Source organism: Lactuca sativa, chromosome 4, assembly GCF_002870075.4.
Source record: "Lactuca sativa cultivar Salinas chromosome 4, Lsat_Salinas_v11, whole genome shotgun sequence".
In the NCBI taxonomy this organism is placed as follows: Eukaryota; Viridiplantae; Streptophyta; class Magnoliopsida; order Asterales; family Asteraceae; genus Lactuca; species Lactuca sativa.
The window spans coordinates 155,601,933-155,674,021 of NC_056626.2; the positions used below are offsets into that span (position 1 = coordinate 155,601,933).

A 72,089-nucleotide genomic window follows, 5' to 3' on the forward strand; every position below is an offset into this window, starting at 1 on the left:
GCTACGGAAATGTTGCAAGTCTCCGTCGCCGTCACTCACCTGTCTCCGGCTTGACACGGAAAGTTCTCACATCGGGGTATGGCAGAAACGGGCGGGGATTCATTCGGAATCTAACTGGGTCATGACTGTGGAGCTTGGAAAGAAGAAGGATAGTGTCGAGAGAGAAGCTGAAGTTGAAGTTGAAATTCCGATGGTGGTGGATACGCCGATGATGGCGTCTGGTGGTGGTGGTGGTGATGAAGAGGATGCGATTGCATTGCAAATGATTGAGGAGCTGCTGAATACAAATTGATGGGCCCCACGAGCTGACTAAAAAGATAATGAAACTTCCGACGTCAACTCATGATCAGTACCATGCATCATCTTCTCTCTTGCAGAATCCTAGTTTTTGCAATAAGAATGATATATCGAATAGTTTACACTATATGAATTTGCACGTACATACATGTGTATGTGTGTGTATGCAGTTGCCCGATTAAAACTATAGGAGGAGAGGGTAAACATGTAAATTAATAAGTATTTTTATCAAGTTGCTTTTACCCTCATCTGTTATTTATGAATTTTTATGTTCTAAGCAAGCAGCCTCTTCAAGTCATACTTGTAGCAATATATAGCCAAGTCGATTTTCTCGTATGTTTGCCAAAAAGAGTGAAATAAATCCAAGTATATTTTTAGCCAATTGAAAAGAAAAGAGTAATCTACTCAATTTCAGCTCTTAATCCTTTCATCCATAGAAAGTTTGATTCCTAGAGACAAGTTGACATCGACTTTGATAAGGACAGGACAATACAATAAAACCTTTGGCTTATTAGAATTAGAGGTTAGGCACATAAATTGATGATTTAATTGCTATGAAATTGACAAAAAATTTAGTTATGGTTGCCGTTAATTGTTTTGAAGAAATGTAGCATCATCTAACGATAAATGGGAGATTCAATGTTGGAATAAACGACTTACGAGGCTAGTCCTTGCTCTCAAACGATACTCAAAACTATGTAAATTGTGTTTGATAAAGACATCATAAATTATTTTCAAGAAAGTAGGGATGGATATAATGACCACGGAAACTAGTGAAAAAAGTGCATATGCTACTACGGAGGTCGTTATCAATAATTAGGATTAATTAACTCACATAATCCTTTCTTGGGGTTTGAGATCTGCTAGAAGTTCTAATACCAATTCTAAGGAATATAGGGCCCAAGGAACTACTGAAAAGTGCATATGTGGAGATATGCATTAAGAAGTAAAATCTCTTGGTATATATGTTTGGTATCAAGGATCCAAATGAACAAACTAATGGAATCGGCAAGCTAATTAAATTTCATTATCATCTTCGGTTTGTTGGTTTGAATGAAATAAATCATTTAGAAATGTTTGATGAAAATAAAATTAAGGAAAAAATGTAATCAACTAGAGATGGATCACCAATAATTAAATTACATATGAACTTATTTCACGATTCGTTATATTGTATATGTATTTCAAATAATGAAAAAAGTTTATCAATTTGAAAAACGTTGTTTAAAAAAATGCCATGAAATTTAAAATCTCAAAATAGATTTTATTTTTTGAAAATTTATAGAAGGAGTAACGTTGTTGAAAATTATGTAAATAAAAATAATCATACAGTTATAATATATCATTCTGTTCCATAAAAGAATAGAATGAAAATCCATAGGAATAAATATAACATTTCATGAATCCTCCGTTCCACTCTATAGTGGCATACAAACAAGATCTTTTTTTTTTCATTACTTTCCCTCTTTGATTAACATATGTCAAGTAGTACCTTGAAGTTCTTGACAGAGTTTTCCTAAACTACATTGGCATCGATGATATTAGGTAGCTCACAAATCCATGCTTATTAACATGTGACTTTAAATGGGAAGAAAAATAAGAGGTAATTTTGATAATTTGATTTGTGTTTCTAGGAATAAGAGCATCCTTCTGAAAACAAAGATAACCCAAGTTGAGCAAAACGCCAATCCGCAAGGGAAAATCTTATCACTTGATTTTCTTTTGGGGGTTTACGATAAAAACATAATTGCTAACATTTAATAATGAGCCACAAGGAGTAGGTGGTTAAATTTCTTAAGAAAGTGGCCCCTTAAGTGTCGAATTTATTTGAATTTTAGGTCAAGACAATGATACTTATGATGGGTCCAGTTGTGTCTAATTAGATCCAACATACTCCTATAAGCTATAATCATTAATCACAATACTTTAGTTACAATAGTCGCTAACAAATGAGAGTGTACCAAAAGCATATATAAAGTCATACATAACAAATACTCGAAATATACCTAGAGAATGTCAATTTAGGTACTAAATCAGGGTGTAGACATGATTGTGGGATATATCTGAGCTTGAGCTTTCTTTTTCCTTTTAGTATGTAGTTGTATAGATCTAGATATCAGATGTTAACCGGGCATACTCTCTATATTCTTCCATTGGTCCCCCATGTGCTATTCACTTGACCTTTCTATTCAGAATCTTCGTTTCTACTGGCCTTCAGTACGTTTTTTAGCCTAAAATTCAGCGATTATAATCTATTAACTATCGTTAAATGAGGATATTGCACATGTTCATGATACACCACCACTAAACATGTGGGCATGGAAAAAGCCACTTGGGGCATTACAGCGCACATGTCATTTTCACCCAAGGATTTGAGCCAGTTCATGTATATTGGTACTTATGCTATCAAAGTGGAACACTGCAAGAACTACTGAAATCCCATTTGTGCTTTGCCAGGTCATGAGCCTGAAGTCTATGAATTTGGCGTTTGTTTGTTGTTGACATGTTCTTTGAGATGCCATATCTTTCAGCTGAAAATTGTTATTGCGTCTATTTAAGGGATGAAGATTAAAGCTGGAATTTGATTTCGATTTTGTAATAGTTTTAGATTTGATTTTTAGGATTTTGTTTGAAAATAATTTTAGGTTTTCTTGAGAAGGAAGATTGAGGTCAAAACAAATTTTGGGAGCTTAGTGCGGTTTGATACCACTAATAAGTTATTTTAAGTGTTTGGGTGAAATAAAATAAAAAGTGTTTATCAACTTATAAAGTAGTTTTTGGTAAGTTGTTTCCTTCTAAATTATTTGAAAATTTGCATAACTTATTTAAAAAGGATTCATTACACTTAGGAAACAAATTTTCTCTTTTACCATTGCTTTAACACAAAGAAATCCATATGGATCGTTGCCTCATTTTCTTTTTGCACGACCATCAATACACATACCAATTTACCATTTTACCCATATCCTTTTGGTCAGTTTATAGGTATAAGCAGAATTTGCAAAACACTAAAATACAACCTATCACTTTACTGTGTTTTGATATGGCAAAGTTTGTGTTTTGATATGGCATAAGTTGATTCAAACATTTTTTGCTCTAAACTACATAATTATACACATAAGCTAATAAGCACTTTTACAAAGAAAAAAAGAACATAAGTTGTATTAAATAAGCAAATCCCAAACACACTCCCTTAACAGTTAACAGCTGGACAGATAAAGCTGATGACGCAAGATCAAAATCGAAATGAAACCTGCAGATAGGGACCAAAAGCGAAAAGAATAACGTTCCTTTTTCGACATAACTTATTTTATATAATAAAAGTGCAAATATGGAGAAGTAGACATAGAAACCAAGCTGAAAGTCACTCTAATTTTATCTAATTGCACCTACAAGGCTACAAGACAAAAACAATGCATTTCTTGGAAAAGCATGTTAGAGACAAGGCTAAAAGCAACAACTAACAAATCTTGATGACCTCAGAATGCAACAAATTTAAGCCTAGCAATTTTCTATAACATGCAATATACATCTGATGTATAAAATAATACACAAGTGGAAGAAAGAAGATGATTACTTTAATGAACCTATCTTAGAAATCATCGATCAATATCATTCGTCTATACATCTTATAGGACGAATACTTTTGTCAACCATATGATTAGTGTTATCTAATGCAAAAAAAAGAGGAAATAATATTAATCCCAAATGACAAAAACTATAAGAATATACTTCGAATATATTGACTTTCAATTCTTAGTAGGAAGAAATATCGACACGGAATGATTCCTTGATCCATAGAATATGCTTAACAATGTTTGGTCTTTAAAAGAAGACAACTTCAAACTTTGGTGCAATACCTTCTTGAGAAAAAAAAATTAAAAAGATGAAATTTGGAAAAAGATTTCGCGTTAAGATATCGATTATCATGCCTGAATGGGAAAGTGAGTGTATGTCTTACAAAGACTTGAAAAAGCAGTTGAATTTAATGGACCCAGAAAGACGCCATGAGGGTTTTCAACAATTACTCAAGAATGAACTTGAAAGGATGAATGATTTTTTTGTGAGGACTGAAGAAGAATACATAATCAGATTCCAGGTAGTTAAGTCTTATACCAGTTATCCACTCAATTATTTTATAGGTTTTATGGTAAGGAAATTCATTTTTTTTGTGTTGTTATATTGGAAATAAACATATAGGTGTTGAAAGACATGATAGCTGATGAATATAGCAGTGAAGATACAGCACAAATGACAAGTGATCTCCTGCAATTCCACAATAAACTGGTTTTGCTACTTCACTACAATGTCCTAAATTGTGATGGTATACATTCTCATCCTTGCAGAAAACTCAGAGAAAGTGTCATAATTATATTATAGGTTTCCATGGATTGATTAACTGTAAACATAAAAACAGGATTCTTGAAGATCATCAAGAAACACAGGAAGAAAACTGGGAGAGAGTTTAATTTGTCATTTATGCAGGGAGATAATCAACAACTGTTTTTCATTGCAAATTCACTCGGTTTACTTTTGGGAGAGTGTAAAGAGATTCTAGAACAACTGGTGCGCAGATGATGCCCTTGTTTGGAGTATTCCAAGTGGAATAAATGTCACGTATTCTGCATATTGACACCATGAAATGCAGAAATTACTATATACTTATATTTAATATTGAATCATGAATGTCTCTAGCACTGACATTTCAATGGATTTAGTGGTAAATCTTGGCTATATGGATCATTGGGAGGAATCGCTATTGAGTTTTTTCTATCCATTATGTACAATGTAATGTTAAATACTCCTATCATATGTTATATTTGGTAAAATCTTTAGAGAGAGTCAGTGTTCAGTTGTACTCTTAATCAGCTTGAAACTGGTGGTGTTTGAATTACACTAAGGATACTTTGTGAACTGTAATATCTATAGAAATAAGCAAATGCGAGTCATCCATTAAAATTGTTCTTACACAAGATTCCCAATTTCAGTGGCAAAATCACATATTCTTCTTTCCTTCTACACCCAATTGAAATTGAATCCATGGCCTCTAGAACCTGATTTATGACCTCATACCATGGACGCAGTGACGCTAAAGTCTCTTGGTAAGTAATTTTAGTTTTTCTTAAGGAACCATTAAGCCTGCAGCTCTGTATTGGAACGAATAAGTGTAAATTTCAAGAATACTGGTTTTCTTGTAAATACCTAAAGTGTTGGGGACAATGAAGGTAATTTGAACAGTACTACCAAAAAGCTCGAGAAAAAACGAGAATTGTTGATGTATTCGGACATCAGTGTTGGTAGATTGATGTAAGTCTCTCTTTACAATTGTATAAATGCACCGACTCATGTTAGTTGAGGCCAGAAATGATGAAAGCTGTGTGTTTGGTAGTGCTATTTGCCATTTCCATAACATCACAAGCAAGATCAATCATCCAAAAACCGCAACCTAACCCTAACTTCAAGATCAACTCAACTAATCATCAGGTACGGGATCCAGTATCTGGTTCACGTAAATTCAAAACAGAATTTTCACTAACATCTTTTGATTTTCCTAGAATGCACGCACCTGTTCATTCACCGTGGAGATCACGACGAGCTGTTCTTCCGTTCGATACACTCGAGATCAAATCAGTATCTCCTTCGGCGATGCTTACGGCAATCAGGTTCGATTTCTGTAAACATAGTCCGGACTTCAAACTTCGAAATAAATTAGAATACAATGTTGATGAGAAATGATGATTAGGTTTACGCACCGAGGATAGATGATCCGTCGACGAGGACATTCGAGCGGTGCTCCGGCGATACGTTTGAGATATATGGTCCATGTACGTATCAGATATGTTATTTGTATTTATACAGAAGCGGATACGATGGGTGGAAGCCTGAGAGAGTAGACGTATACGGGTATAATACGAGGGCGGTTTCCTTCTACTATAATGTTTGGATCCCAGCAAACATCTGGTACGGGTTCAACTACTGCTCTCCCTACCTTTCTGCAAGCAAATAGGATTAATGATAAGGTTCTCTTTCTATTTCTATTTAGGAAATGATTTGTACAATAATTTTTTTTATATGTGTTTTAAAATGTTATACTGTACAACTCAATAATACATAAATTATTACGTATGATCTTACATTCATAATTCCATATGTATCATTTGAGTTTTTCACTGGTTCTAATGTAGGCAACTATAACACAACTCGCAAAATAAAAATATAAAATTGCTTGTTTGGTGTTTTTGTTGCTTAATGTAGTTCTGTGTAACACGTGTGCGGATCTTTAAATAGTTGTGACATGTATGGTTCGATCAAATAAAGAAAAGGGTAAATTACACCAATCGTCCCTGGTGCAGGTGCAAAAAAACACGTTTGGTCCCTATTTTCAAAAATTAACTTTGATTGTCCCTTATTTGATTAAAAGGTGCATGTTTGGTCCCTGCAGACATAAAATGACTATCTTGCCCTTTTTCTTTTATTTTCATTTATTTTTTCAAGTTTTTAATTTATTTTATTAATTATAATTATTTAAAAAATCATGTGGTCCTTATATCATCCCTAGAAAAACCCATCCGACAAGCACCACCCAATACCACCGACAACCACCACCTAATACTTCCAACAACCACCTGTAATCAGCTACTCCGACGATCCCATATCCATAATCACGGTGATAAAAAAGATCAGTGATTTAAGCTTTTATGTCTGAAAAACAAACCTTAGAACAGAGTGGCAAATAAACACCGATTTGCTGATAAACACCCACATATGTATGTATTTGTGTTCATGATTGTTTCTGGGATGATGAACACCGATTTGAAGCTTTCCAAATCTACACAAGTACTTGAAGAATTTCGTTCTAAAGGGTTCGATTTGCAGATGGGTGTAGTTCTTGAAGGCGCAATTGCAGATTTACATATCCATATTGGTGTGAATATTCGATCTGCAACTCACTGAAACCTCTTAAATTCAAGAAAGAGGAGATGTTATAGAAGCATATAGGTGGCGGTGGAGGAGCTTGATCTCAAAACCTAAGAAACCGATGACATCTGTGACGAAACCCTAGCTGACGTCGATGGCGGCTGAGCTCGATCTGTCAAAACCCTTGCCGATGTTATTGGTGCCGCATAAACCCTAGTTGCCTCTTGTTTTTCCGGCGATAGGGTAGCGAATCTCCATCCTCCAAAAGCTTCTACCTTGCCATTTAGATATGCACTCCAACAAGAGGCTAGATCCTTTGACGATACTGATGATGGAATGGTGACAGGTGTAGTTCGAAGAGGTTGATTATCGGTTGCTATACAAAGAGGGTGGCGATGGTGAATGAGGTGGTGGTTCGTGGCTATTTTTCAGGGAAATAGGTTGTGGTTGAACTGAATTTCGGTGGTGATTATGCATTCCAGTGGTGGTTGTGTATTCCGGTGGTGGTAGTTGTGCTTTCTGGTGGTTGTGGCGGTGCCCAAGTCTTCTTCAATGAAATTGAAAGAGATAGATATAAATATTAGGTTTAATAATTAATTAGAAAAATCAAGAATAAATGAAAAATAAATTTTAAAGGGTATTTTAGTCATTCCATATCTCATAAGGGATGAAGCATGCAAATTTAAACTAACGAGGGACGAAACGTGCATCTTTTTACCATATAAGGGACGATCCGAGTTAATTTTTGAAAATAGGGACCAAACGTGCTTTTCGGCACCTGCACGAGGGACGATTGGTGTAATTTACCCTAAAGAAAATGAAATGAAAGAAAGCACAATAATTACGTATTATTTTAAGAGAAAATGACAAAAATAGCCATTTATACTAATGAGATTACAAAAATAGTCAAAAAAAAATCAAAATTACAAAATTAGCCCACAATTTCGCAGATGGAGATGCCCCATCTGCGAAATGAGCATCTCATCTGCGAATGTACAAGCACCTAAAGCACAGCTGTAACACCCCAAAGTTTGGAAAGTCAAGAAAAGAAAGAAGACCTCAATTTTAAGGAGAGACTCGGCGAGTCCAAGGAGGGACTCGGCGAGTCCGAGCGGGATCCGGGTTGAGGTGTTAGCGACCGACTCGGCGAGTCGGCCAAGGAGACTCGACGAGTTGGGTCTGAACGAGGAAAACCCTAAATCCGGGACTTGGAGCCTATTTAAGCGTCTCATTCTCTTTCCTAGGGTTCCTTTAGTGCCTCTTTACCCCCAGAACATCAACCCTAGCCTCCATATCCGTTTTTGAGCTAGATCTTGCATTGAAGAGAGCACTATAAGCTTGGAGAAGGAAGAAAAGCCTTGGAAGTGCAAGAAGGGGCTGTAGATCCGAGATTGAGAAGACATTTCAGATCAATTGGAGGTAATAAGCTGTTGATTGGACTCCCTTTGCATCTAGATCTATTCTTATGTGTGAGTTTTGGTCATTATTGGTATGATTTGTAACCAATTCGAGTTGGAGGTTCAGATCTGAGGTTGCTACCTCAGATCCATGTTGGTTTTGGTCTTGAATCCCCTAAAGTATCAGCCCTTGGTATGTTGAAGAAGCATGTTTGCCATAAACCCTAGTTTAGTGTGTTTTGAGCATAGATCTCTCAATCTACACGTAAAGTTTGCCACTTTACGTGGGGAATAGACCCTAGAAGTATGGATCTATGAGTTGGAAGTTCTGTTTGGGTCGAAAAGCCACTGCATGGATTGAGGACTGGATAGACTCGGCGAGTCCTTCGAGTGGACTCGGCGAGTAGCTTGAAGATGAGGAGGAACTCGACGAGTAGGATGAGCAGCTCGTCGACTTGGTTGAAGTTAGGCATGGACTCGGCGAGTTGTATGAACAACTCGACGAGTTGGTTGAAGATTGCCTTGGACTCGGCGAGTCTATTAGTGGACTTGGCGAGTCAGATCGTGAAACCTCAAACCCTTCGAGTTGAGACTCGAATCAGTGAGTCGGGTGGTGACTCAGTGAGTTGGACAGGACAGGACTTGGAGCTAGTTGGACTCGGCGAGTCATGGACTGACTCGGCGAGTCGGGTCGCGAATAAGAAAGACCCTGAGCTTATGAACTCGGCGAGTCTTTAGGAAGACTCGGCGAGTAGGGTTGACCTGGAAGGTTGACTTTGACCAGAGTTGACTTAGTTGACTGTCAGACCAAGTGTTATATGTATATTGATAGCTCGGAGAGCTAGAGGAGCAGCGGTTCAGGAGATTGTCGAGTAGCAGCCAGAGGTTTATCAGCAGGGCTCAGCAGTTCAGGTGAGTTTCCTTCAAGTAGGAACGGGTCTAAGGCCACAATGCCGACCCGTTTAGCTAGCAGTAGTTTCGGATGTTGATCTGATACAGTAGTTAGTATGTTTGATGCCTTCGTGGCTCAAACAGGAATTATGTGTTATGTGTTCCGGGCTACGGCCCGATGTAGTATGCAGTATATGTGAGTTTATGCCAGTTGATATGTTATGATATGCTGTATTCAGTTAGCTTCGGACTTCGGTCCGATGTCAGCTTCGGACTTCGGTCCGATGGAGGGGGCAAGGCCCCAGTCAGTTAGCTTCGGACTTCGGTCCGATGGAGGGGACAAGGTCCCAGATAGTCAGCTTCGGACTTCGGTCCGATGGAGGGGGCAAGGCCCCAGTCAGTTAGCTTCGGACTTCGGTCCGATGTCAGCTTCGGACTTCGGTTCGATGTAGGGGGCAAGGCCCCGTTAGTCCGGACTTCGGTCCGATGCAGTGGGCAAGGCCCAATATGTGCTTTATATGTTTTGTGTGATATGTGGTAGATTGGGGGAGCTCACTAAGCTTCGTGCTTACGGTTTTCAGTTTTGGTTTCAGGTACTCGGTTTTCAAAAGAGGAGCTCGGGAAGATTGCAGAGCACACACCATAGTCAGTTAGCCTGGAAATGTTTGACTCTGATAATGATATTATGTTTTGAATTTAATACTCGAAAGTTATGTTTGACTTATGATACGTTTTATAAATCCAGTTTTAGTAATGTTTTAAAAGAAATTTTTAGTCGTGATTTTTGGGTCGTTACAACAGCTGTGCTTTAGGTGCTTGTACATTCGCAGGTGCTTTTAATTTTTTTTTTTTTCTGTATATATAGGGGTGATTTCGCAAATGGAATAGGTCCATCTGCGATTTACTCTCATTCTATCTGCGAAATTGTGGTTTTTTTTGTATTTTTTTTTAGTTTGACTATGAAATAAATTGGTTTGACTACGAAATCATGTTGCTATATAAAAAGTTTTGTAGAAAAATATCATTTTGATTGTTATTTGTTTAGGAACTTTCTCTACAATTTGCTCAAAAAATAATTGAATATTTGGTTTGTTTTGTAACCGGTGGGAGATGGCAAGTTAATGGAACCTGATTTATATAACAACCAAAACGATATTTTTCTACAAAACTTTTTATATAACAACATGATTTCGTAGTCAAACCAATTCATTTCATAGTCAAACTAAAAAAAATACAAAAAAAAACCACAATTTCGCAGATAGAATGAGAGTAAATCGCAGATGGACCTATTCCATCTGCGAAATTACCCCTATATATACAGAAAAAAATAAAAATAAAAAAAATTAAAAGCACCTGCGAATGTACAAGCACCTAAAGCACAGCTGTGCTTTAGGTGCTTGTACATTCACAGATGAGATGCTCATTTCGCAGATGGGGCATCTCCATTTGCGAAATTGTGGGCTAATTTTGTAATTTTGATTTTTTTTTTGACTATTTTTGTAATCTCATTAGTGTAAATGGCTATTTTTGTCATTTTCTCTTATTTTAATACTTAAGTTTTTTTGTTCTCCAAACATAATTGTTTTATTCCTGTTGAATGGAATTATTTGGAGGGATACTTTAGTAATCTTTATTTTTTTTTGGTAAAATATATTTGGACTTGTTACCATTGCAACAAGGTAAAACACATGAGAAAATTTTTATATTTGTAATTAGGTTATAACCAACGGTTAATAAATTAAAATAACATAAATGATAATTATGACAAATTGCAAAAAAGTCATTATATTATAACAAAATTTTGAATTTGACGAGTTTTTTTTTTCTACAATTATGTTATTATATTTATAATTTTATTGCAATATCAACCAAATGATCAATTCTATATTTTCTACATGTAACTATTTTTTAAAATTGCAATAAAGTTATTATGTTTATCAAAATTAAGATTTAGATACTGTTTCTCAATTATGTTACTCTATTTATAATTTTGTTGCAATATCAACCAAATGACCATATATATATATATATATATATATTATATATATATATATATATATATATATATTAAAGGATGACACTTTTTAGGAATAGTAACTTATCTGACTTTTGGCAAGAATAGTCCTCTGTTTATGTGTTTGTGTTCAAATCCGTTTTTAGGTCATTTTATGTCAGTACCCATATTTTGTGCGGATACGTGTTGGGAATAGTTCCAATTTCCCGGTCATTTTGTGTTCAAATTCGTCTTAAGGTGCAATTTTTGTTTTTTAAAACAAATATATATAAAAAAAACACTTTTTACATCCTATAGTGAAAATGAATATGTAAAAAATAAAATTTTAATTTTTTTTAAAAGTCATTCTTAAAATGTAAAGTTATTTTGTTCATATTTCAATTTTACTGAAAGACCTGTCGCATCCGAACCCCGCAACGTGGGGTTCCCCACCTAGTTACTATGAATCTAGCACGTTACCAAATAAATGACACTATAGTTACATTTTTGTTGTGACATCCCGAAATTTAGGGCTAAAGTTATAACCGACCAATTCACTGCAAATCTCATGATAATCTGACTTATTGAGTTTTATGTTATGTTTGGTGTACTAGTTGAAAACGCAATCCGATGTCGGGATCTTGATTCATCAATTTATAAATGTTTTGGACAAGTTAAGGAATTAGACTACTTTGTGGGATCACTAGGTTTATTAGAGCATCTCCAACCCAATCTCATTTCCATTTTTCCCCCATTTTACCCTCATTCTTCTCCAACCCACCCTCATTTGTTCCCCCATATTTGGAGGATATGAATAGTATTACACCAAATATGGTGTTATACTGTTCATTTCTCCTAAAATATGGATGAACTTTGTGTTGTCGGTTTTAGTCCCTCTGTTTATATATTTATACATTTTTAATTTATTTTTATCTATTAATTATAATTTAAATGTAATATTTAATACTTATAATATTTTTTTATATATTAAATTATATTAACTAATTATAAATATAAAGTTTGTGTTTTGTTCATCAAATTCTTATAAAAGGTTAAATACATATTGAAATTTTAAAAATCAATAAGGTATTTTACAAAAGCTTATAAATATGTTATAAATATAATTTTATTTATTTAATGTTATTGTAATGAAAAAAAATATAGATTATATTTTTTTAAAACCAAATTAGTTAAAGGGGTGTGTTTGACAACCCACATAAGTTGTAAGAATTGAATATACTTGGAATATACTTTTTGGGGTTAAAATGGGGTAAAAAGTAGAGTATGGTTGGAGATTAAACACTATTTACCCCGTTTTTACTCCATTTTTTGAGGAAAAAATGAGAATGACTTAGATATGGTCTTAAAGGCAAAAAAATAAAAAAATAAAAAAAGTCCAGCCATTCTTTTGCTTCTCTTCCACGTGAACAACACTCAATACTCTTTTTCAATATGAAGGTATGGGGATGAAGACTTGTATGTGCATGGCTTGACTATAAAACAAGATCCAACCTTCTTTACAAGTCACAATCTTCTCAGCCTCATTCCCTCTATATATCTCTCACGGTTGTAGTATCACCACCAAGAAACCACCATAACCCACCACCCAAAACCACCCTTATACCTTACTCTTTTGATCAAAAACATCACCCAAACACCACCTCACATATCCCTTCTCTCCCTCTCATCGGTTTCTACCTAGAAAAAGGAAGGAAGAGATGCAACCACCTTGCTGCCACCACACTGCACCACCCTTATTCCACCTTCAAAACTTCACAATCTACTGAGGTAACTTGAAGAAGGACTCCTCCATCATCCCTCCACATCCCGGTGCCTTTTTCTTCACCGGAAAACCACAAAAAACCGGCAGCGGGAGGTTATCAACCACTCTCCATCACCATAAAAAATCACCGCCACCATCCGCGTTCTCACTACTAGAAAAATTGAAATACAATACAAGGTAATAGAATACGGTCACTAAAACACACGTACTAGATACGGCACAAAATAAAAATAACACGTTTATTTTTCATATGTGTTTATTTATTTTTAAGACTAACTTCTTATTACCCCCAATAGTAGCCCTAAATTAAAATTGTCCAATATGTACGCTCCCTGTCATCGCCATAGCCACCGACGCCGACACCACCACCATCACCACCACCACTACCACCGATTGTTGCCGCCATCAGTAAGTTTCACTTTTACGTTCAAGGTGTCTCAATGTTGCTTAATCCTTGATCGAGTTTAGGAATACACATATATTTATGTATTTTTCGCATATGTGTACGTATTTCGCTTAATCCTTGATTGAATTAAGGAATACAAATTTGTGTACGGTCAAGGTGGTGAGATTTCTCTTGCCATTGGAGACTTAAGAAATACATATATATATATATATATATATATATATATATATATATATATATATATATATATATATTACGCATCCGTAGATGAAGGTAGTGAACGAGGTTTCATATCAGAAAACGTCAACAGTAGATGAAGGCAATGAACGAAGCTATTTTTGGAGGAACTGCAGTTTATGGATGTTACAGAAGTAAGTTTTTGGATTGTATGTCAGCTATTTTTCCCAAGGTATTAAAAACAAATCTTTGTTTATACCTGCAGTTGATCGGAAACACACCATTCGTTTATCTCAACAATGCTGTGGAAGGTTGTGTTTGACGTATTGCAGCCAAAACTGAAAATGATGGAACCATGCTCTAGTGTTAAAGACGGGTACTTATTTCATTAGATTAGAAAACTTTCATTTTCAAATGTATATGTTTCTAGTAGTTGATTACTTTTTGAATTAACCTGGTTATACATACTATGTCTTACAAGGTTTAAATTAGGGGTGTGTATGGGGCAGTTTGGTTCGTTTATTGGTTAAAACCGAACCATAACCATTATGATTGGTTAATGTATTTTTGTAGCCGTTGGGTATGGTTAATATTGGTTATGGTTAATGGTTTTTATCGGTTAATGGTTTTCGTTAATGATTAATATTGGTTAACCATAATGTTCAAAATAATATAAATGACGCAAGTATATTGACATAAAAAATGAAAATAGAATACTAAAAAGTCTTCGACGCAAATGTTTGTAACCTAACTTATAGTAATAGAGTAAAATGTGCACCTTTAATACTTAAAGTGAGATAACACATAGTCACATTCAAAATAAAAAAACATTTAATAAAAATATAAAACATTAAAAAAATTGACATTAATAATTTCATATATTGATAATTGATGTTAATATTAAAATAAAGTCAAACATTCATACACGTTCACTACGATTAAATCAAAAACTATAAAATAAAAGAGTCAAACATTCTTATTATGTGTTCTTTGATAAAAAAAAAAATAATCATCATTCAATGTGAATAAGTAAAAACAGTAATTAAAAAAAGCCAAAAAAATCAAAAAAAAAAAATACATTCTTAATATATCACATAGTCAAGAAGAACCAAAAACATAACTTACCTAGAAGTCTTGATTATAAAGTCAAAAAATCCTTCAAATAAGACTATAAAGTCAAAAAAAATCTTTGATTAGGATCAACGGTGCGAGAAGCCTTCGATTACGATTATGAGTGTGAAGATTAAACTAATTGTGAATAATGTTTACAAATTGTAGAATTAGCCGATTAGGAATTACAACATTAATCAATAATCTAACTCAATGCATGATTGGAAGATTGTGTGTGTCTGCGTGATCAGCATTTGATGGTTTGATTGCTCGTTCGTTTCCTTATAAGTGAGGATTAACAGATTATATTTTCAAAATTTTAATGGATCTTAAATAATTTTGACTATATTATTTTATATATAATCTATAATTTTTATATATTAAAACATAAAGTTAGCGGTTCGGTTAATAATGGTTCAGTTAACCTATAAAACCATAACCGAACCATTAGTTATTGGTTGACAAAAAATAGAAACCGAACCAACGGTTTTTTAAATGGTTCGGTTATTATGGTTCGGTTATATCGGTTAATTTGGTTTTGGTTCGGTTTTTCGGTTATTATGCTCACCCCTAGTTTAAATTAATCAACACTACAACAGTTATCAACTAAGTTATTGAATCTGATGGGTGATATGTTTTATGATTGTATTTATGATTATGATTATACGTTTATGGATCTGATTTTGTTCTGTTGTGTTTACTTGTGGAGCACAAGATTGGTTACAACATGATCTCAGATGCAGAGGCAAAGGGCTCATATCCCCTGGACAGGTTTGCTAACATAGTTGATATGTCCTTGAAGATCATTGTGTATTTTCAAAATTTTCCATATATCTGACACATAGTTTTTGTTTTCTTTCTAAAAAGTATTCTTATTGAACCAACAAGTGGTAAGACTGGCATTGGACTAGCTTTCATGGCTGCAGCAAAGGGTTACAGGTTCATCATCACCATGCCTTCATCCATAAGCATGCAAAGACGAATTATTCTTTGTGTTGTTGGTGTTAAGTTGGTTCTTACAGATCCTACTAAAGGAATGAAAGGTGTTATGCAGAAGGCTGAGGGTATATTGGCTAAAAAACCAAATGCATACATTCTTCAATAGTTTGAGAATCCTGCAAATCCAAAGGTAGCTTTCTTTAACTATTTTTGTTTTTCTATCTATTTTAAAAATCTAATTGCTTATTGTATGTTCTAGATCCATTATGAAACAGCTTGACCCAACATTTGGAAAGGTTCAAATGGTAAAAGTGATGCTTTTGTTTCTGAAATTGGCATTGGAGGTACCATAACAAGTGCAAGGAAATGTCTTAAAGAGCAAAACCCTAACATAAAAGTTTGTGTTTACTTCTTTAGAACTAATTTAATAAGTTCAACATTAGCACTGTTAATTGATTAATTTATTTTTGGCATCAGCCCGGTAAGCTACTTTGATGCTTTATTTCTTTTTTTCATAATTGTAACCTTTATATTATATTTTCGTGTTCTCATGGTCAAATAAAAGTACCAAGAAAATATACAGATGATTGAATATTGTTTGACCCGATTCAAAGAGGTAATATAATAATATATATTTATTTTCTTGCTTAATAAGCATAATGGCAATTTATATAACAATGATTTTACCTAATTTGGGAACAGATTGAAGTAAAGGAACTTCCCTTTCAATAAATGAGTAGTGTCTTAATCACTTTCTATGGTCAAGTTGATGTAGGGTGTAATTATGGCATCTGAGACCGCTGTTGTTGTCACTAGCCAACAAGGTCGAGCAAATCAACATGAAGATCTGAATGATGATGCAGGTACCTTCTTATATACTTCCATTTTTAATCATCTTTCATATGTTCCCACTTTTAATCATTCATGTTTGAATTACCTAAGTGAATTGACAATTATGGACTGGGATTGGCTTAATGGGACAAAAATTCAATTTTGTTTAGTTCCACCCAAAAGGGAGGGAGATAGACTCGCTCTTAATCTTTAAAATTCTAAATTTAAAGATATTAGATAACCAAAGGATGGAAAAATGAACAAATATATGCATATTCATTAAAGGTGGAACAATTCATTTGCAACCTTTTTTTCCAGGAGCAGGGGGAAAATATTTATCTGCAGATACATACGGTTGGAGTTAGGGTTGCTATTGGTCATGGATGCCTATTGCTTGTTGTAGGGAGTAAGGGGAAAAGATTTAAGATGCCACATGCAAAAGGTATCCTCTGTATCATAATTCATATATTTTGTTATATCTTTATTGTATTGTATTGTATTTCAACTCACCGAGACACGGCTTAACCAGAAAAGGCTAGGGTTCCACGACCAGACTCGCCAAGTCCAAGAACAGACTCGCCGAGTCCAAGGCAATCTTCAACAGACTCATCGAGTTGTTCTACCAACTCGCCGAGTCCAAACGTGACATCTTCATTCTAACGATTACAGGCCATTTCATTGCTTCCAATACATAGATCTGGACTCCTAGGGCCAGATTCACACATAAAGTTTCCAACTTTACGTGCATGCAAGGCTCAACAAGCTCTAATAAGCTAAAAAATGAAGGTTTAAGGCAAGGACCCTCTCAATCAAGCCCCAAAGCTATCACTTTCCAGATTCTACAATCAAGACAAGTTTAGATCCGAAGTAGCAACCTCATATATGGATCCAATACACGAAAAGGACTCTTAATATGACAATTTGGCCCTAAAACTTCATCCATGAGCAATCTATTTGAAACAAGGTCAAGGTAACAGCTTGTTACCTTAAATTTGATGCCAAAAAGCAGGGAAAACAGATCTACTTCGTTCCTCTATGATCCCACCAACTTATACTTCAAGTATCCTTCTTCTCTAAGCCCCAAAGAACACAAAATTCCTTCTCTCTCACAATTTAGGGTTGAAATCGATGGGGGAAAGCTCCTGGACGTCAAGGGGTGCTAAAGAGGCTGGGGTGAAGGCTTAAGGTTCTTTAAATAGGGTGCAAACCCTATAAATTAGGGTTTCTCATTCCAGCACCGACTCGTCGAGTCTAGCCGCCGACTCGGCGAGTCGGGTCACTTAACATGTTCCTGGAACACGCTTCGACTCGGCGAGTTGAAGATCCTACTCGTCGAGTCCTTCTTTTCCAAACTTACACTTTACCCCTTGAACTCTTGATTCTGACTTGGGATGTTACAAGAATGATGTAGTCTCCAAATTTGACAAAATTCGCACATTGTATGTATATGATAAAACTATAAATTACTTCATGATCACCAATGATGTTATTTCGTCCATTTAGGATTGTTTAGGGGATCAAAATGTCGTTTGTCGGTTTTCGGCTAGCGCGCGAACTTTTCGGGTGGAATGATGCAGTCTCTGAATTGGACGAAATTCGAGATTGTATGTATATGCTAAAACTATAAATTCCTTTGTGATCACCGACGTTGTTATTTTGGCCATTCGAGACTGTTTATGGGCTCAAAATGTTGTTTTTCGGTTTCGGGCTGGCGCACGAACTTTTCCGATGGAATGATGTAGTCTTCGAATTGGACGAAATTCGCACATTATATGTATTTGCTAAAACTTTAAATCACTACGTGATCACTGACGATGTTATTTCGGCCATTCGGGACTGTTTAGGGCCTCAAAATGTCGTTTTTCTGTTTTGGGTTGGCGCGCACACTTTTCGGGTGGAATGATGCAGTCTCCGAATTGGAAGAAATTCACACATGTTATATATGTGCTAAAACTATAAATCACCTCATGTTCTCTGACGATGTTATTTCGACCATTTGGGACTGTTTAGGGGCTCAAAATGTCGTTTTTCAGTTTTGGGCCGACGCGCAAACTTTTCAGGTGGAATGATGCAGTCTCCGAATTTGACGAAATCCGCACATTGTATGTATATGCTAAAACTATAAATCACCTCATGATCACCGACGATGTTATTTCGGCCATTCGTGACTGTTTAAGGGCTCAAAATGTCGTTTTTTCGGTTTTGGGTTGGCGCGCGTACTTTTCGGGTGGAATGATGCAGTCTCCGAATTAGACGAAATTCACACATTGTATGTATATGCTAAAACTATAAATCACTTTGTGATCACCGACGATGTTATTTCGGCCATTCTGGACTGTTTAGGGGCTCAAAATGTCGTTTTTCGGTTTTGGGCTGGCGCGCGAACTTTTTGGGTGGAATGATGCATATCTCATTATATGTCATGACATATTGTTATGTATACTTGTGTTGATATGCCTTGGATGTGTGTTTCGTTGATGTAGTATGCCATGGATTAACGATATTAATTCACTTGCATGATTACATAATGATATTGGCGAGGAGAGTGTTTTACCCATGTGAGAGAAAATTAATTAATTATCTAATTACTTAAATAAAAGGGGAAATCGCGGGAAACCTAACTTAGGTATGTGTTGTTACGGGATATCACGGTGGAAGGATATCGATGGAGGAAAAAGAGCTTGATCCTAGTCGACGCTGAATGGTTTTCTAGTTGACCATTTTGAGGCATGGTTCTGGTGCACTTGATGTACGGGAACTAGAGTGATGTTGGCTACTCGGAGACGTCAGACCAAACATCATGTTTGGGTGGGGGAAAGCATTTTGATGTACCCTTGAACCACCCTCGAACGAAAATGCATTATCTTGTACGTGCATGGTCGGAGTAGCGAAGGCAAAGAACGATGGACCGTGTTACGAGTAAGAGTCACACCCTATTTGATGCACTGGGTCGCCATGTCACGTTAGTAGTGAACGAGGTCTTTATTTGGGGATTGTTAGTGATGAAATAGACCCTAGTTAGAAAGGAACATTAAAAGTAATTATAGTGAAGCAAATAAATAAATAATTACTGCGATGAAAGAATGTTCGGATTGATGTATATACGTATATGTTAATATTTATTGAAGAATGATGCATGGATTGATGTGATTACATGACTTGACATTATGTATGTGTATGCTTTGTTTACAAGTTTATGTGCTTGAGATTGACTAAATGCGCTGATGTTGACACTTGTTTCTTGCATGTTGTTGTGGTTTTGCATTGGTACATGTAGCATGATTATTGATGGCCTGGTGAGGTTGGGTTCTTACGTGTAGTTATAGTCCTTTGAATAATAGTGATGATACCGGTTTGAGATTCCTTGTGATGTTTCATTTATACTTGGTTTGGTGTTTGTTTTGATTGGATATTACAACTATAGATTTTGATGGGTTGTTTTTGAAAGATTTTTTAATTAACTACTATGATGTTTTTATAAAACTTTCACTAACATTTTTCTGATAATAAATGGTTAAAATTAAAGAAAATTTTTGGGTGAAAAATCATGAATGTTACATGTCATGTTCGGGATCAAACTCGTCTTATATACAAATATATTATATTTTTTTTTGAACAACAAATCTAATTTATTTTTAAACTACTTCTAAATTCACATATGTCTTAAACGAAACTTAAACTCTGGACCTCAAGAAGGAAAAAGAACACTTGATACCACAAAACTAGAAGATATTTGGTGTTTGTCTAACTTAGATTAGATCATAACAATAATCTTCATCAAACACTTGTGTTTATTCCGATACAATAAATGTCCAATAACACATTAACACTAAATGCAACAACATTATTTTACTTAAGACATCTCTAAACACCAAGGAAGCAATTACGCACCTTTTATTAGAGGAATGCAATGTACCATTGACTCTAAAGGCTCATTGGCAGGCGATTTTAATTTTTATCTAATAAACTATTAAGCCTAGAGATCTGTATTTGCCGTGAATTTCAAGAATAGTGGCTTTCTTTTAAATACCTAAAGTTTGGGGACAGATAACGTTATTGACCATCGGTGTTGGTAGATTGATATTGGTTTCTGTATAAATGCACCAACTCTTGTTAGTTGAGGGATGAGGCCAAAGATGATGAAATCCGTGTGTTTGGTTGTTGTACTATTTGCGTTTATCTCCAAATCATCATCACAAACAAGATCTATCATCCAAAATCCGCAACCTAACCCTAACTTCAACGTCAACTCTACTAATCAACAGGTACGACCTCCATTATCTGTTCGTATTTCGCGTAAATTCAAAGTAAGGATCTCACTAACATCTGTTGATTTTCATAGAATGCACAAACCTGTTCCTTCACTGTGGATATCTCGACAAGCTGTTCTTCCGTTAAATACACTCGAGATGAAATCAGTATCTCCTTCGGCGATGCTTACGGCAATCAGGTTCGATTCCTGTAAATTTATACATAAACAGAGTTCAGATTTCAAATCTGGAAACAAATTAGAATAGAGTGATGACGATTAACGATTAACGATTAATGAATGTTAGGTGTACGCGCCGAGGATAGATGATCCGTCGACGAAGACATTCGAGCAGTGCTCAAGCGATACGTTTGAAATATACGGTCCATGTACGTATCAGATATGTTATTTGTATTTGTACAGAAGTGGATACGATGGGTGGAAGCCTGAGAGCGTAGACGTATACGGGTATAATACGAGGGCAGTTTCCTTCTACTATAATGTTTGGGTTCCCGCTGATACTTGGTATGGGTTTGATTACTGTTCTGGTTACTCCGCTAGTTCGCATAACCAAATAGGATCGATAACAATCCTCTCATGTTTAATCTTTTTCATATCTATCCTATGGTTTTAGAGTTTAGATTGATTTGCCACTTTGTTTCTAAGATATGTAGACGAATATGATATAACCCATGAAATAAACTTATCGCTTAAGCAGCTTAACTTTTGGTTTTAACAAAGCTATAAGCAGCTTAAAATTTTTCTTAATTTCAGTGTGTTGTGTTTATTAAATAATACTATATAATCATTGTGATTGATGTTTTATATTTTGGTTTTGTTAAATTGGAATTGATTTATGAGAAACTGAAGCCTTATGACCACTTGGATCCATAGTTAGCCAAGAACTAGATGCTTCCATAAAGGCGTGGATGGAGATTGTCGTTCTAGAATATGTTTTGGTTAAAAAATATAAAAATCAACAAATGATTTTTCAGGTTGCTATGCGTTCAAATGGTAAAAAACTAAATGTAGTAATTAGATAAATAAATTCAAAGTTATGTTGGTCTAAACATGAAGGCAACATGAGCTTTTAGACGAATGACGTTAAATATCACAGTTTTTTTTTTATAAAACAAAAATATCAGTCTATATAAAATTAGTTAACATATAGTTAAGACAATTATAAGTAATTAATAACCACCCATCCAAATTTGAAAAGAAGAAAGATATAGTTTAGTTGTAATAATCTGGAATTTAAATAAACTGCTTTTAAAAAAAACGTAAAATAGTTTTTCAATACCAAAATTTTAATAATTTTAATCTTACAATATTAAAATAAAATTCACACAACTTAAATAAACTATGTTACATCATTTGTTATTCATCTATACCAATTATATATATATATATATATATATATATATATATATATATATATATATATATATATATATATATATATATATATATGGTTGGGTTATTTTGTTTTCACTATTTATTGTGTGCATGTATCACTGATTCTGGACCAATCATTTTAGTTATTTTAAAAAAGTAATTAATGCATATTACATGTTGAAGATATAATAAGTATTAATTACATCTTCAGCATTTAATAAACATTAATTATTTTTTTAAAATAACTAAAATGATTGGTCCATAATCAATTATACAGCACACAATAGATAGTGAAAATATTTGAACCTAACTATATATATATATATATATATATATATATATATATATATATATATATATATATATATATATATATAGAGAGAGAGAGAGAGAGAGAGAGAAAGAGAGAGAATAAAAAATATTGAGAATGGGGGAATCATTTTAAGTCACTCGTTTATTTTTGCCGCAAAAATCTCCATACTACCAACGGAAATGGGAAAGAAATACACTTGTGTTTTCACAAAATATGTTTCATTAAACTATGTTAATCATTACCTTAATATATACAAAAACATAATTTTTTTTTTTGTTTTTTTAATTTTTAAGAAGCTATTTTCATCGAAAAATGATTTTAAATATATCAAAATTCATGATTTTTTATTTTCTACAAATAGACATCCATATTGATATAGTTCTAAGATAAAATAAAAAATTTATTTTTTTTATATTTTCAGCTATATTATTCATGCATCAATTTTTTGTTACAGTACATTCTTTATTCACTTATGAATAAAAATATATAATTATTTTTTATTATAGTTTAAATATGATTTGTACTACTTATTTATATATGAATAACAAATTAACTGTAACAAAAATCTGATAAATGTTTTATTCATATATGAATATAAAATATGACGACAACTAATATACGTTTTATTCAAATATAAATAAAATATATGACGAATGATGATTGAAAAAATATTTTTTAAATAAGAAAATTTTATTACGTGTCATATTTATATATGAACGATGCTTAAACTATATAAAAAAATTAAGTATACGTTTTATTTATAAGTGAATAACGAATGTACTGTAATAAAAATCTGATAGATTTTTATTCATTTATGAATAAACAAAAGCTGAAACTCTAAAAAAATAAATTTTTTATTTTATCTTAAAACTATATCCATATAGATGTATATTTATAGAGAATAAAAATGTATGAATTTTGATATATTTAAAGTAATTTTTCGATAAAAATGGCTTTCTAAAAATAAAAATGTTTTTGTGTATATTAAGGTAATGATTAGCATAGTTTAAGGAAACATGTTTGGTTGGAAAACACATGTTTATCCGTTGTCCATTTCGGCCGGTACGCCTAAGTGTTTTGCGACAAAATAAATGTGTGGCCGAAAATGATTACCTCATTTTCAACCTTTTTTTTCTCAATTCAACCCTATATATATATATATATATATATATATATATATATATATATATATATATATATATAATGCATGCTTAAAAAACAACAAACACAACAATAATAATATTCATGTTTTATAAAAAACAACAAACTTCGACTAATAAAAGGTGCGCAATTGCTTCCCTCATTCTCTAACCTTTTATAAAATGCATGCTTAAAAAACAACAAACACAACAATAATAATATTATAATAATCAGTTTATTTAATTAATGCTTAAAAACAATAAACACAACAAAATAACATAAAAGGGTACTAAATGTCTTCAAACAACCTTATAACACAATAAAAGCAAATTCATCTATTCATTATTGCTATCTAATTACATAACATCATCACTAAAAAAAATTAAATATAAACACTTCATCACCTACAAAAAAACAAAAATAATTTAAGTTAATTAAAAATTTTAATACATTAAATTCAAAGTTTCAACAAGTAATTTACAAACACCTTTAATTCCAAACAGCCAATTTCTTATACAAATTAAAGCCTCAACAATATCGTGCTACAATGGAGAAATCCATGTCGACTATGGTGCAACAACTATAGGAGATGAGTTTATTGTTGGGTTTTGAGCACTATAACACTCATACGGTGCACATGTAACTCAAATGCTTTGGATTTGTGTTTTCTCTAATTATACATGCATATTTTCAATTTCCCAAAGCATTGTCCTAACTAGCATACATTTGAACAATTGAATGATACAACTAGCTAGATGACTTAGCTTTTAGAATGACTTGTAGTTCTTGGCCTTTGAAAGCTTGAGCACCCCAAGTGTGATGCCTTTAATGGTTCACAAACACCAATATGCAAAAGGAGAGTTGAGAGAATAGGTTACTTGCACACACTTTTGTAAAGTATGGTGTACCCGATTTTGGCTCTAGAGGATCCATTTTATAGTGTAGCAAATGCTAGGCTTACACCTTGTAAACCCTATTGACCCATGACTTTCCACATTCTTATGCTTCATGGGTTTAACCTCCATGGACTATCCATGGATTAGTTTAGCCCATCTACATAATCATGAATCATTGGCCCACACTATAAGAATCATTGATTTACATAATCAATCCTCATATATTTAATTAGTCTCTTTTGACCAAAAAAATTAATTCCAAATACCCGGTATAGCGGGAGAGTGTGCGGTGTGAGGACTAGTAGACAGTAGTGAGTTGTATGATTATTGTTTGCCTGTATTATGTGCCTATTTTATCATGATTGTTTATATGTCGACATATGGTAGTAATGGGTTGAGGCGGTCCTGCTTTATGTTGTAGACCAAGATACCCGATGCGGGCCGGCTGTAAGTCGTAGGCACGGATGTTCGGGAAAAGTGGTTGGGTTGAGGCGGTAGGCCAACAAACCCTGGGTATTCCAACCTGATGGCTAAGTGGACTCGATGCATGCTTGTATGTTTACCATATGGGGTATTTTAGGTGAACTCACTAAGCTTTGTGCTTACTCAGTTGTTTATTGTTTCAAGTATCATCGGTCGTCATGGGAATGCGAAGGCGTGACTGTACACATTCATCAACAACAATGAATATTCCACGCTTACTCTGATTTCAATAAATGTATTTGGAATAAATACGTTATCAAGGCATTTCCGAAGAAACGTATTTTTATTCATTTTAAAACATTTGGGATGTCATCATCAATACAGAAACATAAGCATAAACAAAACTTACATTCATTATCATTAGTGATTTATATTTCCTTAATCTCTCAGTGTAATGTAACTTCATATCAACACCTGTGATATAAATAAACTGAGTGGGTCAGGTTGGGAAACCTGGTGAGTACATAGGGTTTTCAACCCACAATAATATAATTATTATGTTTAATCATCAAAAAGTTAACCCAATACTCATCCCAATTATCTTCTTTACTCTTAAGGGTCTACCATAAGAATCAACTATTTCTCATTCATTCATTCCTAAGGATTATCCTAAGGAATAGGTACGAAGTCCATCGTTGTCAATGACGCAACTGTCAAGCACAACTGCTAGTTCTATTACTTAGGCGCAACTGCCATAATTGTGACATTCTATGTGAGGCGCTTCTGTCGGTATTGTCCTTTAGACGCTACTGTCATGGTTATAATGTTCTCTATTAGGCACAACTGCCGATACTATCCGTAAAGCGCAGCTGCTAGGGTGTTTATCGTAGATCTAAAACATCTACAAATTTTTGCGCAGTTGCCAGTGCTCATCTATAGGGTACTAGGTCCATTGCTGCCAATGTTCACCTATCGGGCACTAGGTCCATACTACTAATGTTCCTCTATTTCAGCCTTCAACCCTCATCATTCATCTACCTATGTTTTACCCAACATATTATGTAGATATAAAATACATATACAGTTTAAATCATTTAAAACATGTATAATATCGTTCATCCAACATAGACAATAAGTATTCAGACAATATGCACACATAACACATAATTAATATAAAATATTTCATATCTATGTGTAAGATGAAAGTAACTATGCACTCACAACACGTAATATATATTAAATACTTCATATCTATGTGTAAGATGAAAGGGACCATGCACTCACAACACGTAATATATATTAAATACTTCATATCTATGTGTAAGATGAAAGGGACCATGCACACACTTGATAAGGTGGTGACTCGGTACTCGGACAACGCTTCGTTTACTTTAAAATAATTTCCTTCGACGAAACCTAGTATTATTATCACTAGATTTTAGTCTAATATTTACCGTGACTAATTATTATTATTATTATATAAGTGTTTAAACAATACTTTCCAACCACTATGTACAGACAGAGGCCAGACATAAAACACCGGAGGGCAGGACCATTTTGGCATATAGCACTTCTGAAATCCAACAACCCTATGCAACCATTTTAACCAGATTCCCCGTACCGCGAGTAGTTAAAAATATATTATAACGACACTTATATAAGTCATAATAATAGCCCAAATATTTATTATAAGTTCATAATAACAATACTAATTTTAAATATAAACTATATTTAAAATAGGGTAAGCATAACTTTCTTACAATGACGTTTTAGCTAGGAGCCGAGCTCTGCAGGGGCAGAACTTCGTCGCTGGATCTTTCTAAGAAAGATTCGTGCAGCGCTTTAGCGCTCACTTTACTATACTAAAGCTACAGAAAGAGAAGTCGAATCACGAGGGACCGAAATGCTCGGGGGATAAGAAGAGAAAGACTCTTGAATCAAGAGAATAGTGCAAGAAATATGAGAGCCCAAGACTCTTATTTATAGTAATTGAATATACAAAAACTACCCTCCATAATTACTTAACGACCTTATAGTTATATAAACGACTAAACACCCCTTCATAGTACTATTTTAAATAGATTTAAAGATTTTTGTACTAAACTAATGTCGAAAATACTCAACCATAGTTTTATAATGACTGCATCGTCGATACCTTTCTAATGATATATAAATTTGTATATATATGTATACGTATATATGATTTATACTTTATTTTAATACGTAAATATGCTATTATATTTTATAACTCGTTTATACGAACTCCGTTTTTGACGTTCTTTATATCCACGCGTAGGCAGGACCGTACCCTACAACTTTCATTTAGACTCCGTCGGCTAATTTTGAGTTTATTTTTAACAGGCCGGGACATGATTGGTCCCTTAAAAATTCATAACTTTTACATATGGACTCCGTTTTCGTCTATCTTTTTGTCGTTGAGTTCCTATTAATGAGATTTTCAATTCTCATTTAGGTCGCGTTGGCCAAAAACCGCTCGATCTAAAATTCGAATTTCGGGTTGTGCACTATTATGCTAAATCTTAGAAAAATCATAACTTCCTCATACAAAGTCAGATTTGGGCGTTCTTTTTATGGACGCTCTCAACTTAACATATTATATGACTTTTGTTTAGATTACTAAGGCTAAAAAGTCATCCATCGTAAATTCACTATTTACGTATCCCGGTGTCGTGCCGGTTTTGCCGTAAAACTTTGACGGGCCATAACTTCTTCGTTATAACTCGGATTTCGGCGTTCTTTATATGTACGGAACTCTTGAGACATACTATACAACTTGGTTAAGATTATTTATTCTAAATAATCTTTTGTCGATAAGTCGTTTTCGACCCTTATTACCTCTAAATTGACTAGCCCGGATCTACGGGCGTTACAATGGGTTTATAAATGGTAAGCTCTACTTAAATAAAATGAAATTTTTTTGTTGTGAAAACGGGATGTTACAAAAATGGTGATAGTTTAAGCTTGATTATGTCTCATGTTCATGTAAATAAGCGAGTTAGATCAAAGTCACATCGACAATATATAGTAGTACCAACATCACGTACATGTTCTCGTGAACAACCTAGGACCTTAGGGTTAAAATCCATCATCAACCTTCATTATTTGTAGTTCTTGGACCCAAATTCAATGTTGGATATTCGTAGGGGACACATCAAGTAGAATAAAACTAATTAAAGACAGTCTAACTGTAAAAATTCAAAAGAAGGTCCAAAAAAGAAGTACTTATGCATCAAATGTGAGTCGCTTCATTGAATAAACGTGCAGATGAGAAGTTTTTGATAGCACGACGACCATGTCTAGCAATGTCGCGACGGTTGTACATCGGAGTTGAGATCATTAATAACAAGATCAACCTCAACTGTCAGTTTCTCCTGCTATCAATGATATGATTTGCCTTCACCGATTTTATAGTGGATGATTTAGTGCACTAAATAGACGGTGACTAAAGAATCGTAATAGAGTTTCGTTGCCTTCGAGATTTACATGAGGTGTCAGTAGGTTAACACAGCAGAGCAGGGCCGATCCAAACGTATATGGGGTCCAGGGCGAAACGAAAAAAATGGTCCTTTAAAGACAAATATAATAAAGATTAAAAAAATATTATTTATTCTTCACTATAAACGCGTTCAATTAACAATAACAATCAAGTCAAATTGTTTATGTTTTGAGCTAGTTTGAGTTTAAACAACTTTAGACCCTAAAAATCATTTATGTAATATATATATATATATACACACACACACACACACACACACACACACTACATAGCCTAGAAATTTTGGGCCCCTGGAGACGTGGGCTCTAGACGGTCGCCTGGGTTGCCCACCGTCTGGACCGACCCTGCAGCAGAGTAGTAGATTATGATGATTGAGGGTTTGAATGAGAAGAAGGGTTTGAGAGTGAGGTAGCATGAGGTGCTAATGACATTGTAAGAATATGGAAGTCTAACATGAGTGGGAGAATCGAGCTCACAACAGAGTAAGGGGAAGTGATGGTGGACGAGCTCACGACAGATGAGGAATACCTGACGGGCCACCAAGAGGGGCACCACTCATCTCAAGAGGGCACGAATGATCGAACCCACACCAATCTAGAGAAAATCTCCCACATGTGCTCAGTCAAAGAGTCGAACTCCTGACCTCACCCCCTAGGGCCTATAACCTGGATGCATCACAAACAGTTAGGCTGGTGATCACTTGCAATTAATGACTTATTTATATATCATTTTTATTTTTATTTATAAAAATATAAAATCAAATCGGGTGACAAAAAATATATAAAAAATACATTTAAATACACTAATATTGTCGACAACGGTATAACCCTAGTTGGATTAGTTTTTGTACGAAGTATGATAGGTGTGACGAGAGCGGCCACTTTAAGGGCATGGATGTAATTTACCGGTACACGATAACTTGTCTATAAATTATTCACTGTAGCCGTTAACTGTATCTGCCTCTCTAGTCTTCGTCTCGTTCGAAAACCCTAGATTTTTGTTTAATCTCTTTCAGGTGTTCTGCCCCTCAATCTCTGCTCTTAACACAACGCTTGTTGTTTGATCTCGATCTGTTTCAACGCGCTTCAGCCGCAAGCGAGTTTAGTATTTGGTCGAAGAAAGGTAAACATAAACCCTAAATCGCAGATTTCTCTCTTTTATTTTGAACATGGATTGATTGATCTTTATTAATTGATTATAACAAAGTATTACTGTTGTGCAGAGGAGTTGTCATGGGGGAAGTAAAGGATAACGACGCTTACGAGGAGGAGCTTCTCGATTATGAAGAGGAAGATGAAAAAGCTCCCGAGGCCATTAACGGGAAACCTGGTTCCGAGACCGTCAAAAAGTAAGCCGCAGTACTTTGATCTAGGTTTATTTATTTATTTATTTTTGCAGAGTTTGTATGACGTCTATGAGTGATGTTAGTTTATGTTTGCGAATTGCATGTGTTGTCTTGTTACTTGTTAATTTAAATTGAATCCTTTGTTTGAACTCGAGGAACTGTTTAGCTGGTAATTCATTGCAGAATTACATTTAGGGGGGATTCTCATTAGTTTAATCATATATGACAGCGAGGGAAAAATATTGAGAGTTTTATTATTTAACACTAATGATAACCGGACTCGGAGAAAGTGTTAAACATGCCATGTCTCACGTACATTACTTATATAGTTACATGAGTTATTTTCAAATTAGTTTTATCGGCAAAAGTATAAAATTGGTATTACTCTACAACCTAGTTGAACACAAGATACACTTCCGTGAACATAGATCCTTGCATCAAAGAAACTATTCATCACTTGATTGTGGATCTAGGTACCACCAAGAGAATTTCATTATGAAACTTAAACGTATCACTCTCACTTCTTTAAACAAAGAGAACCAGATCACGTCTAGGCTCCTCTTATTTATACATGCTCAACAGTGTTGAGACTTGAGATTTTATACTATTTCATTAAGGCTTTAACCTTCTTCTGTTTGATGTCACCTTCCTATATGTGGTATTATGGTTGTACATTTGTTTTTCTTATCGTTACATGTTACTTGTGCTGCTGAACAAAAAGCAAGAAGAAGAATGATTTGAGTTTGTTATACATTCTGTATCAGGAAGTTAGTTATATTACCTGCAAATATGCATCATTGCTATAAACATTAGACTTGTTAGATTTTATTTTTCACACGTGACTCTGATTTTAGGTTCTTGAGTTCATCATTCTGTCACACCCAAACTTATAGTATGCTACTTCACTTGATATTGCAGGGGCTATGTTGGAATTCACAGTTCCGGGTTCCGAGACTTCTTGCTGAAACCAGAGCTTCTTCGAGCCATTGTAGATTCTGGATTTGAACACCCTTCAGAAGGCAAAGTCTTATACTTCTTTTTGTTTTCATTCATTAGCAGTTATAGATTGTATACCAATATGCTCCTGTTACTTTCTCTCCCAAGTTTCTTTCCTTTATACATGTGTATTTCAACTAATTATACTTTTTTTTATTCTTTCCTTCTTTTCAGGTAAATATTACTTCCATGCTCATCATTTCAGCCAGATATCTGGTTTGGTAAACCTTTCCATTTTCGGGAAGAAGCCGTGATTTTTACTTACGAAGGATTTCATTCGCTTCATCAGTGCAACATGAGTGCATACCACAGGCTATTTTAGGAATGGATGTCATCTGTCAAGCCAAGTCTGGAATGGGGAAAACTGCTGTTTTTGTTCTCTCTACACTTCAGCAAATCGAGCCTGTAGCAGGTCAAGTTGCTGCACTTGTCCTTTGCCACACCAGGGAACTAGCTTATCAGGTCAGATTTTCATTTGTAACCCTCCAACAATTTGATCATGTTAATTTTGACCCATGTCTTAACTTTTTTTTATGTTTGTTGTCATATAGATCTGCCATGAGTTTGAAAGGTTCAGTAGATACTTGCCTGACCTCAAAGTTGCTGTCTTTTATGGAGGAGTCAACATAAGGACCCATAAGGAGCTACTAAAGAATGAATGTCCTCATATTGTTGTTGGAACACCTGGAAGAATACTAGGGCTTGCTAGAGATAAGGATCTTGGATTGAAGAATGTGAGGCATTTTATCCTTGATGAGTGTGACAAAATGCTGGAGTCACTTGGTAGGTTTTTTTTATGGTTGTCTTATTACTTATAGTGTATGCTTTAGTTTTTGGCATGTATGTTTAATTCTGTTTTACTTGTGTACAGATATGAGAAAAGATGTGCAGGATATTTTCAAAATGACCCCTCATGACAAACAAGTGATGATGTTCTCTGCAACACTAAGCAAGGAGATTCGACCTGTTTGCAAGAAGTTTATGCAAGATGTATGTAATACAATACAAATACATTTTTGCTGTTTGTTTCTTGTGTAATTGAACTCTTTGTGTTTTGTTATTTGCTTAAAAGTTTCTTGATTCCTGTTTTTACCATTTTTAGCCGATGGAAATTTATGTTGATGATGAAGCCAAGTTAACTCTTCATGGATTGGTCCAGGTATTCAACTCTATGAAGCCAAGTTAACTAAAAGATCCGACTCCTGTTTTAACCTTTTCACTTACTTTTATTTCCTTAAAGTGACATGACTGTATTTACATGAAAATGTGAAAGATTTCATATGAAAAATTATTCAACCAAACCTCATTCCTCTCAATGTGTTATTTCCTGTGATGTGATGTGATGTCAGCATTACATAAAATTGGGTGAGATGGAGAAGAATCGGAAGCTGAATGACCTTCTAGATGCCTTGGATTTCAACCAAGTTGTCATTTTTGTCAAGAGTGTGAGTAGAGCAGCAGAGCTTAACAAATTACTTGTGGAATGCAACTTCCCATCTATATGCATCCATTCTGGAATGTCACAAGAAGAAAGGCAACAAACTAAACTAACTCACTGGTTTTTATAATATGCTCTTTTCTTTTTTTTTTTTTCTTTTGGAGTTGACTTGACTTTTTTTGGTATTAGATTGACACGCTACAAGGGGTTCAAGGAAGGACTGAAAAGAATCCTGGTGGCAACTGATTTAGTTGGAAGAGGGATAGACATTGAGCGTGTTAATATTGTCATTAATTATGATATGCCAGATTCTGCTGATACATATCTCCACAGGGTTCGTTTCTTTCATTTAATTTTATATAAAAACAAGTAAAGACTATTATTATTATTTAAATTGATGTAAACTGATTTCTTAATTGATGATGCTTTGTTTTTGGCACAGGTGGGAAGAGCTGGCAGATTTGGTACAAAAGGTCTTGCTATCACTTTTGTATCATCTGCTTCAGACTCTGATGTTCTTAATCAGGTATTTATTTGTTGCACTTTTGCACCCTAACATAAAAAGTACATTTTTTTAATATCTGTCTGATTTTATATCATAATTTTAATTTTTATGTTGCTTGCAGGTTCAGGAAAGGTTTGAGGTCGACATAAAGGAGCTTCCGGAACAAATTGATACTTCAACATACAGTATGGCCTTTTTTTGCAGTATTCATGATTATTATTTTTAATTGTTTTTGTTTTGTTGATTATATTCTAAACAAACTCTGTTTCTGAATCCTTGTTTTGTAACAGTGCCGGCATAAGAAGTGGTTGGTTAAGTTTGCGGATGGATGGATGGATGGATGATATGATTATGAGCAAAATTTCACATTGTCTGAACGACTGGTATTTAATATTTTCATGCAGACTTTGAGTTTTTGGATTGGAATTTTAAAAGCAGTTGAGATTTTGGAAGTTAGTTAGTTGTTTGTGCTTTCTCTTCCCTTTCTCTTTTCTCTTGTACAAGTGGTATTAGTTGGTAATTGAATTTTAAAATGGGGGCATCAACTTTGCATCTTTGTTTATGGGGTAAAAATTACAAGCAGGTGGAACATGATCCAGATCATGTTGTTAAAACAAATGGTTAATCACATGTTAATGTGTTTTGGCCAGAGTCATCTCATCTTATGAAAACTCTTTTAGAGTGTTTGTATGGAAGCAGATATCATTGTGACTTTATATTTTGGTTGGTATGACTTTTACAGTATATGAAAATTCATTAATTTATTAGTTTTAGAAAAACTTAAATATCCTTGTATCTTTTGTTCCCCCTTATATAAACATTATAACGTGTAGAATCCATTAGGTCTCTTTCTTAATTTATTATTTTGATTTTGATACTTATCTTGATTTAGCTAGTAGGAAGAAAAAAGTAAAAAGATAAAATGATTTTTCTTAAACCGGTGTGTGTGATACTATATTTTTTGCATGTCACGTCAGCGCATCATTTTTCCATATCTTTCTTTAACTACACAAAATTGATAAGAAATGGTCTTACCACATCATCTTATTTTTTTAATATTCAAATATATATTCAACTTGTCGGGAATTGAAAACCATAATATATAATATATTTTTTAATATTCAAATATATATTCAACTTGTCGGGAATTGAAAACCATAATATATAATATATTGACAGAATTTCATATATGTTATTGTTAAACATTTAAATATCGTATTTATCCAACCTAAATTCTTAATATCATATTTACCCTAATGTTGTTTATTATCGTGTGTGTATATATATATATATATATATATATATATATATATATATATATATATATATATATATATATATATATATATATATATTCAAATCTATTTTTTAATAATTTTTATTGATTTACAATCTTTTTTATCATTTTAAAATTATTAAAACATTAAGGACAATATTGCCCTTAGTTCTAAATTGCAATACAAGATCACGTGTTTGAAGTTAATTACGATTGCATGGGCTTCTTCCCCATTGTGCCTTCTTCCCAATTGCAGTGCCTCTTAATACATTAACATGCAGATTACCCTTACCTACATTTACCCTACATTTAATTACATCATCCAATATAAGCTTGACTTTTCAGGAACAAAACCAGCCAAAGCTACATAACTTCAAAAGTAAAACACATCAGCAATGAGTTGAAACTGTTGAAGGGTACTCTGGCATTTCAGGTTATTGGTTGATGGAAGTTATAATCAGTTAGTTAACTTAGATATTAAAGTTAATTAATTATGCTTAATAGAGGCAACTGGGTATAACAGTCAATTAGTGCATGAAACTTTGCAATGTTATAGTAAACATTGTGATGCTTCATCGTGTATATATAGCTTAGTATTCTCTTTGTAAAAAACTGATGGATGGTTAATAAAGTTTGCATTTACTACACATAAAAGCCTCCTTTTTATTGTTCGAAGGTTCCTTAAGTTTCTTGCATTAGTTCATTTTGATCCAACAGAAACAAACATTAGAATTCAACTTTAAAGAGCAAACCAGAATTATCCATCTACTTTCAAGAATAAGCCAGCACTAAAACCAACATTTTTGAAGATGATAACAAAAATTCCAAATCGATTTACCCCCAAAATCCAATTGATTTATCCCAAATATCACTTTCAGATGAACACTTCCAAAAAGCAAAACCGATTTACCCCTTAATCAATGCTATGAAACGAAGAAGAATCGCATACCTTAGATTAGATTGTGGCTGACGAACTGGTGTCGCACCTGAATGAAGAGTGTGTTTGCGTTGGATGTGTGTGTAGAAGAAGTCAACTAGATAAGAAGGGGGAATAGAAGGCTACACATAATTATTAAGAGATTGTGATTGGGAAGAAGGCAGGCTGCGATAGGGAAGAAGCCTCTGCGATTGTAATTAAATTCAAACACGTGATCTTGTACTGCAATTTAGAACTAAGGACAATGTTGTTCATTTGTCCATTTGGTTGTTGTTTTTAGTTTTAACGATTTTAAAATGGTAAAAAAATTATAAATCAACAAAAATTATCAAATAAATATATTGAGATATATATATGATATTAAAAAACATTAAGAATGACAAGTACGATATTTAGATGTTTAATAAGGACATAAACGAAATCTATATATATCTACCCTAATAAATAAGAATGATTTTGCCACATGTTCTTTTTCTCATTCAATTTGCCACATGTCATTTTGTCATAATTTAGAGATATATTTATTTTCCACTTGTCATTTATTTCATTTTCCATTTCTAATATATTATTAATTAGTTTCCATAAATTAAACCTACCATAATGATATTAATTTTAAATTTTAAATTTTAAATTTCAATTTCAATTTCAAATAAATTTACAATTTAAACCTTTGTGTTTAACATTTTGTTATAGTTAACTTGTTTAGTATACGGGTCTGATAACTAAACAATAATTTTAATTTATTTATTTTTTGCATGTTTTTTTTCTCATAATTTTTATTTATTTCAAATTTCAAATTCAAATAAATTTCTCGTTTAATCGTTTCTATTTAACATTTTGTTTTTATCAACCCGTATAATATACGGGTTTCACAACTAGTATATATATATATATATATATATATATATATATATATATATATATATATATATATATATATATATAGGTAGGTTCAAATGTTTTTCACATCTATTTTGTGCTAGAATGCACCAATAGGAATTTAGTATTAATTATATGTATATTAAATGTTATCTATACTTCTAACTCATTTTTATGGAAACTAATTAAATTCGTCATTAATGTCAACAATAATATTCTTTTAAAATGAATTCATATCTAGAAGACTGAGAGTAGATTCCAATAGAATGAGAGTGTATTCTAGTCTCGTTCTTCATATTCCATGCAACTTTATTGTATTTTAAGTGAGTGACTCCTGAAACAAAATACAAACTCATATATAAAAACTTAGATGCGAATTCATTCTAAAAGAATGTTATTGCTGACATTAATGACATATTTAATTAGTTTCCATAAAAAGAGAATTATAATTATGGATATCATTTAATATTAATATAATTATGGAAATCATTTAATATTTATAATCATTTAATTAAATAATTATTTAATTTACTAAATTTCTATTGGTGCATTCTAGCACACAATAAATGTAAGAAACAAAATAACTTAGCCATATATATATATATATATATATATATATATATATATATATATATATATATATATATATATATATATCTCCCTATTATAATAAAAGAATAGTTTTAATCTCCTTTTGACATGTGTCATCCTATTAGGCCTCCTAATTAATACATATTTTATTCTTTTTTTGCCAAGTGGCATCCTATTAAACCTCCTAATTAATACATGCCACTTGTCAACCTATTGATTCTCAATTTCAAATTTCAAATTTTAAATTTCTCACTCTAATTAAATTAAATTAATAACATTAGAATAAAAAATAAAATAAAATTAATAAAAATTATAAGATGATATAATTTCACATATTTATTCAAATTAACGATTATAATTTTATATAACTAAAAAAATCCTTTTAATTAATAATTTATTTAAAATAACTGAATAATAATTTTGAGTTTTCACCATGAAAGTTTAATTAATTTTGTCACCGTGGTTCCCACAGGTTATATATATATATATATATATATATATATACACACACACACACACACACACTATGTATACATACACAGTGTATACTCTCTCTCTCTCTCTCTCTCTATATATATATATATATATATATATATATATATATATATATATATATATATATATATATATACAGAGAGAGAGAGAGTATACACTGTGTATGTATACATAGTGTATAAACAAATATTATCAAATGTATGAAGAACATTATCAATGATGATATGAAGACAAAAGACTTTAGAAGATGCTCTATGATTATATGAAAAATGATGATCATTATTACGACAAAATTTTCAATTATCTCAACAATGCTTTTCTCTAGCTTGCTTTTCAAAATTTCATTTTGGCCTGCGATAATGTAATTGGGATTTTCATAAATTTTTTTCTATGAAAGCAAGAGATGGAAAGTTTTGTTATAAATTATGCCTTATTCTATGAGATCTAGAAGCACTTCTGTAACTCTCTCTCTCTCTCTCTCTCCCTAACTTTTTTTACTTCTTTAAAAGGGGAATGACGACCTTCCTTAGAAGTTGACAGTATCTTTATGCGGCAAAAGATGACTTACTGAATAATAGATTTTGATGCAAATGGAGAGTTGAGAATTGAGATTTTCACAATCTTCATGTGGCAAAAGAAGACTTACTAAATAATGCAATTGGATGCAAATGGAGAGTTGAGAATTGAGATTTTGTGAAATTTGAGACAAAAAGCTTTTTTATTTCATTAATCCTTGAATATCACATTAAATAGTTAAAAGAACAAAAAAAACCATTATTTATATGTCTTATTTTGTTTTAACTTCTATTTTTTTATGTCTTTTTTTTTTAATTGGATCATTGCCGTTCACCAACACGTTAGTTTATCCGTTCTTTTTTTATTCGATCTCAACATTTATGTCTTAATTTGCTTTTTGCCTAAACTTTTTTTTTTTTCTTATTTTCCATTATCTTTTAGAAAAAAAATTCATTTTTAACCATAGATGTTTTAAAACGTAATACTTAAAATAAAAAAAGAAATAAGAAAAAAAAGGAGTTGAACGTAAGAGTCAAAGTACAACTTTTTGAGTGGTGCAACATTTTAGCTAGTAAGCCATTAACTTTTTTTTTTTTTTTATTTGTATTATCATCTTTTGTTATATTCAATGTTTACATATATGTTACAATAAAGTAAAAATACATGGTGTAAGTCTCAAACCCAAGACGTGTAATTAACACTATAGTGATATATTTGTTGAGAAACCAAAAATGAGATGTAGTACGTATAATTTTAAGGGTTAAATGTAATAAATAAAATTATATATTTTTCCTTTTCCCTTTTTTCCCATAATTATTAATTCTTAGATGTCGTGGATTCGAGACTTACGCTTACATGTTGTTTGTTATTTAAGAGGTAAAATATTTGGACTCAGTAGATTACATTTGTAGATATATGCAGAAGAAGAGTATATGGATTAAGGGACTGTTTGTTTACCTCTTAATTGAGAAATTAAGAGACAGTCTCTTAAAAATTCAGATATAGGGTGTTTGGCAGCATCTTATTTTTTACCTCTTAAACTCAAAAAAACCTCTGAATTTTTCAGACTTGGCGTTGTATCTGAAAAAATAAAAGGGCACACTCTTTCCTGTTTTGCCTAAAAGTGTATTCCCTCTCCTCTGTTCTATTTCACGAGACAACATCTTCTTCCCTCCTAACCATCTCCGACGACCTGCAACCCTTCGCCTCTACTCTCGCCACCGGCCAGTCACCGCCTCCGCCAGAGCCGTTTCCTGCGACGCCGCTGCTCCGCTCTCCATCCCTGTTAATCTCGTCGATAACAACATCAGGTACGCCACCGCCTGCTCCGCCCTCCATCCCCGTTAATCTCGTCGACAACAACATCAGGTAATGGTTCTCTAAAATCGACTTTCTTCTAGGGTTAATTTAAGAACCTATTTCTGAAATCGGTATTGGATTGAAGTCTACACTTGAAATCGTGATGCTCTTTAGGGTCTTGGTGGTTTTTTTTTTTTACTGTGATGTTGTTTTTAGTATTTATCTTTTCGGTGTGCTGGATTGAAGTCTACACATGAAATCGTATCCCCTAATTTGTTGTTACCTTTGACACATGATTTTGAAGACTGATTCCTTTCCATAGGTTGTTAGGATTGTTATTTTTATGAAACTTGCTATGGTTTTTTCTAGTATCAACAAGTGTATTTTTGGAATCAATGGTCTTGATTTTTGCTAATGGAAAGTTGTTATGATTCTGAATCATTAGAATCAAATCATAGGTTTTAAATCTTTATTGACTTATTTTTGAAAATGGGTATAACAGGTTGATGATTTCATCAGCATTGGGTTTGCTTAACAGGTTGATGTGTTGTGATGAATGCATAATAGGTCGATTTGAAGATACTTCATGAAACTGAAGATCTTGCTGGCAATTAATTATTTTTTATACGTTACAAAATGGTTGGTTTCACATGGGGATATTAAACGGGAATGAAATTTGGCTGATCGGACTATTGTAACAAGAAGTAGCATTATATTTCTAGTTATTAGATTATTATTGCATTATATTTTTCTATTAAAAGATTGAAAATAGAATGATAAAACTTGTTATAGTTTTCAAAGTATGATTCCTTAATAAGAAAAAGGTTGAAATTATGTTGTAATTAAAAGAAATCATAAAGAAGGGTAAAATTGTCATTTTTATTATTCAGCACAACAAATTCAGAAGTTCCAACCAAACAGCATTTGAAAATTCAGATCTTAAAAATTCAGACCTCTTAAAAATTCAGCTATTAAAAATTCAGATCCTATCAAACAGCCCTTAAGTCAAAAAGAAAAAAATGTTGTTTTTTTATAGTTTGCAAGTTGTTAATATAAATCAATTTTTTTGAACTTAAAAAAGTTTTTCTAACACTAAAATTTAAATAAAATAATTTTCCTTAAGTATATATGCTTTATTGATTATAAACTAAATAATCACTAACCGACTTTTAATAAATTTAGTCTAAATGTTACTTTAATTTTGGTTAAAAGACCATGACAAAAAAAGTGAAAGTAGTTATTTTAACGATATGAATATTTTTCCTTTTTAATTTGGAAATCTTTTTTAGAAACCGACACCTAAATATTAGGGTTAAATGCAAAAAAGATGTTAGAAACAAACAGCCCCACAAATATTATTTTTTCCCAAAATATAGCAAGATATAAGGAAAAAAGAATTGGGTTGAAACAGAATAATAACCCTATAATCTAAATATTAAAAAGAACTGTTGGAAGTTTTGTTGAGAATTCGATAAACGTTCAATCACGCTCAGTCCCCTAGTTAAAGGTTTCTTTTTGAAACCGGAGTCAAAGTGAAGTCGCAAGTAGATTAGAAAGATCGAGACTTTAGGACGATGGGTTTCATCGGAGATTCGATCGCTTCGTTGAAGTCCATTAAAGTCAGACAAGCCTTAGAGCAGGCCATCACTCTGGGTAAGCTACCTATCTCTGTCCATAAAATGTAACCTAGATGTATAGCTTTACTGTTTGATTTCTGCTGCATATGATATGAGAATTCTGTTATCGCCATTTTCGTTATCTGGATTCTTCCGTTCTTAAAATATCGATCAGATTTTTTATACCCTTTGTTGTATCGGTGTAGAATGTTGCTTCCGAATTAGGGCTGGTTCTTATCATCCCGAAAATGTGCAAGGTTAATATGGCAGGGAACGTGGATGAAAACTTAACTTAGAAAGAATGTATCAAGAATAAAGGATTTTAATTTGTTTTTTGCGTTTGAATTGGGAAATGCAATCAACCCTAGTATCTTAATATATATCTGTGAAATGCAAATCCTTACAAGCAATCGACATTAGAAGTCAAGAAACCGAACTTTGGTTTCATCGACTCATTTCATTGAATTTGTTGTATCGACATCATCTGGTTTGAGCTCTTTGGTTTTCAAACTTATGGAGAAAACCTAAATTTGCATTAACGGAGCAGTTTCAGAGCACTCTTTGTGTATAACTCACAACTTGAAGTTTTTATATTTGTGAGTGGGATTCTAGTTCCAATCAAGATTGTTTCTTGAAATAACTTGAATTACTATCAGTTGTTTTTATTAACATGGTGTAAGAAACGACCTATTAAGCTTAATGGTGACATGCCAATGTAAAATAAAAAATGTGACTTGATATATTGATTTTTTATCAGATTAGTTAAGTTAAGATACATTTTGGTTTTGACTTCAGGTATGATTGTTTCATCTGCACTAATTCTATGGAAGCTTTTGATGTGTGTGACTGGTAGTGAATCACCTGTTGTAGTTGTTCTTTCTGAAAGCATGGAGCCTGCATTCCAAAGGGTAAGTTTGTCCAATTAACTTGGTAAGAATTCTTTTAATTTCTTCTTCATATATTTTCTTGAAACTGATGCCCATTTATATTTTATATTATCAGGGAGATATTCTGTTCTTACGAATGGGTGAAGACCCTATTCGAGCAGGTGAAATTGTTGTGTTCAACATTGATGTAAGACTTCCAATTTCTTTTTGTTACCCTAATTATTTATCACCCTTATCACTTTTCTTATTAATCTCTAAGCTTCATTTTTTTTTTAATAAATTTCATTCAGCGTCGCGAGATTCCCATTGTTCATCGTGTGATCAAGGTATATTACATTTTTATAACCCTTGAGTTTCCACCAAGTAACATGATGTTTCTTTAACTGTATATATATTATTGGTTCTTTTTACAGGTTCATGAACGTAATGATAGAACAGATATTGATGTGCTTACAAAAGGTATTATTTTGTATAAATTTAGACCAATTCTCATGCTAAGTCTTCTTTTATGACAATGTCTTTCTCAATCTTTCTCAGGGGATAATAATGATCAGGACGACCGAGTTCTATATGCGCCAGGTCAGCAATGGCTTCAAAGGCAGCATATCATGGGTAGAGCCATTGGGTAAGACCAACACGTTTAGATTCAGTATTATATTTGGAAGTCATACTATAAAGTCAACCAGTCAACTATCTACTTTGTTTCAAGATCTAAAAGCACCATTTATTTGCAGGTTTTTACCTTATGTTGGTTATGTAACAATAATAATGACTGAAAACCCCATTATAAAGGTATGTATACTTTCTGATTTTTCAAAGTATAATAATGTTGTGACTTGTTATAGTAAAAAACGATTGTATAACTACAATGCTATAAAATGGAGAAAATAGAAAGTCCATTGCTATTTTTTTTGGTTTAGACCCACTTCTGATTGATGTTGGCTTCTTTCAGTATGTTCTTATTGGCGCTTTGGGTTTACTGGCGCTTACATCCAAAGATTGATAACCAAGATTCCAGAAGTTTCCAGAAACATTCCTTTTATTCACACTTTTTTTTTTTTTTTTTTTTTTCATACCCATATTTATCCGAGGTTATTTGTCAATTGAGAATAATGGTTCTGAATAGATTCAATCCTAACATCATGAAAATCAAAATTCCAGCCATTTGATTTTGGACATTCTTTTATATATATATAGACACACACACACACACTCATTATGTATGTGTGTGTGTAGAAGAACCCATAGTGACAAACAAGTATGGTGAACAGGGTTCCATCACCTACAGTGAAACCGTTAAAAAATTACTGGTTACGATCAAAAGGGGGATGAATAATAGTTTACATTATGTTGAAATAGTATAAAATAAAATTACAAAAATTGTCTATAGATAATAGCAAGGAAATATAAAAATTGCATAAATTACCCATGTATAATACTGTAGAAAAATTATAGAAATGGTCCAAATGTGTAAAATCAAATTATATAAATGGTCCATATGTAATAGTAAAACTACAGAAACTGTCCATATATCTTTAATCTTTGTAGGAGATAACATTTAGTATTAGTTAGTTAGTCAAAAATAACTTTTTGTACCTATAGAATTTATGAACTTTCACTCCAACATACATGTTTAAAACCCTTGTTTTGCATAAGATCCTACATCTCTTTTAAAACAAATAACAAATAATTATTAATGAAAAAATGAAAATAATGTTAATCATTAATTAAAAATAAACAACTAATAGTTACTATTGTCTATTAATATTGAGTTTGATAATATACCAAACTAATAATAATTTATTATAGGTCATATTTAAAAATACGAATTCTAAATAATACACAATATATATATTTTGAATAATTGTCGAAGTGGGTTGCCTAGTGGGCAAGCCCGTGAGCAGTACCTACACGTGGCAAGAGATGACTTGCTGAATGATGCAACTGGATGGCAGCCCGATTAAGGTTGAAAACTGAAGCAAATGGAAACTGTTGTGACATCTTAGATAAAACTTTAGTGACTTTTATAGTTTTATTGCATTAAGTCGTTTAACCCTTGATTATTACTGTATATTAAATAAAATGTGTAATTCAATTCAAATATTAATATTAAAAGAATTGTTAAGAATTCCATAGACGTTCAATCACCCAACCCCTGTTAAAGGTTGATTTATGAAATCGGAGTCAAAGTGAAGTCGGAAGCAGATTAGAATTTAGAAAGATCGAAACTTTAAAAACGATGGGTTTCATCGGAGATTCGATCGGTTCGTTGAAGTCCATTAATGTCAGACAAGCATTAGAGCAGGCCATCACCCTGGGTACGCTACCCTATCTCTTTCTAAAGCATGTAACCTAGATGTGTATACCTTCACTCATTCATTTCTGATTTCTGCATATGATACGAGAATTCTGTTATCCCCATTTTCATGTATTTTGATTCTTCTATTCTCAGATTTTTTAAACTTATGGAGAAAACCTAAATTTGCATTGAAGGAGAAGTTTCAGAGCATTCTTATCGTATAAAATTAGGAAGATAAAGCATCAACACTCTTGTATAACTCATAATTTTAAGTTTTTATATATGTGAATGAAACTCTGGTCTAATCAAGATTGTTTGTTAAAACAACTGAATAACTATTGGTTGCTGTTTTTTTTAATGGTGTAAACAACAATCTAGATTTAAGCTTAATGGTGACATGCCAATGTAAAATGTGTCTTGATATATTGATTTTTTTATCAGATTACTGAAGTTAAGATTCATTTTGGTTTTGACTTCAGGTATGATTGTTTCATCTGCACTAATTCTATGGAAGTTTTTGATGTGTGTGACTGGTAGTGAATCACCTGTTGTAGTTGTTCTTTCTGAAAGCATGGAGCCTGCATTCCAAAGGGTAAGTTCGTCCAATTTATTAATCTTCTTTTTGACTTGTGGATGTACAATTTTTACAGAAATCTTTATAAGTTTCCACATCAAGCAACTAACTTGGTAAGATGTATGAATTCTTTAATTTCTGCTTCATATATTTTCTTGAAACTGATGTCCTATTATATTTTATATTATCAGGGAGATATTCTGTTCTTACGAATGGGTGAAGACCCTATTCGAGCAGGTGAAATTGTTGTGTTCAACATTGATGTAAGACTTCCAATTTCTTTTTGTTACCCTAATTATTTATCACCCTTATCACTTTTCTTATTAATCTCTAAGCTTCTTCATTTTTTTTAATAAATTTCATTCAGCGTCGCGAGATTCCCATTGTTCATCGTGTGATCAAGGTATATTACATTTTTATAACCCTTGAGTTTCCACCAAGTAACATGGAGTTTCTTTTTATTCATTTGCTAATTTGAAGTGTATATATATTATTGGTTCTTTTTACAGGTTCATCAACGTAATGATACATCAGATATTGATATTCTTACAAAAGGTATTACTTTTTATAAATTTAGACCACTCCTCAGTTAAGTGCTCTTTTATAACAATCTCTCTCTCTCTCTCAGGGGATAATAACCCTACAAATGACCGAGGTCTATATGCACCAGGTCAGCAATGGCTTCAAAGGCACCATATCATGGGTAGAGCTGTTGGGTATGAGCAAAACATCTGTCACATCACATGCTTTAGATTCAATAAATATTTGGAAGTCATACTATAAAGTCAACCAGTCAACTATCTTTTTGGTTTTTTATACTATTTCCAAGATATCTACTTTGTTTCAAGAACTAAAAACACCATTTATTTGCAGGTTTTTACCTTATGTTGGTTATATTACAATCGTAATGACTGAAAAACCCATTATAAAGGTATGTATACTTTCTGATTTTTCAAAGTTTATAGTTGTAAAAAAAAAGAAATTGAAAGTATAATGCTATAAAACATAGAAAATAGAAAGTACATTGCTATTTCTTGCATTTAGTCAATTTTGATTGATGTTGGCGTCTTGCAGTATGTTCTTATTAGTGCTTTGGGTTTTCTGGCTCTTACATCTAAAGAATGATAACCAAGATTCCAGAAGTTTCCAGTTCTATACACATATTTATCAGAGGTTAATTGGCAGTTGAGTATAGTGGTTCTGAATAGATTCAATTTTAACATCAAGAAATAAAAACAGTCATTTGAGGTTGGATGTTATGTTAGTTATAGCTGCCTATTTTTTTCATTCAAGTAGAAGAAAACTAAATTTGTTGGGTTTTAGGTGTCATTTATAAAGATTTTTTAAAGTTTTAGTTAACAATCAAATATTTTTATTCAAAAACAATTCCACTTGACATTATAGTTTGTTCAAAACACATGTAAGAAGAGAGGTGCTATATGCTAAGACTACTTATAGTGGTAGCTTTTGGCAAAACTTTTTACTATTTGAAAAAGTCTTTTTGATAGTTTTTAACCATTGAAAATGAAAACTTTTTTTAATAGGTTTGGTAAAGTATGCCCACTTATTTCTTTTATAATTTTGTCTTTTTTGGCATTTACTTTTAATAACATTTCATTTTCCACCTTACTTATAATGAACAAACTTGAAATAAAGTTATATAATTAAATGAACAAACTTGAAATAAAAAATATTTTAAAAAAGTTATATAATTAAAAGTACTAGTCATAACTTTCAAAATAACACAAATAGAAAGATTAAAAAAACATTGTGCTACATTGATTTTTTACATTTATTTAGATATTAATGCCAATTAATATTATTTTTCTTATGTATAAAATGACAAATTATTTGAGAAGCTTTATATAACATTTAAACAGATAATGATGAATAAGTTAAAAAAAAAACATTTGAAAAGGTGTAACCATTTGTGAAGGTTTGTGACAATATGTTTTTATTAAATAATCTTCTAAATATTTACAAATTACTCCGCCCTTTAATCTTACAAAATGTAAAAGGATACTAATATAGCCTTAAAATGGGTGTTAAGCCCCAAACATGAAACCTTGATTTGTTCAACATCTAGTTACGATGTTCTTGAATCGAAACTTCAATGCATTTAAGTGGTTATATTTTTTCCCCATTAAGTTTTATATTTAGCTGAATTGATAATGTTTGCCAGATAAACATGTGATATACATGATGTCTATTTATTTTTCAGGCTAAATGAACTCAACTGTGTATTTAAGTAAATGTTCATTTTACCATTGAATTTAAAAATAATAGTACATAAAAAATGACTTGCGGTGTATCCTAGATAATAGTGGGACATTCTCGGTGAGTAACATGCGGAAAAAGATTGCATAAAATTTTTCCCCATCCCCCTCTTGCGCTTCAACCAGCTTTGTCTTCAAATGGAAAATTACGTTGCTAGGAATTTTTATATTATACTTAAAGCTCAAAAACTAAAACTTTAAAAGTACAAGTATTACTTAGAACACACATCTCAAAAACTAAAACTTTAAAAGTACAAGTATTACTTAGAACACACCTCTAATTAAAATACTACGGAAGCTTTGATACAATGGTAGTGGTGGTGATTGTAGGTGAATGGATTCGATGATCTAAAACTTAGAACTTATGCCCTTATATAGATGGGCTTACAAACTATTGGACAAGAATAAAAACGTAAGCGATGATGTTTAAACAAAGGCCATTATTTAATTTGTTACATGTGGCCGTGACCGACAATCTTGATAATTATAAAGATACTTTTAACAAGTGGTGGAGACTTCTTGATGATTTTTGAACATCCAAACAACTCAACTTTTGAAAACCCGTGATATGTGAAATAATTTCACATACGAGCCCTTCTAGCTTTTGGATAAAGGTATGGATCCATGAGACGATTCAATTTTATCGTTTTTAGACAATAATCATCCTAAGGTATCTCCTAATAAAGTCAATTGTTTTATTTGGTGAGCATTACAAAAGAAGATCCCTTCAGCGGTGGCGTTACGATCTCGTGGTATTGACCTCACGACGCTTACATGCGGTGCATGCATCAATGAATCCGAGTGTGCAGATCATATACTACTTCTATGCCCATTTGCTCGGATAAAATCCTTTCTTGATGTGGTGTGCAACAAAACTCATTCACCTCTGTGGGTGAACTGTTGGAATATGCAAACGGATGGGGTTGAAATTTAAAGACGAGAAAGAGATTCGTTACCGTATGTCACAGACTTATCTGGAACTTATGGAAACTCGGGAATGATCGCGTGTTTAAAGGAGTTTTCGCAAAGCCCGCAACTGGTGTTGAAGCCGTAAAATCAATGATGTATTTCTGGTTAAAATTCAGGGGTAAACAAGTAATGTGCACCTGGGAAGAATGATCAACAGATCCGATTTGGTGATGTTTTTAATTTTCATTTGTCGTTCTTTTGTTTTTGTTTTAGTTTGAACAATGTTCTTTTCTGTTGGTTTGTTCATTCGCTAGTTTCTTGCTAGTCGTCGGTTCTTTTTATAAAAATTGCCGTTTTAAAAAAAAAAATAAACAATACACCATAACCTTTTTATATATTGAACAATACAAAATATCAAAAATATTTAAAAAAATAAGCATTCCAAGTCATTACATGTGTCTAGTTATTTTAAATCAAATTATAAAAAATAAAAAAGTATTATATGTGACGCTTCCTGAATTTGGGTTTTTAGAAATGCATCAACATTGTAACATGTTATCTTATAGTTTGGATTTCTTTAAAAGTAATTTATAAAATATTTGCTTTTCAAAAATGCATAAAAATATATTCATAAAATAAATCAAAATGTAAAAAAAAAGACAATTGCAAAAATAGTCCATGTGGTGTGCAATTTTTGGGGGTTTTAGTCAAAACCTCGACTTTTTTGGATTGATGGTCATTTTGGACTGGTTTACATGCAATTTGGTCCCTGTCCAAACTAAAAAGACTATTATATCCTTAATGAATTTAGTTTTCATTTTTCTTTAACTTTTTAAAATTATTATTATTAAATATAAAAATGGGATCACCTCTCTCTCTCTCTCTCTCTCTCTCGTATATAATCATCTTCTTCTTAAAAAAAAACCCACACAGCTTCTTGTCAAAATTAAAACTCAGACAATTTCACACATACAGACACATTGTGGTCTCTCATCTTCTCAATCAATACACACATACACTTAATGGAGAAAGCTTTAGTGACCTTATCTCTCCCCTTTTCTTTCTTTCTTTCTTTCTTTCTTTCTTTCTTTCTCTCTCTCTCTCTCTCTCTCTCTCAATCGGACACTACATCCCAAAATACATACCACAACATTCATCTTCTTCAATCTCATACATCAATCTATCTTCTCCTCCACCACTGCAAGATTCATGTCTAAATAACATTGAATCATTGACAACAATCTGCAAGATTTTGGTACTTATTAGCAATTCGATGATTGGTATGAAGAATAATAGGCATACTTGATGGGGGCAACTTATGTTGCTGGCGACGGGAAAAGGGACCTCTGATCCTTGGTTTTCATCTGATTGAGAAGGCTAATCACGAACGAGGCAGTGACAGGGAAGGCTCGGGGGTGGTAACGAAAGCAGCAAGGGCTGCTTAAGTAGCTCCTGCGCTTCTTCTGTCACGGAAGGAAGGTGCCAAGGTGGGAAATCAAAAAGGGGTTGTCGTCTCCGATGTTTTCTCCGGGGAAACACCCACTTCGGTGGTGGGTTCAAGCCAGGGAACGAAGAAGAAATGGAGGATGAAAGGGGGAAAGGCAACAACGATCACAATAGTCTTCATGAGGGGAGTTCAATGACTACGATCGACAGGTGGAAAGGATGGAGCAACAAGGGGCTGTTGTCTCGAAGTCTCGTCGAAATTGGCCATCACCCGAAGGAGAAGACATGAGAAGTAGAAGAGGCAGTTGCCTCCTGTTCTTCTTCTTGATGACAACAACAAAATTGAATGAAAAGAAGGGTGTTTGGAGTTGGTTTATCTCATCAAAGCTTTGGGTGTGAAGAAGGAGAAATGGGTTCGAGATTTGGGTTCTTATTTTGGTTTACAACTTCGATTTTCATTAGAACAATGGTGGTTTCAAGGTTTGATCGGGGGAGAAAAATGATCGTCAAATGTGGGTGCTGCACACACACACACACACAGAGATAGAATGGGGTGTGGGCCCCATTTTATTATTAATAAAACATTAAATTAAATAGAAAAAAAATAAAAAAATATATCACAAGGGCAATTTAGTCATTCAATTTTCGGAGGGACCATTTTCATATACAAACTAGTCCAAAAGGACCACCAATCCAAAAAAGTCGATGTTTGGACTAAAACCCCCAAAAAATACATACCACATAGACTATTTTTTCAATTTTGTCAAAAAAAAGAAGAATCTACACCAAATCAATCAATCCAAATGTGTATGCAATGAAAACAGTTTAATATGCTTTTGGTGAATGAAATACAATACTCTCTAATAAATAAGGAACTTTTTGACACATGTTGTGACAACCCGATATTTCGAATCAATATAATGACCTAAAAAGTCAAGAATTGTAATCTCTTCTGATATAATGAAATTATCGTCAAAAATAAAATGTTCAAAAGTCATCTACTGGATTTCATAAATGATAAATATCGTGTCCAGGGTTTCAGAAATATAAAGAACACTAAAATCTGAGTTATAACGAAGAAGTTATGACCAACCTAAGATTCACAGCAAAACCGTCAGTACGGTTAAACGTAAAACGAGAAATTTAAATAGCCTAAGGTATGTAAATGAAAGTCGTAGATATCATTAAACCGTGAACATACATAAAAAGAACGCCCAAATCTGACTTCGTATTAGGAAGTTATGATTTTTCGAAGTTTCGGGATAGCGGTAGACAGCTAAAAACTCAAAATAGAGATCGAACTATTTTTATCCGAAACAACCTAAATGACAATCGAAGATCTCAACAATAGTAGTGCAACGGTAAAAAGTCTGACGAAAACGGACATCGGATAAAGAAGTTATGGATTTTTAACAAACTTTTCCTGTCCCGGCCTGTTAAAATTGTATTATTGAAAATAAAGTCAAAAATAGCCGACAGAGTCTAAATGAAAGTTGTAGAGTACACTCTCACCTACGCGTGGATATAAAGAATGCGAAAAACGGAGCTCGTACGCAAATGTTATGCAATTTAGAAGTTGGAAAAATCCATTTACGCCTTGCGTACCAGAGGATACGAACCTCGTCCCATCGGCCACAGGCTCTACCATCGGACCTCCCATACGAAGTGCATCATGCATGACGTCCGGTACGCCTAGCGTAACCCAGAGTACGCCCCCCGTACCGAGGGTTTCCAGCCCCTATATAAAGGGTGCGAGGGTTTCGGACATAATTGCTCATTCTCTTGCGTTTTTACCCCGTTTTGCGTGCAAGGAATATCCCGAAGTCCCGGTTTTCATACCCAAGTCCCGAAGGAAGTTTTACGCTCCCGATATTCCCGAGAATCCCGAGAAATCCGCTTTCTCCTGTCGAAGTTCTGCTCGGTTTTCGTCTCACCTTCTTCAATCTATCAAGTGAGTTCATACCCCTATAACTACATTTTCAAATGTTTTGTAAATTCTTTTATACACTTTTAGGGGGGGGGGGATACAAGTACACACACGGTTATCCTCGTGTGAAAAACATCAATCTTTGCTATTCTCTTGTTATATAAATATCAAACACTTTATTTATATTTTGAGTATAAATGTTCAATAATGTTATTACAAATGTTATACTTTACATACAAAGTCGACACTACACTAGGGTTTATCATACAAACGAATCACACATTTGGAAAAACTATAATAGGTATAGTTTACTAGATATTCATGAGATTTTACATAGTATAAGTACTATATCAAGGACATACTTTCATATACAAGAATAATTGGACTTTTCATATGTAAATCTATTTGATACTAAGTCTTGTGAGACATTCAACTTCACGTACTTTCAAGTATGCAGTTAAAGTCGTGTATTATACACTATAATCTCTTGTAGGGAGAGCGTGATACTTGTGTATAGATTTATACGGGATTGACAATCCCGCACCTAAACTGTTAGCCACAGTTAGACCGGCAGGTCTGGGGTGACAAACGTCATAACATTCCAACGCCTGAAGAACGATGTTACAGGCAGTGTGGGTCAATAGCATGGTTATAAAACTCACATGGAGTATTAAAAACACGTTGATTTACGGGGTTATCAAATGCCTTAGTGATTTTATACATACATAAATATACTATTCTAGGCATGAAAAACAGTGTTGCATTATAGTTTTGGAACTTTTAAACTACCTCACACTTATGGAAAAGTATTGGATTTCTAGAAGCAAACATTCAAAAACAGTCGGGTCTTGGTAGAAGACTACTTTTATACTAGTAGGAAATATGTGATTTTCTAGGAGTTTTCAAACATCTACAAACAATTTCATTCAAATTTATACAAACATTGACATTAAATACTTATGAACTCACCAGCTTAAATGCTGATCTACTCTTTCAAGTTTACTTGTATTTCTCAGGGATTCATTAATACAGGTAAACTTCAGCTTTTGGAGAAGTGACGCTAAGGCGTCAGTTTAAAACTCATTTTGTCATCATATTGTAATTTGTTTTGAAACAAGTATCATTCAACAATGTAACTTTTAAATTATATATATGATGGTTGTTTTACTTTATTTACTATGTATTCAACTATTACGATACTACATGAAGTCATCCGCCCTTGAACGATTCTGTCGTTCTGGTTTGGGGGTGTGATAGATTGGTATCAAAGCATTGTTTATAGTGAACTAAGTATATCGAACCACATAGGATATACAAACTATAAATGCATAGGGACTAAAATTCTCTGACAAAACGTTGTCACACCTAAACTGAGTTTCATTTAACTGAAGTTATTGGGTCGAAAAAAGCACAAATACATGCATACAACAATTTATTTTCATAGTTAGAACTATACAAGAAGTATTAAGACAAGTTGGACACGACTAGGCCTCGGAATATGTAATCGGATTTAGGACGAATATAGCATGATCAACTATATTTATCCGAGATCGGACTAATGTATGTCGAGTAATGGTCGTAGTGAGCAACAAATCAAAACTTACGAAAATAACACTGGTATCAAACATAAAAACTTAAATACTATAGGAATATTTGGTAGATACAATAGTTTAACTTACATGTTTAGATTTATGTGTTTTAATTTCTAGACAATTCACATATTTCTATTCTCGCACAGACGCAATGGCTGGATTCTATCCACCCGGGGATCCCTACTACCCGAATCAGGGTAATGGAGGATGGGTAGAGGAGGAACCCAAAGAAGATGAGGAAACTATACAGTTGGAGGAAGGGAAAGAATCTAGGATAGACTCAGAGCCAAAAGTAATCAACCCACCAGTCGCTCAACCTCCCGCATTTAGGAGAAACTTTCAGGGACCAACTCCCATTTGGGGAAGTCACATTCACTATTGGAGCCGACAACAAGGAATACGTCCTTCCTACGGTATGTGTCGGGACTTCTGCGACGTCATGGGTGGAGGTTCAGCCGACCGAGCAATCCCAGTCATGGTAGGAAAACTAGCCAACTAGTCCTATCAATCCGGGGTTCAAGCAAACCGGATTCGTGAAGTCAATGTGGAAGTACAAGTTCACACTTTCGACATCCGTCGACTAGACAGGTTGCAGGATAATGCCCAACTCCGCACCAACACATTCCAAGCACAACTGATTGCAGCCCTCTCTGAGATAAGGGAAATAAGGGAACAGCTAGCCGCCTTCGATAGGCGTCTTATGGAAGCAAATCAATCAGACACAGAGGCGCAACCTACGTCGCAAGTAGTACTTGCTCGAATCCCAAAATTTTTGTTATAGAATAGGAACTCGGCTAAAAGTCTTACTTTTCTTTAACTTCTGTATCGGAGACTCTTAGAAGGGTCGAAATTTTTCCTAACTTCAAAATGTAACTCAACGTATGTTTAATATATATGAAGAAATTCCTTTGTGTGTTAATTCATTGAATACCACTCAGATTCATAAGTTTATCTATCACTATACAAACTTTTACTATGAATCAAGCTATAAACCTTGGGTAGGTCAATCAAATTCATAAATTGATGAATATAGAAAATTTATTAACTCACGACTTCCAATCATTAAAGACTTATGGTCTTCATTCTATTTCTTTAGCAGCACGATGCCGCCCCGTAGATCTACACGCCGTGTCAACAACACAACACCTCCACCACCAGCACCTCCATCAACGGATAATGCCGCCTTGATAGCTACTATAACAGCTGCAATGACAGCATCAATGGCACAGATGAGTAATAATGGGTCCGGAGGGAGAGTAAATAGCTCTACGAATGGCCAACGTCAGGGTCGTTCAGGGGATTACACCTTCAAGGACTTCACCAATAGAAAGCCCATATCTTTTAATGGATCCGAAGGGATAATGGCTCTATCGCAGTGGATAGAGAAAACAAAAGCGGTTTTCGAGATCTGTGCATGTCTGGAAGGGAGCATGGTAAAGTTTGATGCTTGTACATTCTCCGAGAGAGCTCTGACGTGGTGGAATGGCCATGTCAAGTCATTAACTCTGGTAGTGGCTAATTTTATGGGCTGGGAGAATCTAAAGCAAATGTTAATGCAAGAGTATTGTCCAAGGGGCGAAGTACAAAAGCTAGAGCAAGAACTTTGGGGCCTTACTATGGTAGGCTCGAACATCACAACCTATACCAATAGGTTTAGTGATTTGGCAATCCTTTGCCTATGGATGGTTGCTCTAGAGAGCAAGAAGATCGAGAGGTACATCTGGGGACTGTCACCCTAGATCCAAGGAAGTGTACTAGCTTCCAAACCAGTCAATTTCGATAGTGCCAAACAGTTGACACAAGATCTCGTTGACCACCGAGTCTGCCATGGCTTCGCAACTACTGTCCCTGAGCAAACCATAAGAAACAACAACAACAATATCAGTACCAACAACAACAGCAAAAAGAAGTTTTGGAACAAGAGGAAGAGTCAGTTTTCACCGGAACCTTCCAAGAAGCAACAAATAGTGGCAGTCCATGCCGCTACTACCCCCACTGTTGCTCCTGTTACCTCTACACTAGCGAAGCAATATGCTGGGAACCTACCGAAGTGCAGAAAATGCAATTTCCATCACAACGGAAATTGTCGGGAGATGCACTGCAACAACTGCAATAAGAAAGGGCACACTGCCCGTTTCTGTAAGGCATCGGCACGACCAATCACCCAAGTCCCTAGAGTCGGTATGGGCCAGGCGTGTTATGGGTGTGGTGAGGCTGGACACTACAAGAGAGACTGCCCTAAGGCAAGGAATTCTGGCGGCATAGGAAGAGTGCTAGCAATAGGGCAAAACAAAGCAATAGCTGATCCCACGGTGGTTACAGGTACGTTTCTCCTCAATAACGCTTATGCATGCATACTCTTTGATTGTGGTGTGGTGAGGAGTTTTGTGAGTCATAAATTCAAACACATACTAAAACAGAATCCTCAATCACTCAATAAGATGTTTACAATAGAAATGGAAAACGGTAGAACTGAAAGCATAAACAATATGTACGTAGGCTGCACACTAACTCTAAACGAACATTCATTTCAAATCGATCTAATGCCGATCACTATAAGGAGCTTTGATGTCATCATTGGTATGGATTGGTTAAGCCTGCACCATGCCGATATACTTTGTCACAAAAGGGCCATTCGCCTAAATCTGCCAAACGGAAAAACTCATGTCATTTATGGTGATAAACCCGGTACCAATTTACAAATTATCTCTTGCGTCAAAGCCCAGAAATGCCTGCGTAAGAAGTACCATACCTTCTTAGCCCACGTAGTAGATAAGGAAAAAGAATCGAAAGACCTCAAATACATTCCAGAAGTCTGCGATTTTCCTGATGTCTTCCCTGAAGATCTTCTAGGAGTCCCACCAAAACGACAAGTCAAGTTCAGAATCGATTTAATTCCAGAAGCTACCCCAGTAGCTAAGTCACCGTATCATCTAGCGCCAGATGAGATGCAAGAATTATCCAGACAATTAAACGAACTACTCAGCAAAGGATTCATCAGACCAAGCTTCTCACCTTGGGGAGCACCAGTCCTATTCGTAAAGAAGAAGGATGGATCTTTCCGCATGTGCATTGATTACCAGGAACTCAACAAGCTCACTATCAAGAACCGATACCCCCTACCACGCATTGACGACTTGTTAGACCAACTCCAAGGAGTGAGTTATTTCTCGAAGATAGATTTGAGATCTGGGTATCATCAGCTACGAGTCTTGGAAGGAGATGTTCCCAAAACAGCCTTTCGAACTCGTTATGGTCACTACGAGTTTGTAGTGATGCCCTTTGGATTAACAAATGCACCGGCGGTGTTCATGGATTTAATGAACCGACTGTGTTGTTCATTCTTGGACAAATTTGTGATCATTTTCATAGACGATATACTCATTTATTCGAAGAGTAAAGAGGAACATGGTCAACACCTCCGACAAATCTTGGAAACTCTAAGGAAAGAGAAGCTATACGCAAAATTCTCAAAGTGCGAATTTTGGATTTGAAAAGTAGATTTCCTAGGTCACGTGGTTAGCAAAGACGAGATACACGTGGACCCTTCCAAAATCAAGGCAATCAAGAACTGGTCAGCTCCCAGAACCCCAACGGAAATCCGACAATTCTTGGGCCTTGCTGGCTATTACCGAAGGTTTATACAAAAATTCTCGAAGATTGCTAAACCACTTACCACCTCGACCCAGAAGGGTGTAACTTTCAATTGGGAAGAAAGACAAGACATTGCGTTCCAAACACTGAAGCAAGCACTATGCAGCGCACCTGTATTGTCCTAGCCAGAAGGAACAGAAGACTTCGTGGTCTACTGTGATGCATCTAATCAAGGTCTTGGATGTGTTCTAATGCAACGAGGAAAGGTCATCACCTACGCCTTGAGACAACTCAAGACGCACGAGGTCAACTATACTACACACGACCTCGAACTGGGAGCAGTCGTTTTCGTGCTAAAGATCTGGAGACACTATCTCTATGGCACGAAATGCACAATCTTTACCGATCATAAGAGCCTTCAACACATCCTCAATCAAAGGGAACTCAACATGAGGCAAAGACGATGGGTTGAACTATTAAATGGCTACGAATGTGAAATTCGTTATCATCCAGGAAAAGCGAATGTGGTGGCTGATGCTCTTAGTCGAAAGGAATACTCGGGCCACCAAGTGAAATCCTTAACCATGACGATCCATTCACACCTGTCCACACAAATCAAGGAAGCTCAGAGGGAATCCTTAAAAACAGAGAATGTGACAGGTGAAGCCTTAAGGGGAATGGATAAGAATCTTGAAGTCAAGAGTGACAGAGTTCGTTACTTCGTGGATCGGATCTGGCCACCGAAGTTTGGTGGATTCAGAGACGTGGTCATGAATGAGGCTCATAAGACTCGATACTCCGTGCATCCAGGTTTAGACAAGATGTATTTAGATCTCAAGAAACTGTATTGGTGGCCGAACATGAAAGCAGAGATCGCTACCTATGTGGGCAAGTGTCTGACTTGCGCCAAAGTCAAGGTAGAGTACCAAAAGCCCTCAGGATTACTACAACAACCCTAAATACCCGAGTGGAAGTGGGAACGGATAACCATGGATTTCATAACCAAATTACCCAAGACAGCAGGTGGGCTAGACAACATCTGGGTGATCGTCGATAGATTAACAAAATCCGCACACTTCCTACCAATAAAGGACACCAACAAGATGGAGAAGCTAGCTCGAACATACATCCGAGAGATTGTACGACTACATGGTGTACCAATATCCATTATCTCCAACAGAGATAATGGGTTCACCTTGCGATTCTGGCAGTCGCTGCAAAAATCTCTAGGGATGAGACTAGACATGAGTACCGCTTACCATCCACAAACCGACGGTCAAAGTGAGAGGACCATACAAACCTTGGAAGATATGCTAAGAGCTTGTATAATCGATTTTGGTAAATCATGGGATACCCATTTACCACTAGTCGAATTCTTATACAACAATAACTATCACCCCAACATTAAAGTTGCTCCATTCGAAGTCCTCTATGGGTCTGTTTGTTTACCTCTTAATAGCAAAATTAAGAGGCAATGTATGAAAAATTCAGATTCAGATCGTTTGTCTGCATCTTAATTTTTACCTCTTAAAACTCTATTTGCCTCTTATTTTTTCAGATCTTGAGCAGTGTCTGAAAAATTAAAAAAAAACACGTGCCTATTTTGCCCTAATATCCATCAAAAGCATTCTGCCGTTTTTCTTCCATTCGCATCTGCTCCCAGCAACGATCCGAGCCGCTTCAATCTTGCCCGTCGACGAACGCAGCCGCTGGAATGCAGCTGCTGCCACCGATCGTCCTCTCACCTCTCACCGACGATTCAGGTATGTGGCTACTCCTCTTAAAATCGATTTATTTGCTATTCTTCTTTCTTCCTTCTTCTGAAAATCGTTTTCCTTGCTGCTCCCGAACCTGGAAATCAAAAATCAACATCATCTTATGTTATTTGTTCCTGATTTGTTAAAAAACGAAATCAAGTATGTTATTTGTTTCTGAAAACCGTTTTTTTTGCTATTCTTCTTTCTTCCTTCTTCTGAAACCGATTTCTTGCTGCTCCTAAACATGATTTCTTCAACTCTATTAATCTGAAACCAAAAAAAGTGCAAACGAAATCAAGTTTGTTCCTGATTTCTTCAAAAAACGAATTTTTTTTTATTTCCCTGCTATAAGTTCTTGATTTGTTATATGTTGATGTTATTTGTTCAATGTTGATGTTATATGTTGATATTATTTCCCTGCTATGAGTTCCTAATTTATTATTTCCCCGTTGATGTTATATGTTCAATGTTATGTTTGATTTTTTATATTCAATTGTTTATGTTCAATGTTTTTATGTTTTATTATTATGTTGAAATGTTGTTGAAATCATATTTGTGTTTGATGTTGTATTGAAATCATATATGCTCTTGTTGTTATTAAGAAATGTGCATTATATGTTGATGTTATACGCTGAGTTTGATGTTAAACGAACGAATCCTAATGTTTTCAATGGACATAATGAAATGTTGATATGTTCTATGTATAGGATTATATGTTGATGTTATGTGCATTTGTAATGCATTATATGTTGATGTTATGTGTATTTGTAATGCATAACTTGTTGCTAAAACATGCATTTTTTTTTGTTGAATTGATCAAAGAAATGGGAGAAAAGAAGGATAGGATTAGTTGGAAGGTAGAAGGTGTAGAGAAAACATTTCTAGAAGCTTGTTTACGTGAAGTTACGATCAATGGACGGGAAGGGAGTAGTTTGAAAGCACTTTCTTGGAGGAATGTAGCTGAAACACTAAAAATTGAACATAACTTTATTGCCGACCAAAAACAAATGAAGAACCGTTATGACTACCTAAAGTCAAAGTTTGGTGCTTTTTTGAAGTTAAAAAACAAAACCGGTAATGTGTACAATTCAACAACCAACACCTTCAATCTTTCCAAAGAAGAATGGGAACTAGAAGCGAAGGTATTTTGTTAATTTATAAAAAATAGATTATATTGTTTTTAAATAATAAAATATTTTTTTCCAAACAGTCATACAAACATGTGGATTCTTTGAGACGCACACCATTACCGTATCCCGACCTTTGCACACAGCTGTTTGAAGGCGCGACTGCGACAAACATGCATAGTTGGGGACCAACTTCTACCCTTCCCCGTCCTACTCAAGACTCAAGCCACTATAGTTTGCATGACTTTGATGACATCGATTGCACTCAACAAGAAACTGTAGGTCTGAGTGACGAGTCATCTGCTCAATCAAAAAAACAAAAGACTACAGATACGACAAAGAGTCAAAATAAAAGTAAAGATAAGGGTAAAGATGCATCGAACTCAAGATTGCTTGAAATCGGGGAAGATATTGCCACAGTTGCTAAAATATTTGTGGAAAAGCATTCTTCTTCAGATTTGGGTGCGTGTATGGAAAAGCTGGAGAGGTTAGGATGGGGAATATTTGATCCAAGATACACTACTGCTGTTGCTTTTTTTGGTGAAGGCGTGGATAAGAGGCATGTATGGTTAACCATTGATCCAGCTATTTGTGAGAATTGGGTCAAGACTGTTGGAGCGCATTATGGAATGTTTCGCTAAGTAGATTTTTTGAATGTGTTGATGGTTTTTTTTGGATAACTAGATGGTTTTTTTTGGATTACTTGATGTTTGGTTTGAACTAGAGGGTTTTTTTATTACTTGACATTAATGACTTGATGTTTTGGATTACTTGATGTTTTGGATTACTAGATTATTATATGATATGAATGACTTGATGTTTTGGATGAATTTTTATGTTATATGTTGTTAATATAATTGCTATGTATTTTCAAAATAACAGATTGCTTATGGATTTGGATGAAGAAATTGCATTTTTCATGTTACTATGTTGCTATTGGTTGAATCTAGCATCCAATAGAATTGGAAGGGCAATTGATAATGATTCGGAAATGAGTGGTCATCAACATACACAAGAATTGTTACATGGAACTTCTACACAATGTCGTGACCTGATGCGTCTTTCACGTGAAGCATATGTACTTTTATGCAATCATTTTAGACGAAACAACTGGTTGCAAAGTATTAGGCATATAAGCGGTGAAGAAAAGATGGCTATGTTCTTGACAACTATAGCACATAATAAACGGTTTAGGATTATCAAACGAAGGTTTCAACACTCCACAGAAACAGTTCATAGATGCTTTCATGAGGTGCTAAATGCAATGATGATTTTTGCAAAAGAAGTTATAGTGCCAACGAATTCTAATGCAACCGTGAATTTCTCAGAGAGGCATCGTAAGCTAAAAGAAATCTTTCCTAGGGCAATAGGTGCGCTAGATGGAACTCTTGTACATGCAGTTGTGCCTGCTGATCAACAGACTCGCTATAGGGGAAGAGGAAAAGGTGAATGCTTTCAAAATGTTTTAGGAATTTGTGATTTTGATATGATGTTCACATTCGTATGGGCCGGTTGGGAGGGTATAACACATGATTCGCGAGTTTTGAAAGAAGTTGCATGTAACCCGACTTCAGGCTTTCCGTTCCCTCCTCCAGGTTTTTAATTCTTTTTAAATTTATTCTAAAACACGATATTAAATTTCTATATATAATACTTCATTCACTCATGTGTATAGATAAATATTACCTTTGTGATGCTGCATACACCTACACTCGTGGATTTATGACTCCTTATCGCAACACGAGGTATTGGTTAGCCGACTATCGACGACGTCGTGCGTTAACTAAGGAAGAAAAATTCAATCATGCACATGCGCAACTCAGAAATGTTATTGAACGTGCTTACGGTGTTTTGAAGGCGAGATTCCCAATCCTAAAGTGAATGGCTCCTTTTCCTTTTTCAGTGCAAAGAGATATAGTCGTTGCTTGTTTTGCAGTCCATAATTTCATAAGGAAATGCGATATTCATGATGAGTTATTTATGGCGTTCGAGGAGAACAATGCTCAAGCACTAGGGGGACAAAATGATGGCGAAAACGTACACGATATGGAATGGGGTTCACAAGGAAATGAATACATGGATAATTTACGTGGCCAGATTGCGAATCGATTGGTGTGAAATTAAATTTGTAGGATTTTATTTGGATTTTAGTATGATTTTGTGGATTTAAAAATATTTATGTTTGATTTGAATTTGTGTTTAAATTTGATTTATGCTAAATTTTGATTTTATATGGTGTTTATTTATTTTTAATACATAATTAAGAATTTTTATTAGGTTATTTTCTAAATATACAGTTGAATTTAATAAAAAATAAAACAGAAGGGTAAAATGGTCATTTTAATAATTCAGCAGAACAATTCAAAGGTCCCAACCAAACAATATGTTAAACATTCAGCTCTTAAAATTTCAGACCCTCTTAGAAATTCAGACCTCTTAAAAATTCAGATCTTAAAAATTCAGATCCTGCCAAACAGCCCCTATGGCCGCAAGTGCAGATCACCATTGTGTTGGCCCGAAGTGGGTGACACGCAACTAGCTAAGGGACAAGTACCCGACAGTGCTCTCACAGACCCGAAAATTATAAAAGAAACAACTGAGAAGATTGTTCAAATTCGGGAACGACTAAAGGCTTCAAGGGACAGACAAAATAGTTATGCAGACAAAAGACAGAAGCCCTTAGAATTTCAGGTTGGGGGCCGAGTGCTATTGAAGGTCTCACCCTGGAAAGGGTTAAGACGTTTCGGAAACGTGAGAAACTAAACCCATGGTATATCGGACCATTCAAGATCCTTTCAAGGATCGGCCCGACAGCATACAAACTTCGACTACCGCAGGAACTCAATAACATACATCCTACATTTCATGTGTCAAACTTGAAGAAATGTTTGTCTGATGAGACCCTCGTCATCCCTCTAGACGAAATCGAAATCAATGAGAGTCTCCACTTTGTAGAGGAACCAATTGAGGTCATGGATATGGAAATTAAAAGAACAAAACAAAGTCGCATACCCATTGTGAAGGTCCGTTGGAACGCAAAGCGGGGACCTGAATATACTTGGGAGCGTGAAGATCAGATGAAATAAAAGTACCTGCATCTCTTTCCCTAATCCATAAATATTTACCTTACATTTAATTTCGGGACGAAATTCTCTCTAACGGGGGGATGATGTGACAACCCGATATTTCGAATCAATGTAATGACCTAAAAAGTCAAGAATTGTAATCTCTTTTGATATAATGAAATTATCGTCAAAAATAAAATGTTCAAAGTCATTTACTGGATTTCATAAATGATAGATATCGTGTCCATGGTTTCAGAAATATAAAGAACACTAAAATCCGGGTTATAACGAAGAAGTTATGACCAACCTAAGATTCATAGCAAAACCGTCAGTACGGGTTAAACGTAAAACGATAAATTTCAATAAAATAATTATTAGCCTTAGGTATCTAAATGAAAGTCGTAGATATCATTAAACCGTGAACATACATAAAAGAACGCCCAAATCTGACTTCGTATGAGGAAGTTATGATTTTTCGAAGTTTCGGGATAACGGTAGACAGCTAAAAACTCAAAATAGAGATCGAGAGATTTTTAGCCAAAACAACCTAAATGAGAATCGAAGATCTCAAAAATAGTAGTGCAACGGTAAAAAGTCTGACGAAAACGGACATCGGATGAAAAAGTTATGGATTTTTAACGAACTTTTCCTGTCCCGGCTTGTTAAAATTGTATTATTAAAAATAAAGTCAAAAATAGCCGATGAAGTCCAAATGAAAGTTGTAGAGTACATTCTCACCTACACGTGAATATAAAGAACACGAAAGACGGAGCTCGTACGCAAAAGTTATGCAATTTAGAAGTTGGAAAAATCCATTTATGCCCCGCGTAAAGGATTATACCCCGCGTAAAGGATTATACCCCGCGTCCCAGAGGATAGGAACCTCGTCCCATCGACCACAGGCTCTCCCATCGGACCTCCCATCCGAAGTGCGTCATGCATGACGTCCGGTACGCCTAGCGTAACCCGGAGGTACGCCCCGCGTACCGAGGGTTTCCAGCCCCTATATAAAGGGTGCGAAGGTTCCGGACATAATTGCTCATTCTCTCTCATTCTCTTGCGTTTTTACCCCGTTTTGCGTGCAAGGAATATCCCGAAGTCCCGGTTTTCATACCCAAGTCCCGAAGGAAGTTTTACGCTCCCGATATTCCCGAGAATCCCGAGAAATCCGCTTTCTCCTGTCGAAGTTCTGCTCGGTTTTCGTCTCACCTTCTTCAATCTATCAAGTGAGTTCATACCCCTATAACTACATTTTCAAATGTTTTGTAAATTCTTTTATACACTTTTAGGGGGGGGATACAAGTACACACACGGTTATCCTCGTGTGAAAAACATCAATCTTTGCTATTCTCTTGTTATATAAATATCAAACACTTTATTTATATTTTGAGTATAAATGTTCAATAATGTTATTACAAATGTTATACTTTACATACAAAGTCGACACTACACTAGGGTTTATCATACAAACGAATCACACATTTGGAAAAACTATAATAGGTATAGTTTACTAGATATTCATGAGATTTTACATAGTATAAGTATTATATCAAGGACATACTTTCATATACAAGAATAATTGGACTTTTCATATGTAAATCTATTTGATACTAAGTCTTGTGAGACATTCAACTTCACGTACTTTCAAGTATGCAGTTAAAGTCGTGTATTATACACTATAATCTCTTGTAGGGAGAGCGTGATACTTGTGTATAGATTTATACGGGATTGACAATCCCGCACCTAAACTGTTAGCCACAGTTAGACCGGCAGGTCTGGGGTGACAAACGTCATAACATTCCAACGCCTGAAGAACGATGTTACAGGCAGTGTGGGTCAATAGCATGGTTATAAAACTCACATGGAGTATTAAAAACACGTTGATTTACGGGGTTATCAAATGCCTTAGTGATTTTATACATACATAAATATACTATTCTAGGCATGAAAAACACTGTTGCATTATAGTTTTGGAACTTTTAAACTACCTCACACTTATGGAAAAGTATTGGATTTCTAGAAGCAAACATTCAAAAACAGTTGGGTCTTGGTAGAAGACTACTTTTATACTAGTAGGAAATATGTGATTTTCTAGGAGTTTTCAAACATCTACAAACAATTTCATTCAAATTTATACAAACATTGACATTAAATACTTATGAACTCACCAGCTTAAACGTTGATCTACTCTTTCAAGTTTACTTGTATTTCTCAGAGATTCATTAATACAGGTAAACTTCAGCTTTTGGAGAAGTGACGCTAAGGCGTCAGTTTAAAACTCATTTTGTCATCATATTATAATTTGTTTTGAAACAAGTATCATTCAACTGTTAGCAATCGTATAGTATGTATATGTAATTATATTGTTTGGTGTTCGGCCCATGTGTTTGGCCCGTGTATTATTATCTTTGTAGATTGTATATATATTGAGGGTAATTAATGAAAAGGTTTTACGGGAAAATGAAGTAATCTTCATGGTATCAGAGCGATCCAAATAAACCCTACCAGTCGAACCCTTCCTGTCGACAACTTCTCTTCTGGTTGATCTTATTCTTTTCTTTCAGTCTTCTTATTTCTTTCATTAATTACTCTCAATATGTCTAGTATTACATCTGACAAACCCTCATCTACAATCAACATAAAACATGTTGTTCCATTCGTCTTGGACCTTGAACAGATGAATTACGATATCTGGCGAGAACTTTTTGAGATTCATTGCATCGGTTATGGAGTTGATCACCATCTCAAATCTCTTGCTCAATCGACCCCAACCGAAATAGATAAGGACAAAGCCACTACCGAATCTACCAAATCCACTGCCAAATGGATACGTACTGACTCGATTGTTCGATCGTGGCTATACGGTACCCTCTCCATCTCTCTTCTCAATATGATATTCAAGAAAAATGCTAATGCCTTTCAAGTCTGGGAGAATCTTGAGAAAGTTTTTCGTGATAATAAAGCTTCCAAAGTCATACAACTCGACAAATAATTACGTAACATATCCCTTGGTAACTCTTCCATTACTGATTACTGCAATAAAATAAAAACGCTTGCTGATCGCTTGAACACATGGACACAAAGGTTCTTGAAACAAATCTTGTTGCATACATGCTTAATGGGTTGACTCAAAATTTTCGTTATATTGCTATCAACCTTAGACATCGTGACCCACCTCTTACGTTCTGGGATGCAAGATCAATTCTAATCTGTGAAGAGCAACAAATGTTGCAGGATGAACAACGTGATGCTTCTATTATTCACTTAGAGAACTCGTCTTCTCCCAATGCCCTCACTGTTCAATCTCAAAACATCAATAATAATCATGGAGGAAGCCGAGGTGGTTATCGAGGAAGTCGCGGTGGGCGTCGTGGTGGCCGGGGAGGTGGTCGCTACGGCGGTCGCTCCAATCTCACCGGTTTCAACAACACCGGCGGCAGGCTAAATTTCGGCGGAGGTCATCAACGTCCAGGGGAGGAAATTGGGCGTATAGATGGTATCAAATTCATCCGCCCTCAATAAATGGGTATTCTCAGCAAGGCCTGTTACCAACTCCTCAGGCTATTAGGCCAAGACAATAGCCGATCCATCAGCAACATCAGTTTTTTACTTCTTCTCAGCCCAACAGCAACCCAATTCAGCATCAATGGGCTTTTCAGGTCCAACAACAAAGTCACAAACCCACTATTCTTCCCCAAATGTTCAACACCATGACACTAAATGATCCGGGTCAAGCTGAATGGTTCATGGACACTGGTGCCACCTCCCACCTTCACTCAGAAATGTAACTTTTATATTATATATATGATGGTTGTTTTACTTTCTTTACTATGTATTCAACTGTTACGATACTACATGAAGTCATCCGTCCTCGAACGATTTCGCCGTTCTGGTTTGGGGGTGTGACACATGTCATATCCTCATTGATTTGGCCATATGTTATTTTGTGGTTATTTTCAATTAATTTTTTTCCACATGACATTTTATGGTTTTTTTTTTTCATTTTATTAATTTCCACATAATATTTAAATGTAATAATTGCAATAAATGTAATAATAAATGCATATAAATTTCATTAATTGACTTCCTTATAATTTCAAATTTTCTAAATTAAAGTTTCATTTGTTTATTTATCTAAATTATTTGTTTAATTTAAAAGAATAACAAACAATTTAATTTTAATAATTCAATATTTTTCTATTTTTTTCTTATAAATTCAAACTTCTCAAATGTTTAGAATTTTATATATTTTACATTAAAATAAACCCATGTAATAAATGGGTCTTATACCTAGTTATTAATATATTACATATACTAGGTTTAAGACCCGTGTATTACACGGGTTTTTTTAAAAAAATAATATAAAATTTTGAACACCAACCAATTATTAAATTAATACAATACTTATAAGTAAATACGTGTAAGTATATAACTGAACCCAAATAAAAAATAAATAAAAAAAAACATATGTAATGCAACCCAAATTACACAAAAAAAATTCATTAATGAAATATTCTAAATAATCATAGATTCCAGATACTTCTTTGAATACAACATTAGATGTCTTATTGGTAAAATTAACTTCATTATCTAAAATTAATATTTTCAATCCATCTTTGCTTTTAACTCTAGAAAATACAACATATAACTGTCCACGAGTAAAAACTTGTTGAATCTAACATAACCTTCAAAAATTAATAGATAAAAAAGTTAAACAACACTGTGTTTGTTGATGGAGGTGTTGAAACTGTATATGTCAATATCGATTCTTGACCATAGCAGAATGTAAGGCGCGCTTTGGATCGTATCGTGTACAATTGAACATCGAAGGAACATTGAAGGCTTCGTCAAACAATGACAGTCGAAGCAAATGTCACAGATGATACCGTCGGAGATTATTGGTGTTGAGATGGAAATTACTCTGTTCGACAATGGATTTCAGATGGGCAGACGTAGTGGAACATGAATTGTTAAGGTTTGTTTTAGAAAAAAAAGTTATAAATTGATGAAAATTTCAATTTAGGTTGAGATTTTTTTTATTAATTGGAGAATATTTATCCTAATTTTGTGCTTAATCTTTTTTGGGTTTAGGTATATGTGTATGACTTACCTTTTATTCATTATAAAACGTTTGTGGATATCTTGTTAAGCAATATTGTCTCAAACATATTGAATATTTATGTTTTTACAAAGAATTGAGGGGATTGTTTTGGATGGACTTCAGATTTTCGCTTCTTGTTTGCAAGACACTGGAAAGAGCAAGAGTCTTCATCAATAAGAACGATAATTTCAAAATTATTGCTACTGTGTGACTGGGGAATTTTCTATAAGCTGTTAACATAGAACTCCTTATGATGTAGTAATCTATTATTGTATGTTAGGTTAGGTTTGATTTCAATCCACTAGTTAATGATAATTGTAGTTCAGTTCCTGTTAAACCTAAAAGCCACTTTAGTTTGTATGTATATATAATTGGTATCTGCAGCCTATAAATGCTTCTCCTTATACTTTCCCTAAGCATATAGTTGATTTGATTACTTTGCCAATTGTTTATGGGAAAAAAGAAAAAAAAAAGACAAAAAAACTTTTATTTTATATTAAAAAAATCAGAAAGAATTTGATAATAAAGGACCAAAATGCCCCTTCCCAGATTTCCCTTGTTTAAAATTAGAGTTGCATGAAAAAGACAAAAAAAAGACTTAAAGAAAAAAAACCCTTTATTTTCTGTTTAGAAAAAACAAAAATAATTTGATAAAAAAAAGTTTAATATAAAGTTGCATTTATTTAACGAAGCAATCATTTTGGAAATAGATTAGGGAATACAATAGATCCATGTACGAACTGGGGAAGTAAATGAAATTTTCAAAGATGTTATTTTGGTTCAAGAGCAAGGAGCTATTATTGGTAAGTAAGCTTTCTCATTTTACTTGTTAAATTTTCATCTTTTCATACATTTTTGGTGTATAACACGTCAATGATTATTTTTCAGATGATATTGGGTACAACATTGTGAATTCTCATCTTACCGCTGAAGAGGCAAAATCACACCTTACAAAAGCATAAAAAACTCACAGTTCAAACTCTTCCATGGTAAAATTATATTATGTTAGTACTTAATTTTTTCATGTTGTTACAGAGCTAATTAATTTTCATTCTTTCATGCAGACTTGGTTGGTTTTCGTGATTCTTGGAATTGTGCTTATGATCATGATTATAGTTCTTGCAGTTTGGTCGTCAACACTGACAATATAAATAAAAATCAAAACTTTTTAAGTGATCAGTACCAGCCATGAAGAAACCTTTTTTAGCATGTGTGTTTCTTTAAGGATCGACAGGTGGTCGATTCTTCTTGTTCCCTCGTGTCATGTATGAACAGTGTTTCTTTGCTTTTGTAAATATGATTATCTGTTTCTTTATGAAGTATATTCTAATCTTTGGGTTTGTGTTACTATTAATTAAGTTTATTGCAAGTGTGAAATACTACAATAAAAGAAATCAAAAATACATTGTTTATCATAGTAAATGACCATTATGTCCTTTTAAACCTTCATTGCTACTATTTTTCATACCATTCAAATTCCTAAAAATAGACCGAAATACCCTTTTATATTTTTCTGCACTTATATTTAATACATGGAACAAATTCCTTTTTCACCATATCCCTAACTGAACGGACCTGAATAAACATCTTTACATTAAGCACAGGGGCAAAGTCTCCTTGTATGCTGATGAGATCTAGCACAAGAAAGCAATGAAGGTCTTTTCACGTATAAATTATAAACACACACCATGATTCAGATATCTGGGGGCATCTTCAACCACTTCAGCAGGTTGATCAGCTCCTATACTTGCAAGACATGATCATCTACATTTCATATACTTTTGCATAATTTCACATTGATTAATAAGAATGAATTTACTCCCAACACAAGATTTCCCAACTGATTTGCAAACAGAATCACACGATTCCCCTTGTTTACCAACAATAACATTAATCCCAAGCAACCAGACTTCAATATGGGAATCAGTGATTCCAACCGGATTGTTCAATGATAGAATTCACTCAGATATGCGTTTTCATCATTTCATGAACGACACTCTCGAAATTATAACGACTACATAACTTGTTTTAGTGTTGTTGTATCAAAAGTTATGAAGCCATTACTTTAGTAATAATGACTAAAAATCTTAAATCTATTTCAAATAGGAAATAAAATGTAGGTATTAACCTCCATGAATTTTTACATTGTTAAAGTTAAAATTAGTTATCTGACTAGGGGCAAAACAGTCATATACATTACAATTTTTTTTACAATACATAGTCAAACATATGTCGAATTGCATAAGAATTAGAAACATAATTTTTTATTTATTTACAATACATAGTCACACATATGTCGAATTGCATAAGAATTAGAAAAAGATTTTTTTTACATTACATAGTTTTATTCTATTGAGTATGGATTAGAAGAACAATAATTTCTATTCAGGTATAAAAGTCATTACATTTATTAACAACTAAACATTCGGTTCATATAATTCTACTAAAACATATAAAGTTTATATCACCAAATAAATGAAGACATTTTTTTTAATAAAAAAAAGCAGATCCTCCTATTACGATATGTAATTTGTAAATGACAATTATGCCCCTACATTGAAGTACCTGATCAATTCCTCACGTTAATATGCTACAACTATAAAAAAAGACATGACAAAATTGAAGTACCTGATCAATTCCAATATAGTTATGAAGTATTTGATCCTTCCTACTGTTATAAATTAGTAGTGTTAATGAACTTGAAACTCTTATGTTACTACTATCCAAACTTTGCACTTTAATTATTGAAGCATCTTCTAGGTCATGCTTAGAATTCCTTATTTGAAAGTTCATTGTCTTTTGATCTTAATTCTATTCCTCATATTTTATTATAATGATGTTGTGTTGGAAACAATATTATAATAATAAAATTGTTAAGATTATCAGAAACAATATTCATGAGGTTCAGTTTTAATGAGCGTTAGCAGATCATTATTATTTGGGTGAGAACCAAGAATGAAAATCTAAACATATAAAATTTATATCATAGAATAGTTTCTGCTTATCTTTAAATTGAATGTTTAAAGGCAAATTTTGCCTTTTGAGGTCAAGTCACCCAAAATTCCAAGTTAAACCTGTTATGTCACACATAGTTGCTTCACTGAATACATAACAACATTGTTGCTGAAATATTCTAGTTTTTTTTTCACTCAACCACAACAACTAAAGAGCATTCATACATAAGGCATTACATCGAACACTTGGCATACATAATAAAAAAGGCCATCCGCCATCTTATACTATGTGTTGAAAAAAAAGACAATCTATACACAACAAAACAATCACATTGCTGACCTTTTGTGGTTGTTGGAATGCTAATGCAGATTCTTGAAGAGACTTGATTTCCAGCGTGAAGACGACTCGGTCATATATGAATGAAATTGAAAGAAAACGATAGATGAAATGTATTATATATATAGATGAAATTGAAAGAAAATTTAGGAAATTATTACCTGTTATCAGTAAAAGATGAACGATTTTGAATGATTGATGCGATACTAAATATATATCCATATAACATTTCATATAAGTCCATATAACATACACAGAGAATATTTGAATAAATGGAAGAGATGTGATTTTGAAATGCATTCATGAAATCCACCGTGATTGGAGGCTAATCGGTTGGTGTTATAGAATGAAACGTATCTTTGCTTTGTTTATGGACTAAAATCTAGGAAACAGTTAACATTATGTATACGTGTGTTTCAAGACTATGAATATGCATTATGTATTGATTAGGTGGCATCTTAATAAATTGACAAGTGGAATAATAGGTAAATCACAAAATCAAGAAAATGTCATATGTCCAATTGCATAAGAACTTGACAAGCGGCAATAGAATTCTTATTTATTAGGGAGGATTCATACTTTATGAAACAAACATACGATTTAAAATAAAAAACGTTTTAAATAAAAAATGAAAATCATAATTCAAAATTAAAATTACACCATAAAATCGTTAGTATATGCGCATGGATGAAGAAATTATATAATTAAATAACAAATTTAAATAACATTGAATAGTATACATATGTCTTACATATATCTTTATAGTGATGGGTTATGAACACTACATCATTCCTATGATGTACATGCAAACCTAATAGCATTTGGATCTAGTTTGTCTAATGAACATGCAATTGAATATCCAAAGCTATAAACCCTAGATCTAGCATACAATTAATCATATTAACATAAAATAGGGTTTAGATCTAACCTTTGATTGTTATATAGCAATAACAATCAAGCATTGGGTTTATAGCTTAGTGCCTCAAGTGTTGCACCTCTAATGGAGTCACAAACACCATTAAGCAACTTGGATGAAGAGGGAGGAGAGAGGAGGCACCAAAAACGGCTGGAAAACCTAATCCAAGTGTTAGCTACGTTTTTGGTGCCCAAGGGTACCTTATATACTTAGGCTATTAGGGTTATCAAACAAGGAAACCCTAATTTGACTGCTTAAGCCCTAAACAGCCCATGGACCCCTTCTGGAACATGCCTTAGATGATTTCTAATGGGCTTCCCCATAGAATTCGTCCAACCTATTTGTTCCAAGGTGATCCATAGCCCAATTGCAATTATCTTATAATTACATTCCAGTCCCCTAAGTTTAATTAATCTCTTTTAGCCACAAAATTAATTCTTAATTAATTCTTGACTAATATTAATTAAACAATATGATTTCTCCTTTAATATATTATTCTCATAATATATTAATAAATCATAATTAAACTTTTCTCTCCTTAATTCATCCTACAAGTTGTTATGGTGAAGGCAACCCAAAAGGACCGTGCTCATAATTTGGTCAAGTACATACCAAAATAGTTATGGACTTAGACACTAATCCAACAGTCTCCCACTTGGATAAGTCTAATAACTATTTTGCATAACTTCAGAACCTGATCAACAATCGTAGCTTTCAAAAGCCGCTGTCAACTCTGATATTATCAGATAACGTGTCCTTT

At 33.9% G+C, this 72,089-nt stretch overlaps 7 protein-coding genes, 1 long non-coding RNA gene and 1 pseudogene across 10 annotated transcripts in view; 8 read left to right on the forward strand and 1 right to left on the reverse strand.

The window, feature by feature from the left end:
- Positions 1-595, forward strand: part of LOC111907444 (ethylene-responsive transcription factor WIN1) — a 1,223-nt gene extending 628 nt beyond the window's left edge. Inside the window, exon 2 of the mRNA XM_023903213.3 lies at positions 1-595. This exon is cut by the window's left edge and continues 225 nt beyond it. Coding sequence (XP_023758981.1) covers positions 1-292 — 292 coding nt within the window. The 3' untranslated portion in view covers positions 293-595.
- A 2,690-nt stretch (positions 596-3,285) lies between these two features.
- On the reverse strand, positions 3,286-6,191 carry LOC111907447 (uncharacterized). The gene is made up of 3 exons (XR_002855571.3): positions 6,051-6,191; positions 5,864-5,969; positions 3,286-3,550 (listed from the first exon to the last, which is right to left on the reverse strand). It is a non-coding gene; the product is annotated as an uncharacterized LOC111907447 (long non-coding RNA).
- On the forward strand, positions 3,928-5,162 carry LOC111907445 (SPX domain-containing protein 2). Its single transcript, XM_023903215.3, has 3 exons — positions 3,928-4,396; positions 4,498-4,621; positions 4,715-5,162. The coding sequence occupies exons 1-3, from the start codon at positions 4,184-4,186 to the stop codon at positions 4,873-4,875; spliced, it is 498 nt and encodes a 165-aa protein (XP_023758983.1). The 5' UTR covers positions 3,928-4,183; the 3' UTR covers positions 4,876-5,162.
- Positions 5,294-6,440, forward strand: LOC111907446 (embryo-specific protein ATS3B). Its single transcript, XM_023903216.3, has 3 exons — positions 5,294-5,781; positions 5,853-5,960; positions 6,041-6,440. The coding sequence occupies exons 1-3, from the start codon at positions 5,662-5,664 to the stop codon at positions 6,302-6,304; spliced, it is 492 nt and encodes a 163-aa protein (XP_023758984.1). The 5' UTR covers positions 5,294-5,661; the 3' UTR covers positions 6,305-6,440.
- Positions 6,441-13,998: 7,558 nt separating this feature from the next.
- Positions 13,999-16,649, forward strand: LOC111907417 (putative inactive cysteine synthase 2; annotated as a pseudogene).
- Positions 16,650-20,727: 4,078 nt separating this feature from the next.
- On the forward strand, positions 20,728-21,759 carry LOC111907443 (embryo-specific protein ATS3B). The gene is made up of 3 exons (XM_023903212.3): positions 20,728-21,007; positions 21,085-21,192; positions 21,299-21,759. Exons 1-3 carry the CDS (start codon positions 20,867-20,869, stop codon positions 21,623-21,625), a joined length of 576 nt encoding a protein of 191 aa, XP_023758980.1. The 5' UTR covers positions 20,728-20,866; the 3' UTR covers positions 21,626-21,759.
- Positions 21,760-29,618: 7,859 nt separating this feature from the next.
- LOC111907442 (DEAD-box ATP-dependent RNA helicase 15) lies at positions 29,619-33,500 on the forward strand. The gene is made up of 12 exons (XM_023903210.3): positions 29,619-29,797; positions 29,898-30,023; positions 30,939-31,039; positions 31,306-31,478; positions 31,568-31,799; positions 31,888-32,006; positions 32,119-32,175; positions 32,366-32,550; positions 32,644-32,788; positions 32,897-32,980; positions 33,081-33,144; positions 33,250-33,500. Exons 2-12 carry the CDS (start codon positions 29,908-29,910, stop codon positions 33,258-33,260), a joined length of 1,287 nt encoding a protein of 428 aa, XP_023758978.1. The 5' UTR covers positions 29,619-29,797; positions 29,898-29,907; the 3' UTR covers positions 33,261-33,500.
- Positions 33,501-40,383: 6,883 nt separating this feature from the next.
- Positions 40,384-42,627, forward strand: LOC111907439 (uncharacterized). Its single transcript, XM_023903206.3, has 8 exons — positions 40,384-40,605; positions 41,364-41,476; positions 41,571-41,642; positions 41,746-41,781; positions 41,869-41,914; positions 41,993-42,080; positions 42,190-42,247; positions 42,408-42,627. Exons 1-8 carry the CDS (start codon positions 40,527-40,529, stop codon positions 42,456-42,458), a joined length of 543 nt encoding a protein of 180 aa, XP_023758974.1. The 5' UTR covers positions 40,384-40,526; the 3' UTR covers positions 42,459-42,627.
- A 152-nt stretch (positions 42,628-42,779) lies between these two features.
- On the forward strand, positions 42,780-47,770 carry LOC111907440 (uncharacterized). 3 transcript variants are annotated; one of them, XR_002855570.3, is made up of 9 exons: positions 42,780-43,773; positions 44,234-44,346; positions 44,520-44,591; positions 44,696-44,731; positions 44,838-44,883; positions 44,957-45,044; positions 45,202-45,259; positions 46,935-47,218; positions 47,323-47,770. XR_002855570.3 is itself a non-coding variant. In XM_023903208.3 (8 exons), exons 1-8 carry the CDS (start codon positions 43,695-43,697, stop codon positions 46,980-46,982), a joined length of 540 nt encoding a protein of 179 aa, XP_023758976.1. In that variant the 5' UTR covers positions 42,780-43,694; the 3' UTR covers positions 46,983-47,770. The 3 variants fall into 3 exon arrangements, 2 of the variants coding, with proteins under 2 accessions (XP_023758976.1, XP_023758975.1); XM_023903208.3 differs by having other exon boundaries at positions 46,935-47,770; XM_023903207.3 differs by lacking the exons at positions 46,935-47,218; positions 47,323-47,770 and adding an exon at positions 45,403-45,724.
- Positions 47,771-72,089: the final 24,319 nt, after the last annotated feature.

Excerpts from the sequence above, each read along its gene's own strand:
- LOC111907442 (XM_023903210.3), top strand. The coding sequence starts at position 29,908 with ATGGGGGAAGTAAAGGATAACGACGCTTACGAGGAGGAGCTTCTCGAT. Across the intron at positions 31,040-31,305 it reads ATTTGAACACCCTTCAGAAG|TGCAACATGAGTGCATACCA; the intron begins GCAAAGTCTTAT and ends TCGCTTCATCAG. Across the intron at positions 32,176-32,365 it reads CTCTTCATGGATTGGTCCAG|CATTACATAAAATTGGGTGA; the intron begins GTATTCAACTCT and ends ATGTGATGTCAG.
- LOC111907445 (XM_023903215.3), top strand. The coding sequence starts at position 4,184 with ATGAAATTTGGAAAAAGATTTCGCGTTAAGATATCGATTATCATGCCT. Across the intron at positions 4,397-4,497 it reads AATACATAATCAGATTCCAG|GTGTTGAAAGACATGATAGC; the intron begins GTAGTTAAGTCT and ends ATAAACATATAG. Across the intron at positions 4,622-4,714 it reads CAATGTCCTAAATTGTGATG|GATTCTTGAAGATCATCAAG; the intron begins GTATACATTCTC and ends ACATAAAAACAG.
- LOC111907440 (XM_023903207.3), top strand. The coding sequence starts at position 43,695 with ATGGGTTTCATCGGAGATTCGATCGGTTCGTTGAAGTCCATTAATGTC. Across the intron at positions 44,592-44,695 it reads TTGTTGTGTTCAACATTGAT|CGTCGCGAGATTCCCATTGT; the intron begins GTAAGACTTCCA and ends AATTTCATTCAG. Across the intron at positions 44,884-44,956 it reads TATTGATATTCTTACAAAAG|GGGATAATAACCCTACAAAT; the intron begins GTATTACTTTTT and ends TCTCTCTCTCAG.
- LOC111907443 (XM_023903212.3), top strand. The coding sequence starts at position 20,867 with ATGAGGCCAAAGATGATGAAATCCGTGTGTTTGGTTGTTGTACTATTT. Across the intron at positions 21,008-21,084 it reads TCAACTCTACTAATCAACAG|AATGCACAAACCTGTTCCTT; the intron begins GTACGACCTCCA and ends TGATTTTCATAG. Across the intron at positions 21,193-21,298 it reads GCGATGCTTACGGCAATCAG|GTGTACGCGCCGAGGATAGA; the intron begins GTTCGATTCCTG and ends AATGAATGTTAG.
- LOC111907439 (XM_023903206.3), top strand. The coding sequence starts at position 40,527 with ATGGGTTTCATCGGAGATTCGATCGCTTCGTTGAAGTCCATTAAAGTC. Across the intron at positions 40,606-41,363 it reads AGAGCAGGCCATCACTCTGG|GTATGATTGTTTCATCTGCA; the intron begins GTAAGCTACCTA and ends TTTTGACTTCAG. Across the intron at positions 41,782-41,868 it reads TTGTTCATCGTGTGATCAAG|GTTCATGAACGTAATGATAG; the intron begins GTATATTACATT and ends TTCTTTTTACAG.
- LOC111907446 (XM_023903216.3), top strand. The coding sequence starts at position 5,662 with ATGATGAAAGCTGTGTGTTTGGTAGTGCTATTTGCCATTTCCATAACA. Across the intron at positions 5,782-5,852 it reads TCAACTCAACTAATCATCAG|AATGCACGCACCTGTTCATT; the intron begins GTACGGGATCCA and ends TGATTTTCCTAG. Across the intron at positions 5,961-6,040 it reads GCGATGCTTACGGCAATCAG|GTTTACGCACCGAGGATAGA; the intron begins GTTCGATTTCTG and ends AATGATGATTAG.